Source organism: Cibotium barometz, chromosome 23 (assembly GCF_041138505.1).
Source record: "Cibotium barometz isolate CiBa-2024 chromosome 23, ASM4113850v1, whole genome shotgun sequence".
Classification (NCBI taxonomy): domain Eukaryota; kingdom Viridiplantae; phylum Streptophyta; class Polypodiopsida; order Cyatheales; family Cibotiaceae; genus Cibotium; species Cibotium barometz.
Window position 1 is genome coordinate 30,238,713 of NC_141068.1, and position 72,089 is coordinate 30,310,801.

Sequence of the window (72,089 nt, forward strand, 5' to 3'; positions counted from 1 at the left end):
TCAGAAACTGCCGCTGCCCTGCTACATCTGCATCACGATCTACTGAAAGAAGAGAAATTGTTGCCCACAATCTACCAATGCTCGTCATTTTCCTGCGCAACTCTGCATCTTGCTGACGGCCCCATCTCCTGCTGCTCCTATTCGTTTCAGTTCTGCGCACACCAGTTTCCATTCTGCTGCTCCAGCATCAGCTCCTCCTCACCATATCAATTTTCCTTGCTCCTGATATACCTGCGTGCACCCTGCAGCGTGGAGAAGCTCTTCAGCGCATACAACTGCTGCACATTATTCTACTTCAGATCTGTCTGCCATGGAGTCTTTGAGATCGAGTACCTTTATTGAGAAGTTCACTGGTAAGAACTTTCCGACATGGCAAACAAAGTTGCGTCTTATCCTTATGAAAGACGGGGTGTGGAATGTTGTTTGTGGCAAGGATAAAAAGCCACAATCGGATGAGAAGAAAATTCTACACTGGGAGAATTTAAACGACAAAGCCCTTTCTCTCATTGGTTTGGGTTTGGGTGATGAAGTTATTCATCATCTTGACTTTGATTCCACTGCTCAAGAATTATGGGAGAAGTTTGAAGGTCTCTTTGGCAATAAGGTAATCAATTCTAAGGTCTTCCTCCGTCAAGAATTCTTCAAACTCCAGATGAAGCATGAGGACTCTCTTCTCGCTCATCTGAATCATATGGAGTCTCTCATCACTCAACTTGCTGCGTTGAAGGCCCCAGTTGGGGATGAAGACCAAGTCGCGGTGCTCCTCACGAGCATTGAAGAAATTCCTAAGTATCGGGAGATTATACCAGCATTAAGAGTGGCAAGCATGAGCTACCATGACATGGTTGCTATGCTTCTTGATCATGAAAGAAGGCATATTGATACTCCTGACGCCAATGCACTATTTTCTAAAGGGAGGTTTCCTAAAGGGAAAGGTAACTTCAAACCTTTCAAGTGCACTTACTGTGGAAAGCTTGGTCACACCGAAGATCGTTGCTTCCAGAAGCTGGCCAAACAACAATCTAAAGACCATGCCAACTTGGTTGGGACTATATCCAACGAAGACGAAGACGATGCAGACACCTCTACTCCCATTCATGCTCTCACTGCTCACATCCAAGATCTCTCTCTTGATGAAGAGGTCTATGCACCGGATGATCTTGACTTTGTTTTTTGAGTGTGTCGAAGGTACTCTGCCTTGGGAGTCCCCCTAAAATGAATGCAAATAAATCATGTGTGTTGAGTCAATAAAGGTTCTCAGCCTTGGATAGTCCTCCTAAAATGATGTTATTCTCTTTTACTTTATTTGTGTGTGGCTTCCTACCACTTCATGTTATGAAGCCAGGGGGGATGTACTATGGGGGTCCTATTATTGGCATTGATGGATTTCGTTATCAGGCCTGGCCGAGTTCTAGGATGTTGGTGCACTCCCTAGACCGTTTTGTTGGGTCAGGTAGCCATGCTTCTCTTTTGAGCCTCTGAACTATTTGGGATGTACAGATTAGTAGATTCATCATGCCATGTCATGTTCTTGGCTCCATTCTAGTAATCTCTCACCTTGCCTTCATGGGGGGGTGTTGGAACATGAAGCCAAAGTGAGTGTTTCTAGTGTGTTTTATTGAGTTCTGGAGTAGTACTAGACTACTTTATATCCTAGTGTGCCACGTGTCACTATGGGACTTATCCCATATACATGTCACCTAGAGTGTGTGTGCCTACTCTATAAAGGCAATGTACTTTCTAGTCTTGGAACAATCAATCAACAATCAAGCTCTCTTGGCCTACATGTGAGTACTCTTGGTTATCATTGCTTTGCACTTGTATTGTCATTTCATTTCCATTTCATTCCGTTCCTGTGCCTTCACTTATAAGTGAGTACACATTGAGAAGGACTTATTTAATACACGTGGCGGCCAAAAGCTGGGCAGCACTGGAAATTATTTGAACCTCCTTCAAGTAGGCGCCCAATCTGGACCTAAAAAAGCACACGTGGGAGCTAAAATTGGCGGAGGAGCTCTAATCTGGAGTAAGACTCCAATTTTATGTTAGGCACTTTCTTTTCCTGGTGCATGGGAGCACACGTGGGAGCTAAAATTGGCGGAGGAGCTCTAATCTGGAGTAAGACTCCAGTTTTGTGTGAGGCGCCTGCTTTTCCTGGTGCATGGGAGCTGGTCGACTGCTTCTACAGGCTGTTTACAGCCTTCTACCACGACAAAAACCTAACAGGTGCATGGGAGGTGCTGGCCGACCCCTTCAGCATGTTCTCCACTGCTGGCCGACTGATTTACAGCTTGAACAGAGACTGGACAGATCATTAAAATAGGGAGGAAGAGTTGGTTGAGGGCGTCTGGACAGTTTTCCTTTGGCCCAGGGACTTGCAGGCGTGTGTACTGCTGCTGGTTGCATCTTTCTGTGGCTACTGAGGGGGGCTGATCGATTGCTGTAAACAACCTTTGAGGGCTGGTCGACTTGCTCTATGAGCCAGACAGGAAGAAGACGATGACGTTGAGTTGTCCCGGGCTGATGTGGGAGTGCTATGGGCTGTCCATAGTTGTCCTGCTGTGCTTGATGCTGGGAATGCTCACTTGTGCGGAGAATTGTCAGCAAATTCAGTTTATGTTATGTTTTCTTGTTTTCATATTGTATTGGAAGAAACAAGTATAGCTAGTGGTGAACCCTGGGTACCTGCAAAGTTGTATTGGAAGCAGACTCCTTTTTGGTAATCTAACCATAAAGGGGGGGGGGGGGGAGTCAGCCCATCTTTTGGCCCCTAGTGTGGTGTACTATGCAGATTTGTCATCTTGTTTTATCTCGCATGCTTATGTGTATTTTCAGATTTCATGATTGATAAGATTTTCCGTGTACAATTGCCCTTCTGTTTACACTGGGACGTACTACAGCACCATAGAGCAGCTCCGCCACAAGAGGCTGATGCTGATGCGACCTATTTGACTCTTGATGAGGATACCACATGATTGCTTGGTTTGATTCCATTGTACATGTAGGACTGACGTAGTATGTGGGCGTCTTAACTTTTGAAGAATCTGTGATCTCTCTCATAACACCACCAGTTGTGTGGGTGAATGATACATGTCACGTGCATCCTGGACTTGGATGCCAAGGGGATGCCAAGTGGACATGCTGTATAGACAAATGCAAGGACCCGAGGCTGGACATTGTGCATTCTGTGAGCCCTTGTCTAGAGACGAGTTGCCTGTGGACCACCAAAGTGTTGTGCAAGCCCCATACAGTCCCATCGCGCTAGTCTTGCACAGTTTATGTAACCTAGGGTGTCCGAGCGCTTATTAGACAATTGGTCAGGCACACAGTCGAGTCAGTCTAGCATTGTTCAGGTTGAGCTGGGTGTGAATGCCTCATGGGAGCGATCGACACTAGCAGAGGAGGTGTGGGAGCCAAGGGTGAGAGGGACAGGGCTGTGGGCAGCCAGCATGGATGCCTAGGCGTGCTTGGGCACTGGACAGCAGGCCCAAGGGTTAATAACCCCCTGACCCCCCAGTCGGCGGGCCGATACTAGCAGGTTGACTAGCCAACTATGCATGCAACCTTTGGGTGCACAAGGGGTCTTTGGCTCCTAGATCATCATCATTAGTGTGCTCAAGCACGGTGCAGGGGCACCAAATGCAAGCAGCCTAGAGTGAAACACAACAGTCTGGAGATGCGCCAATTCTGCAATAGTAGTCTCCTGGGCAGCAGAGCGAGTGTCGAGTCAGGCACTGTCATTAGGGAAAATGCCAGGCTCAGTCCAAGGCAGAAATCAGCCCATTATTGCATAGTCACAGGAAACGCCGTTCCTTGTGGTCTGGAACAACAGAACAGCATTTCCTTTTCATGTGGAACGCCGGAACGGCTGTGGCATGCATTTGGGAATGGTTTGTACTGTTTTGGGAACGGTGCTCCCGTTTCTGGAACGGCCGTTTCATGTGACAACTTTACATGCAACGGCCGTCATGCTGTGATTTAAGGTACCAAAGGTACCTGAGATACCTGCACACAAGCCTTCAAACTTCTTGTTAGTTTGCAGATAGAACACTTCTTACTTTTATGCAAGGAAAGAAGAGAGATAAATACTGCACAATGCACCAGAGTGGGTCCCAATAACCCACTGAACAGCCCGCACAACAGATGGTGTATTTACTTATATTCTTGCATACATGTTATTACAAATGAGTACAATAATGCATAGTCACAACGCAAAGGGAATGGGAATGGCCCGTGCCGTCCGGAATGGTAATGGCATATAGGGATTAGGGATTAGGGAACGGGAACAGGAACACCACGTCAACACACACTAAAGTTATTTATCTTTCATTTAAAACATGACAAACACGATACATCATGAGACTTGATGATTGAAGGAGAAGGAGGAGGAACACGCTCTTCTCACTGCTGTGTACAGCCTATGAGAAGGTATCAAGGACAGCCTGTGAACTTTGTCTCTGTCCAATCCCAGGGAGGGGCGGCCAGAGCACATAAAGTAGCAGCCCATTTTTTTTCATCAACGAGGCAAGTACCCGTTTGAAGTTACTTTAGTAACTTAGGTACGTAGCGTTGCTATAAAAGCTCTGTTCTTGTGAGCTGTGCAAAGAAGCACCGAAAGTTTTTTGTTTTTGGATGGTTTATTGAGCTCCAGGCAAAGACTAAGAGCTGCCCGCTATTATCATAGGGGATGGTTTACTTGCGTGTTGGATAACTCTTAGAGCCTCCCACTACGAGTTAGCAAGAGAGACTAGAGAGCACAAGGCACAAGAAGAACCATCTTCCTCTATGGAGACGTCTCCATCAATCCTGTTGCTAGGAAGTACATCCCAACAGCAAGCCCATTTGCAGGCAAAGATGCAACAACTTACCCAAGTTTCTATGTCTATGATACACCACTTAGAACAAGACTTCGGGATGGAGCTGTAACATCTTTTTGGCCGAAGTACGGTACCATGGCTATATTATGAGTTCGGAGGGTGTCCGCTTCGACCCATAAAGGTAACTTAATTGGGAGATCGTATCACCGCATATTCAGTCCTTTATGGGTATTTCTCAGGTGTGCTAGGCCCATGTTGACAAGCTCTCCGCACCTTGAGAAGTCCTTATTGATCTGTTGAAGGGTGTCAAGTAATACATCCTAGTGACCTCGGTTGGATTGCAAGTGTTTTGGAAACTCAAGCAAGATCTCATTGAGCCTCCGAATCTGAAACTTGCCTTGTGGCATGATCCATTCACTGTGATTATTAGATGCTAGTAGTTATGCTCTCGGTGCCGTATTACAGCAGGAGGGTCATCCATTCGCTTTTACGAGTCGCAAGGTGAACTATGTTGAGGAAATTACCGTCTATGATAAAGAACTCCTAGTGGTGATCTAGGCCCTCAAACCATAGTTGCAGGCAACAGAAAAGGATGATGTCGCTCTGCAACAGAAATGACCTGAAATAGGAAAGGAAACAACACGTCTTTAACATTATATAGTAGAGAAATGATAGAAGTTAATTGATTGATTGATAGAAATGATGTTTACTCACCAAGTACAATGCTTTTGTAGGCTTGCAACCTTATCTTTTGACCCATACAAATATCACACTTTAATAAGTGAATGCCACATGGCACACATTATATCTAAGAGTGTGCTCACACACTACCAGAACAATAATCCTTTTAGGGGATGTTGACACACACAAACACACATAAACACGGGTTAAGACACACAAGGGGACACACACACATGAGACTCCGAATCCCAACAAGACCACATGCAAGACCACTTTGCATTTAATTGTCCATTCAACAAGAAGCCTGCTGGTGGTGGTGGAGGTGGTGGAAAAGCAATGCAACCACTAGCACATGTTCACTTGGTGCAAATTGGTATTGTTCTAGGTAATCCACTTATGCATTCTGTTGATGTCTATTTTGTTTAAACACGGGGGTGTTTGGTCCACATGTATCTGGATGACGAACACTCATGACTTTATTGATGCTTCTCTTGTCAAGAAATTACGTATTTCAGTGGTGTCAAGTGCTATGTGGTCAACTTGGCTCAAGGTGTGTCCTAGTGTTGGCAAAGGAAGGTTCCTCCGGTTACATTGAAAATCCAAGATTATGAAGACAACCTTTCTTTCCTTGTTATGTGCCTTGACAGTGTTGATGTATTATTGGGCAAATTAGAGTGGTTTTTCTACAAAATTCTATTGATTATGTACATTATGTAATTACTTTTGAACATAATAAGAAGAAGTTTTCTTTGTTGGTATTTCTCAATTTCTTACTTTCTTCCACTTTATAAATCCTAATTTTATACTTTCAATCTTAATCGCATCTAATTTCACACCCAATTGTTGAAATTTTCTATGTTTTTTCCAAATTTTTACTCTTTCCCAATTTAATTTGCACTTTGAAATCTCTTTGTTTCATTCATAGAGATGAAAAGTTGAAATGACGAAACGAAATGAAACGTGTTGAAACAATGAAACAGACAAAATGTTTCTTACGACTGAAACGGATAGGGTGCGGCTAGTACTCACCACCCAACCATAGGTTCTAAATTGAGTACAATGGTAAGCCACCCACCAAGCTAGACACCGACATAACCCTAGTAAGCCTATGCCCACAAGGCATGCACGTCCCATACCATGCAGTCCTAGCCCTCACAGTTGTCTCACCGGTGTCAGGCGTTTTTTTGAGAGATATTTTGGGCTTGTGTACATACGAATGCGTGGCGTGTGGAGAGTTTTGCCCGAGAATGCCTTGGCAGATGTACAGGGTGGACGGTTTGGCTGTAGGCTTGTTACAGGCTAGTCCGGAGTAAGGTCAGCTTGCCGCAGGTGGTATCAGCCGTTCGATGGCTCTGAATGTGTACGCGTCCAAAATGAACGGGCACTGGAGGTTGTATTCGAAGGTGTGGAAGCATGGGAGCAGTTAATAGATTAAGAGGCCAATGTAGCTTTGAGCATTGGTGTGAAATGGAAGGCATTTGGGGTGGCCATCTCTTAGGTTTTTTAAATAAAAAATAATGATTAACGTGGCCACTAATGAGAATAACCACGTGGAGCTTAGCGCTGCTACCAGCAGGTTGCTCTGGAAAGTTGGCGAAGGGCGAGTCGGGTAGAAAGAGAGAGACGCCTGATGAAGGGTTTTGGCCGCCTTGCAGAGGCGTAGTGAGAGACTAGAGGGAGGCGGTTTGTGACGGCCTCAGGGCACGCAGGAAAGGCTGGTGCTGCAGAGTTGCTGGGGAGCCGCCTACGTGAAGCTGGTGCTGATAGCAAGGAGGGCCTCCTTGTTTTTTTTGGGGGCTCTCGGGCGTAGCCGTAGGCACACACAAAGGGGAGGTCGCCCTGGGGATTAGCAGCACAGCTGCTGCAGACGGATGCAGGGCCCTTGGTGAAGAGCTACGGTTGGCTATGCAAGCAGGCTTGGGCGCAGAAGTCAGGCGAAGACAGGTGGAAACGCGACGGGCTGTAAGGTGCTGGATACCAGAGTGCGGAGAGCAGCTGCTGGCGGCTCTCGAGGTGGTGGTCGTGTGGCTGACCAACGTGTGACAGAAGAAGAGCCACTTTGGGTGCAGTTGCAGAGGGTTGTGGACAAGCGAACAGAGGTGACAGGCTGGCAAAGCGTGGGCTGGTGTGGGCCGCGTAGGTGAAGCCGGAAGTGGAAGCACAGGTAGGTGCTGAAGACAGGGTGGCAAAGAGGGAGCAGTGAAGAGGGCACGTGTGGCCGTAAAAAGGATCGTGCAGAGGGCTGGTGGGGCTGATAGCACGTCAAAGAGAAGGGGTTCAAGGGGCAGGTGGTGCTTGGGTTTGTTGTGAGGCTGGCAGAGGATCAGCACTGAGAGAGAGATGTTTCGGTAGCTGCTGCTGCTGGCGACACACACAGAAGTGATGGGCATATGCAAAGGAGTTGAGGGTTAGCTGGTGGGGCGCCTTCTAAAGAGAGAGTGGCCGGGTTCTTTCTGGTGTGATTGGCATAGCACGCAGGCGAGAGGTTCGCGGTGATTGAGGATGTGGTGTATCCTCGGTCGTGTGACAGGTCAGAGTGTTGATGTGTTTGTGGTTGCAAAGGCTTGGTCGTCAGACGCAAGGTCGTAATTCCTGAGGTGGTGTGGCCGTGGTGGAATTTCCTTGGCAGTAAATCCAGGCCTGAGTGTTTGTTATGGTTGTGTGAGTAAGGCTTCTGTGTCGGAAGAAGCTTGTATGAAGTGTTGACTGGGAATATATTGCTGGGTATTTATCTTGGTCTATGGTGCCCTTATTTTGTGCTGTCTTTTTGGCATGGGTGGGTGGTGAACTGTGAGAAGTGTTCCAGCCGGTGGGGCTGGTGGTGCCCCCGTTCGTGTGTTTTATCCAAAGTTTGGGAGGTGAAGGGCTATAGAGGCATGGTCTTTTTTCTTTTTTTTTTCACCTCACACCGACATGGCTAATCGGTGGGCTAACCACTAGCTGGGACCCTTGGATGCCCAATTCCAAGGTGGAGCTCTCACACTGGAACTCGCTACAATCCCAACATTATAGCCTCAATGACCAGTTCACGCTGCTATAAGAACTGTATGGCTGGCCTCTACCACTAGCTACGTTATGTGCACACAACGCGGGACATAACATGTCCCACGTTGCTATAAGAACTGTATGGCTGGCCTCTACCACTAGCTACGTTATGTGCACACAACGGACATAACCTGTCCGTTGTCCCCTACATTGTTTGGGCTTTATATAGATGAGATCTCATCGTTTATTGACAAATTTGGGGGACAGGTTCACGTTTGGTTGAGACAATGGTGCCTGTTTTGCTATATGCAGATAACAATCCTCATCTTTGATTTTGCAGAGAAGTTACAAAGACGCTTTGATGCATTGCAGAGGTTTTGTGTGACGAGAGAGACCTCATGGTTAATCTCAGTGGAACCAAGATAATGATGTTCTTCAAGGGTGCAAGGTGGCCAAACTGCTTATATTGTGTATGTCAAAACGTCACAGTAAGTCCATTTTTGGAATCCTTGTCTTCTATAGATAGATTTTGACTATAAGACCATCCAAATCAGAGTTGTAGAGCCCGATTTATAGTTAAAACTAGTTGGGGGTTCTAGTTCTACGGACTCTCGGAAATAGCGTGCGCACTAGGCAATGTGGCGCATAGTGCAACACTAGAGTATTTTCAGAAACATGACTGGCTGTTTCTCCCTGATTGGGTGCCTATTTGCAAAACTAAGCATAGGGATATGTTTGCCTTTCATAGGTCTACTATCCCACCAAGTTTGAGCCCAAATGGATAAAGTTGGTTTTGAGCCTTCTCGGGCTAACCTTGCTTGCAAGTTGCGCAGAATCCGTCACTGCCTATTTTTCGCAATATTTTGCTGCTAACTTGGTTTGGAGTGATCCGGTGTGTTGTTTGCACTACAAATATATGCCTGATCTTTTCCATGAGAGTATCCACCCAGGCTCGCCTTGCGAGAGGATATGCAGCTCTAGCCCATTTAAAGAGACTGTTTCCAGGCACACTTCTAGGAGTCTTGCACCAAGTGTTGGCTCTTTGACACTCTGGTGCGCCTTACAGCCTTCTGGGACCAGATTTGGTTGAGGATAATTGGAGGGGAATTGAGAGATTGTAGGTGACAATGCTTTCCCGCATGATCCAAAGTAAACTATCGGTGCAGGATTAGATCATCTTGGCATAGTATGCAGCATTCCCCGTGGTCATTGCTGCACTCTTTCAGACTATCACATAAATACGCTGCCATGTGTATGCTGTGGATGTAGACTGCCTTCCACATCTGGCCCTTGAGCCTTCCATGCAGCTTACATGAGAGGGATAGAGCAGATCATGGTACTCACGGGTGGTCAACTGGTTTGACCAACACCGTCTTCAGATGGACTGCTCCCCCCAAAGCCCCCCCCCCCCCCCCCCCCCTTCAACACCGTCTTATCCTGGTACTCACGGGTGGTCAACTGGTTTGACCAACACCTTCCATGCAGCTTACATGAGAGGGATAGAGCAGATCATGGTACTCACGGGTGGTCAATTGGTTTGACCAACACCGTCTTCAGATGGACTGCTCCCCCCAAAGCCCCCCCCCCCCCCCCCCCCCCCCCCCCCCCCCCCCGCGTTGAGCATAGTCTCAAGTCTCCTTTTTTGGATCTCTCTAGGCAAGAGATCAACCGTCTTATCCTTCATGATATCACTGGGCTTAATATGCACTGCACATGGTTGTCCCGACTGTTGCTCCGTATGAAGCTCCAGCTCTACACACAGCACTTCCTGCGAGTTTTCGAGGATAGATTCATTGTGATTCCCAGGTACCTTGGTACCTTCAGAGGCACATGTGACACGCCATGCAGATTGCCATTGGCCAGTTGCAAGTATCGTCCCACCGTTGTGAGAGGTTTTTTGAGCCCTATGAAATCATGACATAGACAAGCTTAGGGGAGAAAAAAACAGGTTGTAGGAAAAATGTGATGTACATAAACCAATCTAGAATATAGTGTGCAGTCGACATAGTATAGAAACAGTGTAATAGAGTGGGATAAAAGCCATGCGCCTGCTAAACAGAATAGTTGTACGTGAAGGTACGCGAGGAGAGATTTAGATGATGAAAAAAGAAAGCCAATGACAGGTGGCGTTGTCATTTTATAAAGGAAAAAGAACGTCTTTTGTGGGTTGAATGAAAGGAATTTTTGGCTAAGGAGTGCACAGAATGCCACAAAGGAAGAGGAGAGAAGAGCAAGCAATTCACCCATTGAAGACGGTAAGTAGTGTGAGAAGGTGAGGGCTGGACCAGAGAAAAGAGAGTTTGTGAGAGTCAGAGGATCAGTTGAAGGTTGCAGAGGCAACCCTAGGATCTCTGGCTAGACCTCTGTTAAAACTTGGTGCTACCCAAGACTTTGCTCAACTACAAGTGGTGTTTAAAGAAGAAGAAGACATGTTTTGTGTTTGAAGGAGAAGATCTGCAGAGGTGGCTGCAGAGTCCATCAAGGTGCTTTGAAGCAATGGAGGATCCCTTAGTTTTTCTATGTTTTTTTTTTCTCTTGTCTGAGTCCAATGTCTCAGGGTTTTTGAGACTGTTTTTATTTTGCAAGTTTGAAGAAGATAGAGTGCTTAGGTCTAATCAATTGTGAGTGGATGTTTTTGTGTTATAGTGTTTTGGATGTGATGTTTTGATTGAGATTGTTGAGAGAAATCAATTCTGAGTGAAGATCTAAAGTCTATTGAGACAGGTCTAAGTCAGATAGCATCAGCTGAGAGTCAGCTGTGTCAGACTGGGTCAGCCGAGTGTCAGAATAGAATGAGCTAAAGGTGTAGAAGAGTAGAAATAATCATTTTGGAGTGAAAGGGAGCCAATCAGGATCAGATCCGACAGTCAGAGGTCTCTCAAAGTCAGTCAGGCAGTTCTGTGGGCTAAATGAAATCTAACAGAGTCAGTTGATGTTAGTTTTGTCAGAATGCGCAGCAGAAATGATGACCAAATCTGGGAATACAAGAGCAAATGCAATGCAGGAAAAAAACAGCGCAAGAGAGAGAGAGAGAGAGAGAGAGAGAGAGAGGTGTGTAACTCTGCTCTATATACACATAGAAGATCCAGAATATAATACACAAATGGCAAGGGGTTATGGGGCCATTTTATATGGCCCCAATGATGCAGTCGGCCTGTAGAAGGGCAGCCGACAGGCCCTGATCCTCCATGATCGGCCAAGATAGCCAATCGGCCAGCTGTCTCAATAGTACATGTGTGGGGTCATGGACCTGTACCATCAGTTGGCCAGCTCATGGGCCCTCCTGCCAACACTAGGCATCCACCCAAGCCAAGAAAAAATATGGGAAAAATACGGGGAGTGAGGAAAAATGAGAAAACACCTACAAGGGCGGGCACACCCACAACAAAGGGCCTGGTGTCAACATAAAGATAGGAGATGACTTCTAACACCCCTTCTCAACTCCTGGCTGTGAAACCAACCACAGGGAGCTGGGGTGCCGCCTGAGCAAATCCTGAGATAGCGACTTCGTGAAGAGGTCCACTGTACTGTCCTCCATCGAACAGAACTCTAGCAAGATGTCATCAGCAAAAACGATCTGTTCACGAACAAAGTGCCTCTCGATGACCGTGGGTTCCTTCAGTGGAAGCCCAATCCTGCCATGCAACCTCTGCAACCTGACCACCTCACAAGCAGCATCACAAGTAGCCCAGTACTCTGCCTCTGTCGACAACAAGGCAAAAGATGACTGCCTCTTACTGCTCCGTAAAACTGCTCCTGGGCATGAAGCATATCTCCTCTCCTCGTGTCCGGATCTCCTTCTCAAACTAAGTCACTCCAACCGTGGAGTCCGACTCCATCAATCAATCCCCCTCCTGTGTAAAAGAGTCCATGATCCTTCACATGCCGCAAAAACCACAAGATACGCAATCCTGCCTCCCAAAGAGTCATCTGCAACCATGAGCTCAACTGCCTCATCAAGAAGCTCCCGTCCAATCTGGTGTCCATCAACCAAATCAATCTGGTGTTCATCAACCAAATCAATGAACCATTCTGCTTCCGAGTCAAAGAGGCATCACATTGCTCACAAGGATCAACACCTGTTACGGTGCAAAGCCAAATCCTAGAAACCTGCTAAAGACCACGCAAGGCTTTCTGAAACCTGTCAACCACCCCCTCTGAATCCGGAACCACAAAGCCTGGAGAATCCACCTTCTTCTGCAAGTAATCAACTGCCACACCTGCCTGGCTTTTCGAGAGGTTCCCATGGAAAGAACATCCTCATCTATAGGAATTTCTTTGTCCCAAATACTACGAGACATCAGAGCATAAGTTACCTTTTCATTTTCCTCTAACTGACGAACACAAGAACCACCAACATCAGTACTAGAAAGTTCCTGCCAACTGCTGCCATCAATTGGCAAGCTATCCACCATCTGGTCTCGAAAAGCCCGCACCTGTAGCGTATCCACACTTAAGTGGCCATTACCACACTGCCACTCATCACAAACCTGAGGACCTGGGAGAGAGAGTGCTGAAAGCTTGTAAACTCCATTCTCCACTCCGCCTTCCCAAACCACCTGGCCTGTTGCTTTGTCTTGGAGAGCAACAAAATGCTCATCAAACTCCACCCGTACGCCAGTCTTGCAAACTTGATGCACTGATAAAATAGATGAAAACCAAGTGATGGAACATACAACACCTGGGAGGAATGCTTCCCCCCTTTGCCAATCGGGAACTATCTCCAACCTGCCCTCACTGTGTGAACTGGGATAGTGGACGTATCTCCAACCTGCCCTCACTGTGTGTAGAGCCCAATGTACCAAAAGTTGAGTTGATGGAGATGCTTGCTAGTAACCTGACTAGTGAGGAAAGAGAGTAGTATGAAGCTTTGTTTGATAGGTATTCAAAGTTATTTGCAAAAGATTACAATCAAATGAGGGGAACTTCAAGTGTGGTTCATGAGATAAAGGTGAAAGAAGGTGCAAAACTAGTGGCTCAGAAGCTAAGGAGGCTAGGTGTTATTCAGAGACACGTTTTGGAGATGGAAGTCACCAAATTGTTATACCCAGTTGATGATGCAGAGTGGGTTTCCCTATAGTCATTGTACCTAAGAAGGGTAATAAGTGGAGGGTTTGTGTGGATTATAAACCTCTTAATGCAACTACAAAGAGCATAGTAACTGGAAACGACCATTTTCTAGCCTGAAAACGCGAAAACGTTGTTTTTTGAGAGTCGCTGTTTTCGTTTCCGTTTCTCCGTTTTCGTTTCTCCAATAAAAAATCACCCATTGATTTGTCTCATCTAGTGCTTGCTTAGTAATTTTCTACAAATATTTATTTCAAATTATAATGGTTTACTCCTCAAACTTTTATTAATTTTCTCATTATTCTCATTATTTTTATATTATGTATCATACATCAACCGTTTCCTAGCCGTTTCCGTTTCCTAGTTTTGAGCCGTTGCCGTTTTGTAGAGGCCATCCGTTGCCATTGCCATTTCATGCAACTATGACAAAGAAGCATAATTATCCTCTCCCATTCGAGGATGATATTCTAGACCAAGTTGTAGGTCATGAGAGATATTCAGTTTATGATGGATTTAGTGGCTATTTTCATATTAGAATCGTCCTAAAAGACTAGAAGAAAACTAATTTGTGATGGATTTAGTGGCTACTTTCATATTAGAATAGCCCCAAAAGACCAGAAGAATACCAGTTTTATCACTCCTTGGGGGGTGTTTTGTTACAGGGTTATGCCCTTTGGGTTTCTTAATGCATATGCCAATTTTCAAAGCTGGATGGATAGGATTCTTGGCCTATGTGTTGGATACTTTGTTAGAGTTTTTATGGATGATTTTTGTGTTTATAGAGATAGATTGATACTTGCAGAGAGGCTGGACATGGTGTTTAGAAGGCTTGATGAAGATGGAGCCCAACTCAATCCGGCTAAGTGCAAATTAGCAAGGGCCAGGGCAGTACTCTTGGGTCATGAAGTGAGTGAAAATGGCATAGCCCCAGATCTTGCAAAAGTGGGAAGTTTGTTACAGATGGATAGCCCAAAGTCAACCAAGGAGCTTATAAGTTTTGTCCAAAAGCTCAGACATTTGTCCAGGTCTTTTTGTATGCTTGCAAAGCATGTACCCTTTATAGAAAGCTAGTCAACATGACCCTTCTATGTGGAGTCAAGTAGAAGAGGATACCTTTGAGAACATTAAGGAAATGCTTTCTACTCTTTATATCACAATGTCCCTAGATTGGAGTCGGATATTCTATTGGAGCCTCAGTGTTGGAATGCATGCAGCAAGGACAATGCTTATGCAAAAAGGCACAAAGCAGTCATAAATGAGGCATGTCTACTACATTAGCAGGATAATGGGTGAGATAGAGAGGACATGGCATGAGGTTGAATTGCTGATTTGGACTCTTTTTTATGCTACTAAAAGATTGGAGTCTTATTGGATTTAGAGATCTTTTGTGGTACCTAGGTGATAACCCTAGGGTGTAGAAGTGGATTATGGCTCTTCAAGAGTTTGACATGAGTTTCATCAAAGAGGATAGTGTGAGAGCCCACATGGCTGATATGCTCACCTACAGTGAAATTCAAGAAAAGCCCAAGTCTATCAAGGATGTTGAGAAGCAAATTGTACCTAGTCCTAACCTGCATGAGGAGTTGTAGGATATTGATGGCATATTGTCTTTTGATGGAACTTTTAAGAGAAGTGCCGGAGAGGAGTAGCAGGATTTGTTTTTGTTGATGACCAAGGGAAAGAGTTATGGTATGGACATTGAGAGATAGAGGTACATAGTAACAATGAGTCTGAATACTTCAGCCTATGTTTGGGACTTGAAGAATGCAGAAGAAGAGAAGTAAAAAGGCTGATCATCAAAGGTGATGCCATGCTCATCATAAGGCAAGTACAGGGCACTTGGAAGGTTAACAAAGATGAGATGAAAGACTGGTTATTAAAGGTAAGAAGACTTCTTAAGAGTTTTCAAGCATTCAAAATATGGCATGTGTCTAGGGATGACAACAAGAGCGCCCATGAATTGGTAGAGCAAGTCTTTATCAAAGATATGCATGCTATAAAGGTCTAGGGGTGTTTCTATCAAGGTAGAGAGTCACTTCATGAGGAAGAGTATGTTCTTCTTATAGGTTTTGCAAGAAGGAACTTTGCATTTGGTGTTTCAAAGAGGAAATCAATTATCAGAAGAGCCATGAGGTATATTATAATTGGTGATTGCCTTTATCACAAAGGGGTTGATGGTGTTATGAGAAGAGTTTTATGTCATGATGAGATTTGGGATTGCTTAAAGGCTTGTCATGAGGAGGGATGTGGAGGCCATTATGGAGTTGACATCACAAAGAGAAAGATCTTGATAGCCAAGCATAAACCGGGATGTTATTAATGGTGCAGAAGTTGTCATGAGTTTTGGCATTCCAAAAAAGGATGCTGATTCCAGAGCCTATGCATCATATCATGAGTTATGGAGCTTTTGAAAAATGGGGTATAGATGTTATAGGACCTCTTCCAGGGACCAGAAACGAGAAACACTGTATTAGCACTGCATTGGATTATCTGACTAGGTGGCCAGAAGCCAAGGCAACAACAGTGCTACAACAAAATAGGTATGTAAGTTCCTTTATGAGATGATTTGTTGTCGTTTTGGACTCACTCTAGAGCTGGTTACTGATCAAGGAAGAGAGTTTAGGGTTGATGTGATGTAAGATCTTGCCAAGATGCTAAACATAAAGCACAAGTTTACTACTCCTTATCATCCCCATTGCAATAGGATTGTGGAGAGCCTTAATGGTGTCTTGTAGAAGTTGTTGTTCAAGCTTGTGGAAGAACATCCAACGGATTGGGATATGTATTTGGACAGGGCTTTGTGGGCATACGAGCTGTCAGAAAAGGATGCCACAGGGTTCATTGCCTATCATCTAGTTTATAGTGACGAGTGTGTGTTGCCTATTAATATCATCCATGATCCTCCCATCACTTGATTTTATCTTATAGCATGATTTAGCATAGGAGGAACATGAAAAGCAAAGATGGACCAACCTGCATTCTCGTTTTTGGGATAGAGATGAAGCCATCAAGTGATATGAGAAGACTAGTCAGAAGAGAATTGAAGCATTCAAGGAGAAGCTGCACAGCAAGGATTTAGAGAAAGATATACTGGTGTTGAGGTATAACAATGCTCTTGATACCACTTTCCAAACCAAATTTAGAGTAAAGTGAAAAAGTCCTTATGTTGTGCATGAAATATTTTCTAATGGAAGCTACGAGTTGAAGGATCTTAATGGCAGGATGCATTCAATCAGGGTCAATGGACTTAGATTGAGACCATACTACATTAGAGTCATGTAGAGCAATGGAGACAGGGCAAAACACTTGAAAGTGTTTCACAATGGGGTTGGGGAAAATATGTGAGAGGTTTTCTGGGCCCTTTGAAGTCATGACATAAACAAGCTTAGGGGAGAAAAAAAACAGGTCGTAGGAAAAATGTGATGTACATAAACCAATCTAGAATGTACTGTGTAGTTGACATAGTATAGAAACAGTATAAGAGATTGGGATAAAAGCCATGCGCATGCTAAACAGAGTAGCAGTATGTGAAGGTATGCGAGGAGAGATCTAGATGATGAAAAAAGAAAACGAGTGAGACGGGTGGCATTGTCATTTTAGAAAGGAAGAACGACGCCTTTTTGTGGGATGCATGAAAGGGTTTTTTGGCTAAGGAGCACACAGAATGCCAGAGGGGAAGAGGAGAGAAGAGCAAGCATTCACCCATTGAAGAGGGTAAATAGTATGAGAAAGCTGGACCAAAGCAGAGAGAGTTTGTGTGAGTTAGAGGATCAGTTGGAGGTTGCAGAGGTAACCCTAGGATCTGTGTCTAGACCTCTGTTGGAACTTGGTGCTACCCAAGACTTTGCTCAACTACAAGTGGTCTAGACAGAGATCCTAGGGTTACCTCTGCAAGCTCCAACTGGGGGAGAATCTAGGAGTCCAGAGGACAAGAAGTTGCTTGAAAATCTGATAAAGTCACCCGTAATCAGTCAGGGGTCAACAGAAGTCAGTTGGGGTCAATTTAGGTTAGAAGATGGTCAGAGGAGGTCAGCTGAGGTGCTAGGATTGAAGATCAAGGTGGTTGAGAGTCAAATATGACCTAGGAGGTCGTCTTGGTGGGTCAGTTGATTCAGGCTGAGGAGGGTTAGGTGTCTGATTGTATTAGCAGAGGTTCAGAGGACAGCTGCTGCTACAGGGCTGTTGTGTGTTCTGAGTTGGTGTTTTGAGTGTCTAGACCGAGCCTCCCAATACTATCTAGCCATTAAGATTGCCATCGTTAAGGTCACTGTGTCATGTCTAAACTAGGCACATTGTGTCATATCTAAACTAGGCACATTGTGTCGAGTTTCTCAACCATGGCTTCTCCTCAGATTGGGAGCCTTGCAAAACATGAGCTAGCTAAACCCATCATAAAATAGAGTGAGGGTAAACATTGACATCTAACATGGTAGTGGACAACAAGGTGGTGATAAGGCAAAATTTATTCACATGTCTAAATTTATGAGGATTTTCATCTTCATAACGCCCATACCAAACTTAGTTAAGAGTCTGTATCCCAATGACATTTTTGACGTAATTAGCTTAGCCACCTCATGAACAACCCTAAAACGCATTGAAAGGTGGACCCAACATGATTTGAATCTTGATAGAAATTTATTTTTACCCCATAACATCCCTTAACAAAAGTTGACAATGTTGCATGAACCATTTTTAGGTCTAAAGTGCATGTTGTGTAAGGATTCTATCTTCCCATTTGTTAGCGGTTTAACACCTCGTGCCTTATTATTACATTTATATGGTGCTTAGACCTTAGGGGATGCACCCATTCATACCTTTTGATATCCCTACCAACTAATGTCTGGAGTGTCCAGTGCGATGATGAAGTGTCGACATCTCAATTGGTGGATCCTTATGCTATGGGAGCCATCCGATGTGAGGCTTGGTGGCTCTATCCTCCACGAGTGGCCACACATGGGTGTAGTGCATAGGTGGATGCTTGAAGTGCTTGGCACACGTAGGGTGGCTCCATTCGCTACACTGCGGATTCGAGAGAAATGAAGCCGTTGCTATCTAGCAGAAGTCATCCGCAAAGTGGGTGTAGACGGTGGGGAAACAGTTGGTAGGAGTGGCTTGTCGGCAATGTCTTCTAAGGTCCAAATTAATCATTTTCTTCTCATGGTTAATAACACCTAAGGGATTGTTTCCATGCTTCATGCACATCTATTTTCCCAATTGTTTTAACTCATGGATTTGTTGCTAAGTCATTTAGGCAATGGAGTTTTGTCCATGGCTTGGATCTTGGTGTAGCACCAAACTCTCCTTGCTGTGAACATTCTTGGTTTTGTGTCGATGTGGTGTGTTGATTGCAAGGGCCTATGCATCTTAGTTTCAATTCATGATGGGTGCTTCCAGAAAGACGAAGTGGTGTCAGCTCTATCTTAAGAAGGATCATCGCACTAAGGAATGTCCTTACTTGTGCCATCCTTGTCTCGTAAGGGGGATAGATGCAAATATTATTGCATGGTTGATCTTGTTGAGGAATTTTATGGAATCATTAAAGCATTAAAGAAAGAAAAATCATGGAGCAAGCCAAAGAGTAGCTGGAGGATTTTTCAGATACTCTAGAGGATGCATATGATTATCATAAAAGGGGTAAATACAAATCATGTTCTAGCTACAAGAGGATAGCTATATTGCAGTAAGCCATAGAGGAGCTAGAGGAGACCTATGATAGTAATCATGAGAGTGAAATTGATATCCATGATGATGGGATGGATATGATGGGTGTTGAGAGTGCATGGGAGAACAAGGAAGGCCGGAAGAGCCAGGAAGAGTTCTCGGATGTCCCTAGATGGATCCCAGGACTGACGGTCAGGATCATTATAATTCACTAGAGTACACATTCTCTGTTAGTGATGGTCGACTACACAAAGCTCTCGAGATGGAAGAGAAATCCATGGCAGAGGAGGCTTTGGTGTTTGATAGTGATTATGATATCTGTATATCACCTCATAGTATGGAGGTGTGGTTTTCCATGGTACCTGAGGTGGCTATGTTGGCGATGTTAGCTTTCCATACTCATTATCCGACAGCTTCTTGTGTTCCTGTGCATTAATGAAATCCTTATGATTGAAGTGACCTTGGTTTTTCCAAGGAGTATGACTTGCTTATATTTTCTACTCCAGTTTACAAAACTATCCATGGAATCCCATCATGGAATACCAAGAAACATGGAACATGAGAGGAGAAAGGGATACCAAGAAACATGGAATATGAGAGGAGTGGGGTGAGAGAGAGAGAGAGAGAGAGAGAGGAGACCAATCACATTGATGGGGGCCATGTATAAGATATTTGCAAAGGTCTTGGCAAACAGGTTGTAGCGATTTCTTTCTACTTTGTTTCATCCAAGGCAATATGGATTTATTAAAGATTGGAATATTTTGCATAATATACTGAATGTACAAATTAGAATTGATTATGCAAGGGCTTCGAGGCAAGAGGTGGTTATGATTCAATTGGATATTGAAAAGGCTTATGATCATGTTAGTTGGTCTTTTCTTTCATAGTTTATGTAGGCTATAGGATTTGGCCCTCGCATGTCTTCTTTGATTTATACTATTACTCAACATGCAGTGGCTAGGCTTATGATTAATGGTGGGGTGATTGAGCCCATTCATTCAACGATGATCGGTCAGGCAGGGATACAACGATGATCGGTCAGGCAGGGATACCCACTTATGATTAATGGTGGGGTGATTGAGCCCATTCATTTAACGAGATCGATCAAGCAAGGATGTCCACTTAGCCCTCTCTTGTTTTCAATTGCTACACATCCAATCTTATCTTGACTGGATAAGCTAGTGGAGGATGGTGAAGTTGTAGGGCTTACTCTTCCAAGCGGAGAGAAGATGGTCAGCAGGCATTGGCAGATGATTCTTTCATGTTCCTTAAGGCTCAAAGAGATAATGTTCAGAAGGCTATGGCTGTTTGGGATACTTTTGGTCTTGCTTCAGGGTTATACATTAATATGCAAAAATCTACTCTGATAAGCTATACCGAGAGAGCAATTTGCTTGGTTTGAGATGGAATGGGTAGATCATACAAAGGGAATGCATCTTGCGCCACGGGTTATCTGATTGGAGTTGATGTTGATTCATAGGCTTTGTTGGCATGGATTTCTTCAAGGATAAATGATAAGTTTGTGTATTGGAAATCTCAGGATTGGCCTATGCATGTTCAGCTCATAGTGGCACAATCCATTATGATTAGCATGATATCTTTTTTCTTGCCTTTATTGACATGGATGGGAAAAGCTTTGCATCAGATACAATATCCAATCAGATTTATGCTATGGAAAAGAGCAGGAAATAAGCTAGGGTAGACGTGGATTTCTTGGGAACATGTTACTACTCTAAAGAGGAGTGGAGGGGCAGCCCTATTAGATGATGTCAGATTACATATGGTCTCTAGGAGATGGGCTTTATTGCAAGATATGTGTGTATCTCAAAAGCCATGGGTGTTAATGGCTAAGGGCCTCATAGAGGAGGTCGCACTTGTGCATGGTAATACCAGGATTGATGGTACATGGCGGGATGTAGGGAATGGTTTCCAACAGGCTTGAGTGGTGGCTTCACCTCTCCTTCCTTATTTGATGATCTCATGGAAGGAGGTGTTGGCACACACTAAATGGAAGCCTTCAGATTCTATGGCAGGTGAGGTGTTGGCTACTTCACGACTTCTAGAGTGGCCCAACAAACTTGTTGAGCAGTCAAAATTCAATAGAATGGCTCGATTAATACTAGTGAGAATTATGTATGCTTTGTTGCCACGCAGAGGCCGCTTATTATCTTTTCAGAAAATCCATCAATATTTTGGGTTCCACATCAATATGTATAGTTATGGGAGAAGGTGAGGACATGACTTACACCGTTTGGTGATATTCCTCAATTGGAGGATCAAAAACCTTGGTTAGATTGGGCATTCAAGAAGTCTCAAAACATTGTCAAGCGTACAACAAATCAAGTGTACCATATAATGGTGGAAGATAAGCGCTAGATCAAGTGTACCATATGATGGTGGAAGATAAGTGTTGGTACACAGAGAAGGCTAATAGGGTATGGAACATCAGGAAAAGTACGGCCTGGTGGAAGGAACTAATCTTACAAGGCTGCTGGTCTAAGATTCCATATCAAGGGAAAGTGTTCCTATGGTGCATATTAGTTGAAGGCCTACCATTGGGGGACTAGTTGTTGTGAAAGCAGCGGATTGCTTCTGGTAATTGTGTGTTTTGTACTACATGCTTAGAAACATAACCGCATCTTTTCATTTCATGTCCAATGGCAAAGAAGGTGTGGGATTTTCTTTCTCGCATATGGATTCCTTTCTCTCATGTCCAGTGGAAAAGAAGGTGTGGGATTTCCCTTGACAAATAGGCCCTTAAAGGTTAAAGACTTGATTTTTGGCAAGATTTTGAATGGGCCAGATAACCTAGAACATTCAGTTTTCTTTTATTTTTTTAGGTGGACAGGTTTGTGGCATTTGGGTTAACTAGGAATACCTTTATATTTGATGCAAAATTTGGCATTACACCTCACATAGGTTGTATAAAAAGGGCTACTATTGTGGCAAGTCCCTTCCTTGCGGTCAACTCGTTTGGTGGAGAATGACACGGCCATATATTGGATGAGGGTACTCCGAGCTACACATGTGGTTCGGAGTAATTAGTGAGAGAAAGCTAGTACATCACATGGCGGCCATGTGGCCATTTGTAAAGTAATTTTTGATAATATATTGTCTATTACAAAAAAAAGAGAGAATATTAAGCATGTAACAAAGACCTAATGGACATATCTTAGCGAGATACGGAAAATAAAATAGAAACAAAAAAAAGTCATCTCGCTTGGGTGGTATAAAACTATCCATGGAATCCCATCATGGAATACCAAGAAACATGGAACATGAGAGGAGCGAGGGGTGAGAGATACAGAGAGAGAGAGGTTTTAGAGAGAGACAGAGAGAGAGAGGGAGAGAGAGAGAGAGAGAGAGAGGGAGGGAGGGAGGGAAGAAGGGAGAGGGAGAGAATATTAAGCATGTACCAAAGACCCAATGGGCTGGCATATCTCATCATTAAACACAAAATAAAATAGAAACAAAAACAAATTCGTCTCACTTGGGTGATACAAAACTATCGATAATGAGAGAGAGAGAGAGAGAGAGAGAGAGAGAGAGAGAGAGAGAGATGACCTTTCAGTTACGTGGAACCCCTCATGGCATGTGAGGCACGTCCATAGACCATCCCCGAGATGGTCGCACTCTTAAAGGCTTCATGTAGTCAGCTCTGTGGACAGAGAGATTCCCATCCCTCCACCATGTATCTTGTTGCATTGTTGGAGAGCATATTGGAAACTCTACGTTCCCTCGACAATGTAGAGTCTTTGACAGCATGGCTAGAGACATAGCAGGGTGGACAGGTACATCGCGACTTGTCTCATCGAGAGGTGAATCCCAACTATTCTCTATCAGAGAGAGGATATTACAGTTGTTCTCGTTTGTGAGGATGGGTGAGTCAACGCAAGGCCACTTAAGGCAGCTTGGTGCACCCATGCAGCTATGGTGGCAACCCATATTTTACCATGATATGTGGCATATTATGGTGGTCTGTCCCATCATCCTGAGATTTCGATCTACTTTTCCCAACAGTTATATGCCAAGTTCATGTTGGGGTTGCGGTCGATTACCATGATTATCGACCTTGTGCTGGCCATGGTGTAGGCTTCAGAACTAGGAAAGGAGGCCTAGGGAGCATGCTAGACATCTCCCCTTGCACTTTGCACACCACGTGGATTGGAAATGCTCCTATTTGCCATAGTGCATAAGCTAGGTGTACAAATCAGTCACCAATTCCATCATGCTACACAGAGTCTATTTGACACGTGGTGGCTCTCTTCTCGGAGCTAACCACTAGCATGGTATTCTCCCAAACCCTTCTATCAATTATGATGTGTAGTTCTATGTTGGGGATATTTCTACCAATATTTATCTTGTTTGTGCAGGGCCCCACACTGTTTCACACCCAGGCTTCTACTTCAAACCAAGTTGAGGAGAGACTTGAGGTAGCATGACCTTTACTAGCACCCCCTAGCCATGTGAGTTCATTGTTTAAATTAATTTCCCATTGCTCAAGTATGCTTTCTTGTATTTGTCTTAATATTCATCACTTTCTCTTATCAGGATGCTAAGCTAGATGAGTTGCATCGGGATAGGTGTCACAGCTCACTCTGGAGTTATAGGAGTGAGACCAGGGGCTTGAGCACCATAGACAATTGGTCCGTGAGGTGGATCTGGAGAGACGGACCGCACACTATTGTGCAGGAGCACTATATGAGGGAGTGGGGCATACTTGGTAGAGATGCAGCCCGCCATCGTGTGATGTCAAGAATTGTAATCTATCGCCTTCCACCAAACTCTTTGGTTGCAAGACAACGTGTGGACACTAATACCATAGTTTATGGAGTTTGCCTCGGTGAGTTTGACACTTGAGGGGTGGTACACATTAGGGTGCCACCACCAGTTTCATCTTTAGTGCCTTGTTCGCTCATTGGTGATGATTACTAGGTGTCCAACCTATAACATTGCAGTGTAGAGGTTGGCCTATATCACCTTTGGGGGATAGACGACTCGTACCCAACCAGGGTCAACACGATGACTGTGGATCTTATCACATGGATGCCCATTGGTAGAACCGATCATCGAGACACAGGCTATCCTAGATATCATGGCTGATGATAGATATGTTGGAGAGGATCTTATCACACGGATGCCCATTGGTAGAACCGATCATCGACAGGCTATCCTAGATATCATGGTTGATGATAGATATGTTGGAGAGGATTTGCTAAAGGATTTTAAGATTCCCATACGGATGGATTTATCACCTAAGGAGGAGGAGGCACAAAGAGTACGATGGGCTTGCATCGATAGTTTATTTTGTAGGCTAGACATGTTTTAGCAAGGAGTTTGGTGGACTGAGGGCTTGAGACACATCTAAGATCAGTGGAGTAGTCTACACTTGACTGTTTTGCTGCTCGGGTGTATGCTGACCTCCGCTTATGGGAGATGAGCTGGCATGAGCATACAGGCGAAATAATTGACCAAGAGCTTAGTGATGCAACTGCTACTACACATGGTGAGTTCTCAACCATGGCAGAGGAGCATCTCATGTAGAGGACCATTACTTATAGAGCACGTTATACAAGAGCTGAGGAGGAGGCAGTGGGCACGTCATCCTAGAGCTTACCAAGTCCTCTCAGATAAAGATTAGCCATCATGTAGATGTATAACCCATCATGTTTTTGTATCCACTAGTTTTACATGGCATTTGTATATGTGATCTCATGTTTCTATACATGACATCTACTAGTTGTATCACATTTTGTTTTATATATTGGGCTATGTCATTTTACCATTTGGTATTTTTAAAAAGTTTGTACATGTAAGGTGCCATGCTCTTTTTTGCATAAGGGACCCCTTGGACACTATGCAAAAAAGAGTTGGTGACAACACACCATCATGCCCGATGGGGCTGGAACTTTGTGAGTGAAGAGGTAGTAGCCCCATTGACTCACTTGCAAAGTATTGCCCCTATCAGACGTCGGACGGGCGTGATGTTCCACCCAAACCCACTCTTTTTTGCATAGGGGATCCCTTGGACACCATGCAAAAAAGAGCAGGTGGCAACACATTGTCACGCCCATTTGGTATCGATGGAGGTAAAACTTTGCGAGTAGAGAGGTAGTAGCCCCATGGACCCACTCGCAAAGTTTCACCCCCCATCGAACGCTGGACAGGCATGATGTCCTGCCCAAACTCGCTCTTTTTTGCATAGGGGACCCCTTGGACACTATGTAAAAAGAGTGGATAGCAACAAACCATCACACATCTGGTGTCCTGATGGGGGGTGAAACTTTGTGAGTGGGGGGATAGTAGTCCTATGGAACCACTCGCGAAGTTTCACCCCCATCAGATTTCGGACAAGCATGATGTCCCACCCCAACCCGCTCTTTTTTGCATAGGGGACCCCTTAGGCACTATGCAAAAAGAGTTGGTGTCTAATGGGGGGGTGAAACTTTGCATGTGGGGGATTAGTAGCCTTATGGACCCACGTGTAAAGTTTGACTCCCATCGGGTGGGCATGATGTCCCACCCATACCCTCTCTTTTCTGGAAAAAGACTGGGTGGCAACACACCGTTATGCCCATTTGGTATGTTTGATGGGGGGTGAAACTTTGTGAATGGGGAAGTAGAAACCCCATGGATCCACTCACAAAATTTCACCCCATCAAATGCCGATCGGGCATGATGTCCCACCCAAACCCACTCTTTTTACATAGGGGACCACCCCTTGGATGCTATGCAAAAAAGAGCGGGTGGCAACACACTGTCACGTCCATCCGAAGTTCGATGGAGGATGAAACTTTGCCTGAGGGGCGGTAGCAATCCCATGAACCAACTCACAAAGTTTTACCCCCATCGAACGCCGAACGTGCGTGATGTCCTAACCAAATATGCTCTTTTTTGCATAGGGGACCCCCCTTGGACACTATGCAAAAAAGAGCTCGGGTGACAACACACTCTTACGCCTATCTGGCATTCGATAGGGTGAAAACTTTGCAAGTGGGGGGGTAGCAATTCCATGGACTCACTTGCAAAGTTTCATCATATAAAGACGGGTGTGATGTCCTACTCAAACATGCTCTTTTTTGAATTGGGGACTCCTTGGGCACTATGCAAAAAAGAGTGGGTGGCAACACACCATCATGCCCATCTAGCATCTAGTGGGGGTGAAACTTTGCGAGTGGGGGGGTAGCAATTCCATGGACTCACTTGCAAAGTTTCATCATATACAGACGGGTGTGATGTCCTACTCAAACATGCTCTTTTTTGAATTGGGGACTCCTTGGGCACTATGCAAAAAAGAGTGGGTGGCAACACACCATCATGCCCATCTAGCATCTAGTGGGGGTGAAACTTTGCGAGTGGGGGGGTAGCAATTCCATGGACTCACTTGCAAAGTTTCATCATATACAGACGGGTGTGATGTCCTACTCAAACATGCTCTTTTTTGCATTGGGGACTCCTTGGGCAGCACTATGCAAAAAAGAGTGGGTGGCAACACACCATCACGCCCACCCCAGTGGGGGTGAAACTTTGCGACTAGGGGGATAGCAGTCCCATGGACCTATTCACAAAGTTTCACCCCGCATTGGACACTATGGACGGGCATGATGTCCCATCCAAACTCGCTCTTATTTGCATAAGGGATCCCTTGGGCACTACGCAAAAAAGAGCGGGTGGTAACACACCTTCACGCCCATCCGGCATATTTGATGGGGGTGAAACTTTGCAAGTGGAGGGGTAGCATCCCCATGGACCCATTACAAAGTTTCACTCCCATTGCACAGTGGATGGGTGTGAAAATAGAGTATTAATGATTTCTAGAGTATTAACACATATTACATTGCGTTTATTTTATCATGCATTAGTTAAGTTATAAGAACATTTATAAAAATGTAAGATATCACTGTAAGAGAACAACGGGCTATTAGCAAAATCTAGCAATAAAATTGCAATGAATCTAGAAAAAGCTTATTTGTGTTATTGTTTTGTTCTGCAAAGTAACGCTCATAGTAGTTTTGTTGCTATTTTGCTATATAAGTAGCACTCATAGAGCAGTGCATATAGCAACACTAGGGGGGGAATTTGAGACCATTGTGCTAAATTTTAAAGTATTTTTAAAAACTCTTTCATTTGAATGTTGCCACATTTTGAACATGTTCTTCACATCTCTTTCAAAAAGCAAAGGCTAGTACTCTTTGCTTCTTTCTCCTTTGACTCAAGAAAAGGTGCATAATCTCTCCTCCTTTCTTCTTTGTCTCAAGAAAAGGTACTCGCTCTTTCCTCCTCTACCTCAAGAAAAGGTGCATACTCTTTCCTCCTTCCTCCTCTATCTCAAGAAAAGGTACAGACTCTTTCCTCCTCTCTCAAGAATTAAAGGTGCATACTCTTTCCTCCTCTCTCTTAAGCAAAGGTAAGTTTTTTCCATTTCTCCTCTCTTTGTATGAAATGCACTTTTAATATTATTCTCTACACATTTTTGAAAACCAGAGGTCTCTATCTATTTTCAATCCTTTTTTTCTTCGGTTTAATGTTTAACCTTATAGAGCCTTATGAGCCTTTTTGTTGCCTTGAAGCTTAGGGAAATTAGAAGTTGGGATAGCCATCTCTTAAACCTAGGAGTATTTATCCTTTAATTAAATTATAGAAAAAGCCTTAGGATTTTAGAGGGAAAAATCTAGCTTAGATTAAGCAAAGGTAAGTTTTTTCCATTTCTCCTCTGTTTATATATCAAATGCACTTTTAATATTATTCTTTGCACATTTTTCAAAACGAGAGACCTCTAAGCTCTATTTTTTAATCCTTTTTTCCTTTAGTTTAATGTCTAACCTTTGTAGAAGCTTATGAACCTTTTTTTTCCTTGAAGCTTAGGAAAATTGGAAGTTGGGATAGCCTTCTCTTAAACCTAGGAGAATTTATCCTTTAATTAAATTATAAGAAAAGCCTTAGGATTTTAGAGAGAGAAATATAGTTTACATGCTCTAAATTTAGGTGAATCTAAGTCTAGACTTGGATCTAGTTGCCTTCTCTAAAGCGTTTTACATATGTAATCTATTTAGTACGAAGAAATTAAGCAAGAAAGTATTTTGAGAGTCACTTTATTGTGTCAATTGTTTTAATGGCTTCTAATATGATTATTGAATATCTCTCACACCTCCATGCACCATGAAATTTATCATGCATGGTATCAAAGCTTAGGTTAGTGCTTAAGGTTTAGGAAAATCCATTTCTCTTATTTTCTCTCCCACTTAAACATCTAGTATGAAAATTTTGATTTCTCTCAAACTAGAATAGATTTTTCAAAGATGTTATAGATGTAGGTATTATTCATGCTATTTTGCTAAGCTTCTCACAAAGATCTAGCCCAGAATTATTTATGGTTAGGGAGAATCAAGATTAATAGTGGTTGTTGCAATTTTAGAGTAGCAAAAAACATGCAAGCATGGAAGGTGCAGTTCCACAAAAAAAATAGCTTACATAAAAGAAACCGATGAGAAATAAATTAAGCATTACTACAAATTGATTATGTTTAATTATTACTAGAGCATTAACACATATTATCTTGCATTTATTTTATCATGGATTGGTTAATTCTTGCTTTTATAAGAACATTTACAAAAATGCAAGATATCACTATAAGAGGTTAGTAGCAAAATCTAGTAACAAAATTACAATGAATCTAGAAAAAGCTTATTTTTTTATCGTTTTGTTGCAAAGTTTACTCTAGAGTAACACTCATAGTAGTGCAAATAGCAACACTCTATGGGGGGAAATTTTGAGACCATCGCACTAAATTTTAAAGGATTAAAAAAAAACTCTTTCTTTCAATGAATGTTGTCCCCTTTTGAACATGTTCTTCTCATCTCTTTCAAGCAAAGGTGAGTACTCTTTCCTCCTCTCTCTTAAGAAAAGGTGCATATTCTTTCCTCCTTTGTCTCAAGAAAAGGTGCATACTCTTTCCTCCTCTCTTAAGCAAAGGTGAGTTTTTTATTAATCTTTGGCTTGAACAAACGGTCGATTTTCTTTACCTTTCAATGTGTGAGACCCTTGAACACATTTACATCAATAGGGAGTTGTTTACAACACCATTTTACAATTTACACGGTTTAACTTATTTAATTAAAGCCTTAGGCCTGGAAAATACAATTGTAGCCCTGACACTACAATTGGTAGTGCTAATGAGATTATTTTATGCTCTCATGCTAATGTGTTCACTTTAGAGGTGAAGTGGCTTTGAACAAGTTTATGGAGTAAACTTAAGTTTGTAGAGGTGCTTCAAAAAAGAGTTTGTCTCCTCTTGAGGAAGGGTTTTGGGAGCTCATGGTTGTCGTTTAGGTGGCTTTTTGGGAAGAAAAAGATAAAAGTCTAACCTTATATATTATAGTGCAGCTATAATGGCTATATTTAGGAATATTACATGCACAAGCCGCTCACTAAATAAACTATACAAGAAAGAGGCCTCTCAAGGAATAGATATATTTGAAATGTTAGGGTGTTTCACCCTAAGGGCCGGTGTTTATACTCAGTTATAATTGGAGTCAACTTTGATTAAAGTTTAATTAAAGTATTAAAGTAGTACAATTATTAAAGTTATACAACTCTTGGGCCATTGCCTCTAATTGCCGTCCTTGTTGTGGTTGTGCTAGCTTTGCAAAACCATGCCGCTCATGAGCTTCTACTAGTCTGTGTGATCCAATATGGGACTCATGGATGATAGTAGAGCAACTAGAAGGCAATTAATTGTGATAATACCTCTCATTAGCATGTATATATTAAGCTCATTTGCAACCATTGCACCAGCAATATCTGGTAGTGTCTTGGCAGACAGAATTCAGAATGATCAACCTAATGCAAAGAGTAAAGATGAGTCGCCATGGAAGCTGCTGGTGAGGTCTGCACACGGGCTAAGAAGGAAGCTTGTATTGGAGCCTATTTCAAAATTATATGATGAGATGGATGATAGTAATCGTTATATCTTTGCAGTGGAGATCAGCAGGTTGGAGGAGGGGGCTGGGCAGCTGCAAGCAGAAGAGAGTGCTGGATCGGATCAGCAAGGAGCATCAATGTCTGGCCGTTTCTTGGCTACTGTTATTGGAGGGGCCTTGGGGGGGGTGGCGCTGCTCTCAGCTTTCATGGTGGGGATGATGATGTGCATGTGCAGATCCAACTATGTGAAGAAAACCATGGCCCAGCTCTCCATCAACCGTGCATTGGTAGACTTCAGCAGCTCGGCTCAGCTTGACCACCATGACCCGGATGCAACCTTCTCTCTCTCCGAGCTCACCATCGCCACCAACGGCATGCATGACTCTAATATTTTGGGCACAGGGCCTTCTTCTGTTGTTTACAGTGGCGTTTTTGCAGACGGAAGAAGAGTCGCAGTGAAGAAATACATCCACAGTACTCACCATAGCTCCATCAATGCAAGCAGAGAGCATCAAATTCTGCCTTCTCTTTTCCACGTCCATATCATTACACTCAGTGGATTCACCCCGCATGACCCATCCATGGGAAGATTATTGGTTTTTGAGCTTATGGTTAATGGATCTCTTAGCTACCAGCTCCATGATGGTGCTACTTGCAATGGTGCGATCCTTGGATGGGAGCAAAGGCTCGCCATAGCCTTGCAGGTTTCCAAAGCCATATGCTTTCTGCATGTCTATGCAGAGCCTTGTAACATCATACATGGTAACATAAGCTCTGACAACATACTGCTAGACGCGTCTTGGAATGCAAAGCTTGGTGGGTTCGGGTCTGCCGTGCATTCAATTAGTAATGCTGATTTGTTATATCAAGCGTCTCTTAACAATATTGATTATCCAAGGCGGGAGGATTTAGCTCTTAATTGCGGTGATTATGGTCTTAATTCTGGTGGAGTTGATGGAGGTTCGTTTCCGTCAAAGGCCGGGGATGTGCTAGGGTTTGGGTTGGTGATGCTCGAGCTGCTGACAGGGAGGAAGCCGTGTGAGACAAGGGAGTGGGCGACGTTGATTAGTCGCAAGTATGGTGTTGATGATGATGGGATTATCGTTAATGCAGGCGCGGGCGGTGATGCAGCAGCGTTGGAGGAAGTGTTGGATGCGCGGCTGCTGCTGCCGAGGGCGGCAGAGGATGCGTTGAGGGCGGCAGTGGAGGTAGCCTTGTGGTGTGTGAATCCAAAAGAAGGGAAGAGGCCGACGATGGTGGACGTGGTGGCGGGCCTGGAGCAAGTCCTGCAAATGTTCAAGCAGGCCGAAGGGACGAAGCACGCCATGGCGCCATTAGCATGGGAGGAATTGGATTAATTATTGTTCTTGTATTAATTGGGCCCTCATAATTATTGTAATGTTTTGATTAATCACGGTTTTGTTATATAATGGGGCGATTTGGAGGTGGTCGGCAAAGCGCTGGCTTTTGCATGGAGGCGACGTGCATGGTTTTGGCCTTTTATCCATGCAACGAAGATTCTCTCCCACAGCTTCTCCTTTGCCTCCACATGGCGGCCTCTTCTCATTGCCCTAGATACCCACTTGATTATGCATGCTAATCATGCACCCATCTCACCCTTCCCAAACCTTACATCTACTCATTTCTTATACACCTACAATGCACACATCTCACCCTACCCAAACCTTACATCCTTCTCCTTTCTTGTACACCCATAATGGCTTCCTCATTCCTCATTTCCCCCTCTCCACTACTTTGTAAAACTCGAAAGACTCATCCTTCCCCTCATTTCTTATACACCTACACTCGCTTCCTCAATCCTCATCGGACATTCTGTATACACCTTAAATAATTCCCTCCTCCCCTTTCCCCCCTCTAGTCCGTATTGTCTACTTTTTTGTAAAGCTTGTAAAGCTTCAAAGAATAATCATTCCCTTCAGAGCTGAGCATTTTCACTCTTGAGAATCCACACTTGAGCAGAAATCCCTTCCAAAATCACCACAACAAGTATTTCAACTGCATTGATACACTAAAAGAAAAAATTGCTAGACTCTAAATGCTTTTTGCAGTACCCTAAACACTAAATTACTTTAAGAAGAGACAGTTGCTATGTTTTGTGCCCACATGGATTCCATGATTGATAGATCTAGAGTGAAAGCATGCACTTTGTACTAATAAAATCAATTGTTTGCATATAGAATAAGCATGATAAAACCCCACATCACATTCTTTATACCTCATTGCTCATTTGACTATAACGGTTTAGTCCCTTTCACAATATTGCTATTTTTTAATGGCATGACATGTTCATTTAAGTCTTCTCTCATGCATCCATCTACAACTAATAAATATATTCTCTGTAAGGTGCGAGTTCAAACATTTTATGCTTTCAAAAAAATAAAAGTTTATAATTTCTAATGGTTTAGGTTTGACTTTGTCGTTATATGGAGCTCATTATGTGCAAAAATATGTGGTTCTTTATCCTTTCATAAATAGAAATTATCAAAAAGCTATGCTTCAATAAATGGTTACAAATGAAGTGATTCCTTAGAATAAAGGTTATAGTTTTACACACCACAAGATAGCGCACACACAAAGCCTTTAATTTTTGTATGTTGAGAATTCTAATTGCTCCATCTATTACTTTGAGCATAAGGAGGTTGCAAGTCATTAACATTTGATATTAAGGATCCTCTGCTTGAAGAAATCATAGAGAGCCTTTAAAATAAAATGCTACTGGTAGATACTCTAATTGTAAGCTAACCGACAATAGTGGTGTGAGAGTGGTGTAAACCTTGAACACTCACAAGACGGAGGATATTTAAAAATCACACACACTACAAGGGATTGGGCTCATACCCGCGCTCCTAGCCGCTAAAAATGACTTGTGAAAAAAAGTAGTGGGCCCGTGTATCAGCGCGTGTATCATCGCGGCCAGAGACATGCGTGTAAAAGCGCGTGTATAGCACCTCTCAGACGCGCATATACACGGGTGTATAGCCGCGTTTTTTTTACAGACGCGTTGATACATGCGACTATACACGCGTAATCACCAGTTTTAACGCATTAATATACGCTTATTTTCCAGGGTATCCGCGTAGATACACGCGTATTTTCCAGGGTATCCGCGTAGATACACACAAGTTTTAGCAGTTCTGACGCGTTTATACACGCGAACAGAGAGCAAAAAAAAAATCCAGAGAGTGCTATTTGGTGCCTGAATACTGTTCCAGCATTCTAGCACCCAATAGCACTCTCTGGTTTTTTTTTTTGTGCATTAGACCATCCCATTAGACCATCCACGAAGAACATATGCACGAGGGAGATTAAGACAAGAACGACATGAATGCATACATTGTCAATACACGATTCAAGACAGACATGAATGTAATACTATCGATCAATCAATTCAATATTACTATCAAAATTTCATACATGATACATGTATACAAGGGAGTCCATATCTCGAAGTAGCCCATGGCTTGAGTTTACAAAAAAATATATACAATCACATCCTCAATATGGAATGTGATACTATAAGTCTGAGTACTACTCAGACCCAGATGATGACTCGGTGCTCCCTCCATGCTCAGATGAGCTCACATCGGTCGGAATGTCCGAGGAGTAGTGCTCACGTCCACCCTCTGCAGCGGCGGCCGGTGGATCATCAGCAGCTTGTGCCTGTTCAAGTAATATATAGTATATAAGTATATATATATGCAATTCAATAAACCAAAACCATTCGTTTAGAATTTTCAAGTACCTGTCGACCGTATGGTCTCATGGCCATCTCAAACTGCGCGTCCATAATACGTCCCTCGGCTCTGAAGATGGCCCACGTGTCACGTCTGCTATGCCGGCGAGCATACGCAGTATCGTGGGTTGTGGGCTTCCTCCCCGTAACCCGTCGCTGTATCATAATCAACACAATTTGTAAGATTAAAACAATCATAGAATCAATGAATTAAGTAAACAATCAAATAAAGTGGCAAGATACTTACGAACTCTGCCTCCCATGACTCGACGCCGCCAGATCCGAAATGCGAAGATCCAATGGTCTCCATCTAGATCCGTCGTGCCTCCACATGCTGCCTGCTCTTCACGCCACCCTCTGCTCGTTTCTTTGCCTCCTTCCACTCGCGTTTGTGCGCAGTGGTGGGTGGCAGGTTTCTCGGCAGGATAGCCACCCGCAGCTACATTTAGCCGGTCATCGTACGCGAGTTTTTTAAGGTGAGATCTTTTATTACTTAAGATCTCCCTTATTCGCGTCCTTCCCCATACATCTGAGAATGTAGCATGTGGGGGATTGGGGTACCGACTATGTACAGCCTCTATCACCTCCCCAACTAATCGGCTATTTTGATCTTTAAATTTAATAAAATAATTTCTATATGAGTTTGATACTACCCCACGCATGTACTCCATTACCTCCCTCCCCCTCGCATCCATCACTATCCCGCCCCTATCCGTCACATCATAGCAGACCACTCTCTCTATCTCTCTCATCTCCTCCTCTTCCGAACTGTCTCCTCTAACTCTTCTCTCTCTATCTCCTCTCTCACCGCGTGCCCTACTACCTCCCCCACCTCCCCCACCTCCCCCACCAAAGCACCCGCCGCATCCTCCACTCCCACTCTTCCTACTGCTGCGGGTGGAGTCACGACTGGGGGATTGTCTACGTGACGGTGGCTGTGAGCCCTGACGTGACGGTGGCTCTGAGGGAGCACGTGATGGTGGCTGTGAGGGTGTACGTGAGTGTGTCTGGGACGAGGTATGTCTCCTCGGTGGACGTGAAAGAGGAGAAGCTGCATGCCGTCTCGTCGGACTCGGAGGAATAGACGGCACTGGAGTGCCCTGGATACTCGCGGTCTCCTCGCGGTAGGGGTATAGACACCAGGCAGGGAAGGAGGGGGATGGGCATACATATACTCTGTAAGCTCAACCGGACCAGGATGGCGCCCAAAATGATTCAGCATCTCCATCAGCCAATTGCTGTACGCAAATGGATCGGATGAAGAACCTGGAATATCCATAAAGAACCTGCAACAAACATTTGCATGTACATCATGGGCTGTCTCTTGACTCACACAAATATCATCATTCAAGTCAGTTGTGTTGCCTGCAAATCATGAAATCTGAAACGCCGCAGTCTCGTGCAGAAACGCGTGTATAGACCCGTCAAAAAACGCGTGTATACACCCGTCAAAAACGCGTGTATACACCCGTCCAGAAACGCGTGTATATTCGCGTGAACAGACTCTGCAGACAGGTTACACGCGCTTTTACATGCGTTTCTACACGCGACCTGCGAAATTTTTTTTTTGAAAAGACCGACCCCCGACAAAGACAGACAAAATGTCCTTATAAAAGGAGCCCCTGTCAGGATGCAGTAACCCAATCGTGTGCACAGAAGCAAAAGGACAAACCCAAAGAGCAAAGAGCAAATAGCATAAAGAAATCTGACGAAAGAGACAAGGCACAGGACAAAGTGACTCACCTCTGAAAAAGTGAGTCCTCTCTGCTCCTTCTCTGCTCCCTCCTTCTCCCGTGTGTGTGCTCCTTTCTCTGCTCCCTCCTTGCTGTTGGAAGAGGCGAAAACAGGCAAAAACGCAAGCAAAGTCGATTTCTTAGTTCAAAATCTATATTTGGGGAAGGCGGGCTGTTTTTAGTTTAAACATACTGTCGCGTTTATATTCGCGTTTATAAAGGCGTGTATATTTGCGTGTATGATATTTTAGCTACGTTTATACACGCGTTTAGCAGGCGTTACCCGCGTGAATACACGCGATTTTTAGGAAGTAGCCGCGTTAATACACGCAATTTTCGGGAAATAGACGCGTGAATACACACGATTTTTGTGCTTTCATTAAAAACATATAATGATTTTGTGTTTTCTGATTTGTACACAGGATGTCATCAACCTCTTCAAGCAGTTCTGGGGAAGATGAGACAATGCGTCATCGTAATCGCGATGTGTGGTTGGGACAACGGATCAAATGTATGTGTAGTCGATGTCAAGGATGCATTGTACGAGCACGTCGAATTACCTTGAATCACATCTCCATGTATGGAGAATGGAATCAAACAAGTTTAGAGGTGAGTAGATGTAAATTGATGATGGTATTCAAATGACTCATGGTATCCAAATTAAATTAATAGAGTTGTAACATATAATTTGATAAATTGAAGCAGGATGCAGTACCACACCCTAACATGGTACCCTACGCGCGACGAGAGCACGTAAAGCGTCGACGAGATGATGCTGGAGCTTCGGGATCTATTGTCAGAGATGAGTGGGAAAGGGATGACAATAGCCCTGCACCCCACGAAGTTGTGGAAGAGGAGGTGCTTGATGATATGGTGCGGAATCTTTTTAAGGATGATCCCAAAGGTATGGACGACGATGATATGGAACAAGAGCATCTTTATAAGGCTGCATCGACACCGGTGTTTGAAGGGTGCACATTCTCTGTTTTACGTGCTTCACTTGAACTACTTAATATACAAACAGTTTATGGATGGAGAAATGCAAGTCTTGACGCATTGTTGAAGTAAGCATTCTAACTTACAAATTTGAATTAGTGGTTTAAGGTTTAGGATTTAAGACTAATTATAATTGATGATATTGGATGCAGGCTATTATCAAACATGCTTCCAAAGGAAAATAGACTACCCACCTCAAGAGACATAGCGAGGCGCTATGTGACATCTCTTGGAGGACTGGATTATGATAAAATACATGCATGCATCAATGATTGCATTCTCTTTCGTGGGACGCATAAGGAGGCTCTACATTGTCCCACTTGTGGTGAAGCAAGGTACAGAACAGATATGAAGAGTTTTGATGTACCTCGTAAAGTCTTGCGACACTTTCCTATAATTCCTTGCATCAAACACATGTTCAAGTGCAAATCCATAGCAGAGCTCATGTCATGGCATTCCTCACATCGATCGGATGATGGCATGTGGAGAATTCCCGCAGACACTCCTGCTTGGAAGCATATTGAAGATGAGTGGCCCAGCTTTAAAACAGAGCCCAGAAACTTGAGACTTGGCCTGGGTATGGATGGAGTGAATCCATTTGGTTTCAAAAGCACCGCATACAGCGTGTGGCCAGTTGTGTTGGTGAATTACAACCTTCCACCATCAATGGCGATCAAGAAGGGACATCTTATGTTATCCCTTCTAATTCCAGGGAAACATAAAGTCAAGCATATGGATGTTTATCTTGAACCACTGATTGATGAGTTGGAGGAACTATGGAGAGGTGTTGCGGTGGTGGACATTAGTAGGCCTCCCTCCTCTCGACACTTCGACTTAAAAGCAGTGTTGATGTGGACAATGCATGACTTTCCAGGATACAGCGATTGTTCTGGTAAGAATTCTAATTACCTCCCTACTCTATTACTATTGGCTATATATATTAATTAGACGGTTTGACTTTATTATTCTAACTTTTATTTATATTTTAACAGGTTTGAAAACATCGGGTGAACATGCATGTCCTGTTTGTGGCCCTTCGTTAGTACATGTGGCTCTCTTTCGGAGGCAACATGGCTCTCGGAAGGCGTACCCTAAGCATCTAGCAACACTTCCGAATGATATCCATGTTGATTGGTTGCATGAGGAAATGGAGAGAGCAGAGAGCGACAAGGGGCTGCATATCACGGCGGAAGAATGGGAGTATGCACGAGGATGCATGTCAAAGATACATAGAACTAATGTTTTGCATTAGTTGTAAGTGATTTTCTTTTAATATTTATTCACATTGCTTACACAAATATTGCTTCTATTTTGGTCCAGTGCACTATGTTCAATGCTATATGGTGTGAAGGCAAGCATTTTCGAACACAAAGAATTGATGAAAAGAGAAATACACAAGATTGCGGTGTCATTAGTAGCTTTGAGGGAGCTAATGGAAAAATGGATGATTATTGTGGCATAATCCAAGACATATTTAGGCTTGACTTTCGTCGCTTCTTTGTGTATGTTTTGGATGTCAAATGGCAAATGAACGTGGTGGAAAAAGGGCCTGATGCAACGATAAAACGCCATGCAAGTGGATATGTAACTATTGACTCTACAAAGTTCTGGCAAACAAAGAAAGATAGGCTCGTATTGCCACAACAATGTGAGCAGGTATGCATTTTTTTACTAATGTGTTTCATGTACATATATATCTAAGCTCGCGTACCCCTTGACTTTTGATATGCTAATTAATTACTGTACTGTGTGTATTTGAGTAGGTTATCTATCTACCAATGGTGCATGACATCAAATGGTGGTACGTCATCCCTATTGCACCACGTTCCAAAGTGATGTATAATACATTCACTGATATGGGGCATATGGAGGATGTAACAAGCCGCAATGAAGATGATGTCGAACATGCCATTGAAGATGTTGTGATCGATGATCAAGAAATAAGAGATGATCATGATAATGAGGATGAGCATGCCATTTCTCATGATCATGAGAATGACCCTACCATTGAGGATGATGGTGATGTTGATGAGGATGATCAGGACATCGATACCATTATCAATGGAGTACAGAATATCGATAGTGGAATAAATTTAATCGTAGCATTACCAATTGATCAAATGGATATTGATGTTGATCGTTTGGCAAGGATGGATCTTATTGAAGATGAGATCGAATCCTAACCAATAACATTTCTATCATCTCATATGCATGATTTATTTTTGAATATATTTCATTGTTGTAAATGCATGTAGTGGGATTGTGTAATGATGTATACTGTAATGTACTATGAGATGGTTTAAGGAAAATAGTTTTTAATTTTGTAAAGGAATTCAGTTTTTCTTCAGTTTTTCTCTGCCATGCGTGTATTAATCCGTGTATAGTAGCGTGTATTCATCCGTGTATAATAGCGAGTATTACCCCGTAAATATTATCGTGTATAGGTGCGTGTATTACTGCGTGTATATAGACGCGTTTATACACGCGTTGATTAATGCAAACATACACGCGAAATTAAATGCAAAAATACACGCGCCCGATTCTATTCAAATACAAGCGCGACCATACACGCGTTTGTAATTTATCGTGTGTATAAAACGCGTGTATGGCAGCATTGTCTTGTAGTGACACATACACAACTTAAGCACAATAGAAGATAATGATAGAAAGAAGAAGAGATTCAAAGATGGTTGCATTCAACACATATGCACTCCCCACCACGAATGGAGCTTAGATGGTTGTTAGAATTACTAAGAGCATGGTTCTAATGTAAGGAGTTAGATACACAGTAATGATCAATGTCCTATGTAGAGATGCACCTCATAGTGCATCTATATAAGCCTATGTAGAGACACACCTCATAGTGATGATCAATGCCCTATGTAGAGATGCACCTCATAGTGTATCTATATAAGCCTAGAGACATAGGGAATCCATGACATGACTGCAATGTCAATCTATAATTATAGATAATGCTACCATCCACCATGTAGACTTGGCTCCTAAAGAACAATAACCAATTTCTTTATGGTTGTCCCACTGGATTCAGAAAGTATACACTAAACCAGAGTCCTTGAGGAACCACTAGCATTATTAGAACTTTGAAAGGATTATTTTCTATCCACCAAAGGTATTTGATATGTAGATATGTACAGGATGTTATAGATGCGAATGGGAAGGTTCTCAGCTTTCCTCAAGAAAATCATCAATATGATTTGGGCATGCATCACAAAATAATATGTCAAGAGATTATGCAAATAATGCAGTCTATACAACATGTTCCGCTGCGCTTAATGCACAAAACAAGCTGATGGATTAAAAATTAGATAGGCATATTCATGGTTATAACCCTATTTCATTTGATTAGTTGACTAGAGACAGAGCATGTAAGCTGATTATTCCTCACCTTCCACATTTATTCGAGCTCACATCTTGTGCCCAGTTTGGGCTACACAATATCATGACATGGCATTTAAGAGTATTTAAGTCTATCTACCCTAGTGTGCCCCATTTTTCACTAACGGTCCACATGTACCTGAATCCTATTTGGTAGTATGCAAGACTTACTAATGCCATCTAGCCACCACTAAGGCCATTCTCTAGTGTCTATGTGTCAACCTTGGCTTCTCCTCTCATGATGGGGACCTTACAAAACTTGAGATTACTAAACCTATTACAAAAAATATTGAGGGTGGATGTTGATATCAAATACTAATAATACTCAAAATGGAGGTATACCATTACAATGTAACCCCACTTAATGTGGAGACTTTACATGTGCTAACATCTTACTTGAAAAAACATGTGAGATTAATTAATGTAAGGAACTTCTTTGCCATAATTATTGGAATTGTGACAGTTTGATAAGAATTGTTCAACCTCTTGAAAAATAACAAGGAACTATAAGGCGTGCTCTCTCTCAGTCTCCTTTATCTTAGCAATTCCAGATCAATCACATAGCTCTCTTCACAAGAACACATAGGTGTAGGGCTTTGCCATTTATTGTATCAATATAGTACAATTCTCTATCTCTGTTATAATTGTGCAATTTTATTTTTAAAGTTTAGTGCTATGAGAGTTTCTACTTCTTGTAATTGTTCTCTTATATACAATGCACATTAATGTGTCCTCTTACATGGTATTAAAGAGCTCCATCCATATACAAATCTTATTTGCTAATTGTTGTGTAACTATCCATTAGGAGAAATGGCATCTTCCACAAGGCCACCACTACTCGATGATGATGGAAAGATTGATGGCACCAATTATCTTCTCTGGAAGTCTAAAAGCCTATCCTATCTTGCTATGAGCTTTGGGACATCTTATTTTGTTTCAAAATCTTAAAATTCAACTTTAATAAGAGAATTTTAATCAAAGTGAAGCGATGGAGGTGTTTCTTGCCATAATCAAAGATGTTCGTAACCAAATGGCTGCATTCGACATGAGTGTAATGTCCTCAAATCTTGTTCATCATTGTGTAAGGGTATTTCCATCTAAATATGATAGTTTTGTTACATCTTTGAATGTTAGTGTCATGCCTACTCCTCTCACATATGAGGAGTTCAACTCAAGCAGTGAGGAGATGTGAATAGCAGAGTTGGAATGGTGGTGAAGATTTCTCTACTAACACAAAGAAGAAGGGTAAGGATTGTAACTCGTTAAATAATACTAGAATAAGGTTAAATTCTTTTATTGTAACAAGAAAGGGCACATAGAAAAAGAATGTAGAAAAATGTAGGAAAAAACAGGCATATGCTAAAAATGATACTAACAATGGCACTCTCAAAAGAAGAATCCAATTATGCTAGCTATAGAAATGTAGCTATTTCTTAAGAAGTGTGTAATGAGACAACTAATCCTATAGCACATGATGAATCTTAGATCATTGACAGTGGGGTTTCTTGGCAGATGACCTGTCCCAATCTGGTTCCAAAGCATGCTCAATATGAAAACAATGAGGTTAGTGTGAATTTCAAGGTAGTTTTTAATCAATTATTTATAGGATATGGGAAAAGAAATTTTCCATCAATGTCTCAAATTTATGAAAAAATTTGGCATATTTGGTGATCCTTGGCATTGGATGCAATTAAAAGAGTAGCATCAAAAGAGTATGGAAGGAAGGCATTCATACATCATGAGTCCTATCTATAGTTGGTAGCCTCCTTGGAAAATTATGAAAGAAATCGTATATACATTTGATTTCATTCATAGAAGTCGATGTAACATATTAAAAGCCTTGCATGAACTACAAAATTGGTCTATGTTTTTTAAAATATGAGATACATGCCTCATATAATCATGTCTCAAGCTACCACCATAAAGTTGCCTCCTAGATTGATACACAATGTAGTAGCAGAAGAGAGAGGCATTGAAGATGAGGATGAGTAGGAAGTAACATCAAATACATGGAAGAAGTTGATGACTTGGTGCCAATACTAATGTTTGTAAAAGAATGAAGTTCATTGAAACTTTTTAAATTGTAATTTAGAACATAAAAGTGTCTTTTATATTAATATTTTTTGTTTATAGATAAGAGATAATAAAAATAAATGATACCTGACTTGTTAACATGTGGGATTGAATATGAGCACACATTTGCAGTAGTGGATTTTGGAAAGCATCCAAACTATGAAGTGATATTGGGTAGACCATTCATGCGACAATTTCAAATGATTCAAGATTGGGGATACAATTATTTGTACCTCCGACATGATTCTGTCATCACAAGGGTCAACCTAAAGAATCACTCATATCGTGATGTAATGCAGTCTCCAATAGATGAGTTTGATTCTGCTTCATCTGAGGGCTCAAGAGTTACATTGTCAGATGGGCGAGAAGATCTGTGGATGTGTGGAGCCTCATGTAAGGATTTCAACACTGAGAGACTTAAGGGTAATCGAAGTGTATCAGATGAGGCATACATTCCACAACCCTTCCCTGAGCACTTAATTGATCCCCTAGAATGGAGTCATGTCCTCGCAACATTATCGACATGCGCTTTACCTAAGCCAATTCAATTTTGTGACTCAGATGGATATGACATTATTCCTATACGAATGGTACAACCACGTGACCTTCTAGATGATTTGTACTATGGGGATGCATCCACAGCGCTGCATGTAGAGGAAGTCTCAGTGGAGGATTTAACACTCGAATCTGCTAATGATGCTGATAAGGAAGATGGATGGGACTCTGATTTTGATGATGATGTGATAATCCCCGAGGAAGAGTTAGGAAAGGCACGCCTACTCTTGAGAGGAAGGGAGGTTCAAGTAGAGATCCCTCGAAGCCAACCTAGACGTAAATGTTGTAAGAGCCATAAGAGAATCCGTAAACAAGATGAGAGGGAACGATGTGAGAGAATACAAAAAGAAGAAGAGGAGTTTAAGAATGAACACTCTCGACCACCACCTCACTTCTCAAGAAAGAATGGATATCTATACTATGTCCAAGCACAAGATAGTATCAAAGACCAAGTAAAACGATCGGATGGATTCCAACCAGGAGAAAAGCTAAAAATTGTTAGCAAAAATTGTAAAAAAACAAAGAAACCAAAATAAAAACTCAAGTCTCAAACAGATTCAAAAGAGAGTGTCGAAAGTGCAAAGATAAAGGTTGAACGAAAAACTCTGATGCAAGATTACAAAAGAGAGCTCAAAACCGCATGGTCTTCAATTAGTGATAACTCAAGTGGACAAGAACAAGGTCTCAATGTTCCCCCCAACTTCACACAATACACTCTTCAATAGCCCATGCGACAAAAGCCAAGCATGCCAGGGGTTTCATATGATGGTCCAGAAGATGCAAAAAAAATTAATATCGCTAAGCCAAGAAAAGAGCCTCGCTATGTGTGGATTGCCACAGACTTGTCCTTAGATGAGGAGAAGTTATTAATTCAAACAATAAAGGAGTATCGCGATGTTTTTGCTTGGAGTTATAAAGATCTCAAAGGAGTTGATCCAAGCATATGTCAGCATACATACAATTCCATTGCGAGAGGATGCAAAGCCTTCCAAGCAACGTCCTTATACTTACAATGAGAATTTTGCACGAAAGATAAAAGAAGAAATAGACAAGCTCTTAGAAGCAAAATTTATCTATGAGATTGAACACACTGAATGGGTCTCCCCTATTGTAGTGGTGCCCAAGAAAAATGGAAAACTTCGAGTATGTGTAAACCTCAAGAAGGTAAATGCAGCTACAATACGTGATCATTACCCACTTTCAATCACGGATCATGTTTTGGAACGAGTTGCAGGAAAAAAGACATATAGTTTCTTGGATGGATTCTCCGGTTACAATCAAGTGTCAATTGATCCGAAGGATCAACACAAGACAGCCTTTGCTACTGAAGATGGCATCTTTGCTTATCGTGTTATGCCATTTGGTCTAACAAATGCACTTGCAACCTTTCAGCAGTTAATGAGTCATGTATTCAAGGAGTACCTTAGGCTATTTCTTGAGATCTTCATGGATGATTTATGTGTTCACTCACAAGAGCGTGATGATCATATAGAACACCTCAGACTTGTGTTTCAAAAGTGTCAAGTTTATTGTATATGCTTGAATCTGACAAGTGCAAATTCATGGTAAGACAAGGAAAATTTTTGGGCCATATTGTTTCTCGCAATGGGATTTCAACAGATATGGATAAAATTGATGTCATTGTCTCATTACCTCGGCCTATCAACCTTAAAGGGGTACAAATATTCATGGGACATTGTGGCTATTATCGTCGATTCATCTACATGTACGTTGTCCTAGCCAGACCATTATATGCTCTTCTTGTAAAGTTTAATTGGACTGACGAGTGTGAGGAATCCTTTGAAAAGTTGAAGCAAGCATTAGTGTCTGCACCCATCTTCTTACGGGCACCAGATTGGAACCAAATCTTTCATGTCCATATTGATGCTTCAAACTTTGCAATTGGATGTATTTTGGCTCAATCGGGAGAACATAATAAGGATTTCCCAATCTCATATGCTAGTCGACAGTTGAACAATGCTGAGAAGAATTATACCACAACAGAAAGAGAAGGTTTGTCCATGATATATGCAGTGAAAAAGTTTTGCCATTACCTTTTGGCAAACAAATTTATATTTTTTGTGGACCATCAAGCACTGCTATATTTGGTGAATAAGCCTTGTGCAACTAGAAGGATTGTGAGGTGGTTTGTCATCCTTCTTGAGTTTGATTTTGAAGTGGCAGTCCGAAAAGGAACAACTCATCTTAGGGCAGATCATTTGTCTCGAATCACCTCTGGAGAAGCTCCTGTGTTAGATTCAACACTTTTCCTTGTAGAGACAGCTCCTAAATGGTCTGAACCCATCTTAGAAATTTTGACAAGTGGGCAGATACAACTAGCGGGTCCTAATGTGGACCTATGGCGACCATTCAAGTTAATCTCAGGGAGATTATATCATCGGGGTAATGATGGAGTGTTGCGGCTTATACCTAACCCTGACCAATATGAGGAGATCTTGGCATGGACACATGAGGGTATTGGTGGAATCCATGCATCAGCTACTACTTGTGTGCGACATATAACTCAGGATGGGCAATGGTGGCCTACCATGCATGCAGATGTTGAAAAATTTGTTCGTAACTGTGCTTCATGTCATATTCAACAACCAATTCATAATGTCACATTATTCTAAATTTCAACTACACTAAGTTGGAGTAAGTATATTGTGGACTATCTTGAGCATGGTCATACTCATTAAACAATTCCTAAATATCCGAAAGCGTGCTATTGAAGTTGAAGCGGCCAAATATATGCGGATAGAGGGCCAACTCTACAAGAGGGGCAAGGATGGCAACTTGCACATGTGTGTATGTGAAGCTGACTACTTGAAAATCTTGACTCATGCACATGCAGGTGTTGGGGGTGGACACTTTTCGGGCAATACCATAACTAAGTTGATTAGATGGTCTGGGCTTTGGTGGCCAACCTTACAAATGGATGCCGAAGAATATACGTTGTGACGATCGTCAAAGGACCAAACCTCCCATCACAAAGGACAATATGCCATTGCGGCCTATGTTAAGCACACGTGCTTTTGCCAAATGGGGTATTGATTTTGTCGGTCCCATCAAAACTCCAGCTCGTCACACGCATGCCGAATATATTATAGTCGCAACTGACTATTTGACCAAATGGGTAGAGGAAAAGGCTACATTCAAAAATGATGCCAGAACCACAGCCAAGTTCTTGTATGAGTACGTGTTTACACGCTATGGCTTACCTATTGAAATCGTTAGTGATCAAGGTGTGCACTTTGTGAATGAGTTCATACAGTTTTTACTTCAAGAATTTATGGTAATTCACAAGCGTTCTGCACCCTATCATCCCCAAACCAATGGTCAAGCTGAGAGTACTAACAAGATTCTCTGTACAGCACTCACAAAGATTGTTGAGGGACATAGGACTGATTGGGAGCAAAAGTTGCACTCAGTTCTTTGGGCATATAGAACAGCCTATAAAACATCTGTGGGCACAACCCCATTTGAGCTTGCTTTTGGGCTAGATGCAATTCTTCCCATTGAATTTCTTGTACCTACTCTACGAGTTGCTAAACAATTGGACTCGACTGGTCATGAGCTTTCTCAATGCATTGATGAATTGGAAAAGCTTGATGAGACCCGCTTATTGGCGGTAATGGAGATGTATGCCGAGAAGAGGAGACAAAAGCAATGGTATGATCGAAATGTAACAACTGGCCGATTCAAAAAAGGGGACCTTGTGCTCTTGTACACACTAAAGAAGAATAAGTGAAAGTTCAAGAACAATGGCCTAGGACCGTTTGTGATTAATGAGCTTACTCCTAGTGGTGCAGTGCGTTTAGAGACACTAGAAGGTGAGCAAATGCCTAACTTCATTAATAGAAGTCGTCTTAAGAAATACAATGTACCATTAACTGAAGCCATGCTTCAACAAATGCATGCTGAAGCACATGACCTACTTAAACGTCAGGCTCAAGAAGAAGCTAAAGCTAGAGTTGCAAAAGCCAAGGAGCGTCGCAAGGCTTCTGTGTTGACCTTACAGTTGGCTACTGATGAACAATATGTCGATCCTTTCAATATTCACGTGTGTCTTCATCTTCATGAGACTACCTACTTTGTCTCTGCCTTAATTGACTCTAGTGCAGATTATAATGTTCTCTCATTTGACACATGGGTAGCCTTGGGACAACCAACACTTGTGCACATTCCTATTGACTTACGAAGCTTCTCAGGTGAAGATAACCCTATGGAGGAAAAATGTGTCATTATGATGTCCATTCAGGGTCACCAGATGTCAGTTCCCTTTTTTGAGGCTAGTAAGTCCAAGGCAGTGGTAGAGGTTGTTCTTGGTCGATCATGGTTAAGTGCTACCAATTGTTCATTAGATTGGAAGGATAGACAATACAAATTGCAAATTGATTCTGATTGCATCTTGGGATCTGCTGCTCCACGAGTTTTATCATGTCAAAAGGGTGGTAGTTCTACCTTACACAACCCACTTTCAACATCTGCTCTTCAAGCTCCAAGACAAATGATGTGGAAAATTGATGAGTCCTCAAATGAGGGCCATGGTGGCTGGCATGTTCCAACTACTCTAGTCACTGCTCAAAGAAGGCCAGGCAAGAAGGAATTGTCAATTTGGCTACCCAAAGATGCGTACAAACTTGTACCATCTAGCCTAGTTGCTAAACCTCCTAAAAAGCATATCTTTTCCAAGCCTAAACCTCAGATTGTTACTCATTGGGTCCCAAAGCATGTTCTTAAAGCACAAGGCTATTATGAGGATGCAATAGCACTTTGGCTTCCCAAATACCATGGTTTGCTAGAGCCAGAAGAGTGTATCAATAAGATTCCAAAAGCCACTCTTAGTTGTTCATATCAGTGGGTGCAAAGGAAATCAACACAACCTCTTCAAGATGGGATAGGTGGTTGTAATAGCACCTACAAATCTACTTGTGTTGACCTTCCCCAAACATGTATTGAATCACCAGTTGTCCCAACTTCTTCTTGTTACACACTTCCACCATCAACTTGTGTACCTAAGACAAATCCAACTTTACATGAGTCTCCTTTGAGCATAGATTCTAGCACTTCACTGCCTAAATCCTCTTATCTTGCTCAAATTCCTCGACAATTGCTACCCTTCCCACCTCTTAAGAAGAACATACCCAAAACCAAAGGTAAGGCATTAACACTACAATTGAAGCTCTTTGGTAGATCAGTGTTTGAATAGCCTCACTTTTACTAATGTGGTTCCTTATGCCTTTACAGGATTGTGTTCTTTTTGAGATGATCTTATCTGCATTGTTTTTTATAAAGATTGTAATGATAGATATGAGTGTATAAAGTTTGAAGTTTCTAAATTTCATTGTTCTATGCCCAGATATCTCCTGATGGATACTTGGCGAGATACATGTCCGCCATGCATTGACCCTGATAGTACTCAATCTGAACATTGCGTGGGTTATAGTGCTCCTCCTTTTCAAACTCATTCTAGGTACTTTTATACTCCCTTAGGTGAAATTTGTTGTGGGCATCACTTTGTCACTTTATTCTATCAACAGCATCATCCATTTCCACATTGTCAAGAGTGTGCACGACTCGTATTAGGGGAAGCTTCACTTGTTGGCTATACCGCTCTTACTTTCGACGATATGGCACGGGCTTAATGAAACAAATTGTGGGAGTTACACCCCAACACCATAACCTTTTTGATGTGAGAGTACCAGATCGAGGACCAAATCAACGTAGATTACCTGAGGAGGTTCAAGCACAACAATGGAGGGATACATGCATAAATGACTTGCAACCACCTATCTTGCAAGCCCTTCTTCCCCCAGCCTCAACATGTCAATTTTGGATAACTATGAGCACCTATATTGAGCAATTCCAAAATCAAAATTGTCTGCTTAACCTTCCCATAGAACCAATGCCATATTTTAGCGAGGAAGCAATCCTTCCTCTACCACCTTCTCCAAAGGCCGGATTTTGTACAGGGTTGTCCTTGCATCCTGAAGTGATTGATACCATCTTTCCAGTAGAAGTGGACACGGATCCACCACCAGTGCAAGGGTAAGCTCATCAACTCCACAATAAGATCAACAAGCCAGGGCACTTTTCTTCCATTGGGTTTTTCCCCTCGGCTATATTCGGTGATTGGCACCAATAACAAATTTTATTCTTTTCTTTTCTTTTCTTGTTTGTTAATAAGACATTTTGCAAAGATCTCAGCTAAATAAGAGCATACAAATACGCCCCAATAGTCCACCTACCGTGCACACAAATTAGGAAGGGGAGAAACATGCAATGCCTACAAAGAGCAAAGACAAGCAATCTGCACATCAGCAATGCATCAATGCAAACGCACAACATCAACGAGCACTACAACAGGTGTATTCAAATCATAATCTTTTGTTCTTTATGTGCTTTTCACTTTTGTATATATTGTTTGCATGTTCACACACAGTTGGCTGGTTTAAGTTTTAAATTAGTTGTTACTATGTGGTGAGTGATTTCTAGATTCTTAGAGGACTTAGTAGGAGGTATTTCTATTTGAATACGGTGTAAGATATATGCCAATGGAGTATGCCAAGTTCTTATGCTCTAAAAGTATATTAGTTATCCCTAGTGGTAGCTACCTCTTAGGTATGGGCTAGGTGCTACGATTAATAAAAAATTTACGAAACTCATGCCCTAAAAAATATATACAAGTGAATCGAGACATGACGTGTCTACAGCCATGTGGAATGCTTGGTAGAACCTTGGGTTGTCTTAGCACCTTGGGGCCGATGCCTTGGTTTCCATGGGGTGAGCACTGACGTCTAAAAGATTAAGAAGAAGACCTTCAAGGACTCTATCGCCTTGATAGATGCTGGTAGGACTCTGGGGTACATTATGGGCCCTCAAGACCGATGCCCTCATCTTCATGGGGTACTCCTTATGTCAAAAAGAAAGAAAAAGGTCGGTCACCCCTTGAGATACTTAGCGGCCTTTAGATTCTCTTGGCGGAGGTCTCTTGGCCATTGCTTGGGTCTCATTGGGATGGAACCTTCCTCTTTATCAAGCTAAAAATAATAATTCTCTTTAATCTTCTGCTCTTTACACACACACATACACACACACACACACACAAAAAAGAAGAAGAAGAAGAAGAAGAAGAAAGAAAGAAAGAAAGAAAGGTCCAATCACCATTGCTTATATTTAGGAGTAGGGTGGCCACTTAGGAATAACTTAAACACTTGTAGGACATTGAGACTGCAGTCATACCCTGCGGTGTACAAGCACACTTGCCTTTGCATAGCACTATCTACCACTTAGTCTCACTTTGACTAGTCTTTACTCACTTCTTTTAGCACTCTTTAAAACTCTAATCGGCCTTTCACTTGCATGCTCACGTGTGAGATTGTCATTGCTGGTTTTTTTTCAATAAAAGGTTTTACTTGTGTTCCATTGTTTTTTGCAGCTTTTGTTTCTACTGTGCCCGAGGACATGCGCGATTTAGGAAGGGAGGAATGTTCCACGGGAACACTAATTACGGAAGGAGGCCGAAAGCAATTAATGCGAGAGAGCGGGATTGTAGCCATGGGAACATAAAGACGCACATAATTTTTCCATATTTTTGTGCCGAAGTGCAATGTAAATCGTTTTAGGCCAATGTGGATTCTAAATGAGAGTTCTAAGTGTATTAAGCAAGGCTCACTTATGGGGTTGTCCGCCCATGTGTGAAAGAGGCCTAGGGTTAGGGTTAGTGGCATCTCTATAAAAGAGATGTTGGCTAAAGAAAGAGGACGTTTTTGGCCATTTTCATAAGCTATTGAGTGAAGCTCTTAAGCTATCAAGCTATGGCAACTCTCTAACTCTCTCTATTGTACTCTAATGAGCATCAAGCTCCAATGAGTATAGCTCCACTTCATCCTCATCTGAGAGGATGACCTGGTAAGCTCTAGGATGATGTGCCCGCTGGCTGCAACCTCCTCGGCTCCTACACAACCCGCTCTACGATGGTCCTCTGAGTGAGATGCTCCTCTACCATGGCTGAGGACTCACCACGTGTAGCACCACCTGCATCACTAAGCTCCTGGTCAATCACATCACCTCTATGTTCATGCCTCATCTCCCATAAGCGGAGGTCAGCGTCCGAGCAACAAAATGGCCACGTGTAGAAGACTGCTCCACCGACCTCATACGTGCCTTAAGAACTTGGCCCACCAAACTCCTTGCTCCAACTGGGGTGCATAAAGCAATTTGTCAGGCCTGTAAAGTAAACTCATTGATGCGGGCCCATTGTCCTCTTTGTGCCTCCTCCTCCTCAGGTGATAAATCCATCTCTACAGGAATCTCAAAATCCTATGTCAAATCCTCTATAACATATCCATCGTCAGCCATGATATCTAGGATAGCATGTTGATGATCATTGCTACCTATGGGCCTTTGTGAGACAAGATCCACAATCACTGCATGTTGCTTATATCCCCCAAAGGCGATATAGGCCAAACTCTACACTGCATCGACAAGTCAGACATCGATAGCAATCATCGCCAATGAGCAAACAAGGCAGTAAAGATGAAAGTGGTGGTGGCACCCTAATGTGTACCACTCCCAAGTATCAAACTCGGTGAGGCAAACTCTACAAACTGTGGTACCAGCATCCACATGTGGTCTCACAACCAAAGAGTCTGGCAGAAGGGGATAGATCACAATGCTCGGCATCACACGATGGTGAGCTACATCTCTGCCAAGTCTGGCCCACTCCTTCATATAGTGTCCGAGTGGTAGTATGCTATCTGTCACTCCACGTCCACCTCACGGACTCACATATCTAGGGGGTGCTGGTAAAGGTGATGCTGCCCCCTAGCTCTCTCCTCGGCTTGGCCTGAAGTAAAGTCTGGGTGTGAAACTATGTGGAGCCCTGCACAAACAAGATAAAATATAGGTGGATAACTCCCCAAAATAGCCCCCTCTAGGTAGTCTAGCCATCATGGGACAAAGTATCCATGTGTCCTTGCCCCGAAGCTCATCGATCCACTCTTCAGGGTACAATTTCTCCTCCACCTCAGATAGCACCCATGCATCTGAAGGGTGCTCGAGAATGTAGACCCGATCACGTACACTACTTCTCCACCACCTAATACACAGTAATTAGAAAGCTCTAAGAAACCAATACACCTCTACAATTTCTCCTCCACCTCAGATAGCACCCATGCATCTGAAGGGTGCTCGAGAATGTAGACCCGATCACGTACACTACTTCTCCACCACCTAATACACAGTAATTAGAAAGCTCTAAGAAACCAATACAAGACATAGGAGAGCTTCTCCACCATGCAAGGCAAAAAAAAAAAAAAGAGTTAAGGTACTTTATACCTATACAAGAGGTGTCGTGATGTGCATGGTAGGTGTGGTTGTTGGTCAGGATCCAAGGTAGCATGCATTTGTCCTTTCCACCTAACAAATGCCTTCTCAAAATGAGACTTCCTGTAAGATTTCAGGGCATCTGTGATACCTACTCCAGAGTCTTTTGTGGCCCTTTAATGCATGCCAGCTATTGCAGGTGAGCCCGGCTTCGCGTACAATTTGAGCATGTACTCGGTCAATTGGAACTAGTACACATGACGATGGATCCATATGAAAAAGGCTCTATCGGATGGTGGAATCTACGCATCCCTCATAGCAAACTCGCCACCAAATCAATATGTCAAGCAACCTACATTTCTTGTATTATTGTAAACAAGCATTAGGTTTCTAATAACTTTTTTTTTAAATGTAATGCATCAAGAGAGTTGAAGATCTTACTCTTCATTTGAAATATGTGCTCGAGCAATCTCGGTTACCTTCGGTGTAGTGAATTTACTAGTCTTTTCACCACCCCACTCTTAGTACGAGCACTTTTTTAAAGAACTCTTTCCCACAGTCGGGGTTGGCAATTTGTGCCAGCTCATGTCCCCTTTTAGTGAAGAGTTCCTCCGTCTCCTTTAGGGCATCCCTATAGTTCTTGTCGAACAATTTTGCATCCATCATGTATTCTCTACTCCCTCGCTTAGGCAAGCCACTGATCTTGGCTTAGAACGTGGCATCGAATTTCGACTGCAATGCGTTTATATTTATTTAAGAAACATACTTTGAATTGAAAACATTAAGAAATATATTTTGAAATCAAAACATACTACAATACGCACACACCTTGGAAACTAATTGTGACAAGAGTGCCATGGGAAGCTTCAACCACTTAGATCTGTTGGGTCCCCGATGAGTAAGCGCTTTCTGGGCCCATGCATGATCACAATGATTGTGGATTGGCAAGATCCACATGCTGCATCATGAATATGTCATGTGCCATTGTGTTCGGCACATGAATGGTGGTCTTTGAAAAATTTGCATCCTTTATAAACAAGGCAAAAGATGACATACAAAATGTTTCTTCATTTCATATACACATTGTATAAAATGCACTTGCTTTGTTGATCATTCACAGCACCAATAAGAATCCACCTCCTCTTCCTCAAGGAACCGGACCACTCTGCAATTCACCTTGGGAATCCTCTCTTTTTCGACTCGATTGGTATTCACCCATTCTTGCCAAGCTTTGAGTCGATGGTTGCCATCCCAAACAACGAACATCTTGCCAACCATGTGTTTCCATCCTTCGGTCTCCTCCAATATCGTGTCAAATTCACCTAACAATGATAGATCGTGGCCGGCTACACTTTGACAATCGAATGGAATGGGGGCTTTGCACCTGGGAATCCCTTTGAGACAATGAATGCTGCCATTGTTGATTGGTACTTACTCTCCTCGATGCTTCTGGTCAGCCCTTTGACAGAATCCTCATTCATGCGAATTTCTAGGTTTGCAAAAAGGAGGCGACAAAGTGGCACTCTAGGAAGGCGGTTTTGGTTGTCAACCAAGTGGTCCTCCACCCAATTTGTCGAGATGTGTCGATCAACCACTTGGCCGAAACTCTCTTTCACAGACTCCTCTTTTTTTGTAATTGTGGCACTACTGGTAGCCACACGATTGTTTGCGGTTGTTGAAGAACTAACTTCCATAGTCAACTGCGATTGTGACATATTTGTCACCTTGCTTGATGTGGCCACTTGTGATATGCCCACATCTTGCAAGAGAATGATCTCATCTTGCGATCCGGTGAACCCTATCGATTGCAAACGACTTCGTGGAGGCATTTTATCTTGAATACGCATCCATATTACCATCAATGCGTATTAAATTAGTCTTTTGTCATTCAACATGTGATGCAATTATCTTAAATTAGTATTTAAATTATATTACTTTTTTTATTCCAATAACATATGATACTATTGGAATTGTTATGCTATCCATATGAAGTCTACTTGTAGAACTTTGATGATTGAGAACTCTTCCTTCGACGTTGAGGATAAGTGAGGACTGTTATTGCTTGAGGGCATTCCAACCGTTGAGATCGCTTCCAACCATTGTGGCGCACTTTTTGAGACCGCTTCCAGTAGTTGAGATCTCCACTTTGTGGGGGAGGAGTTGAGAAAGAGAGAGACGGTGGCTGTTGAGGGGTTAGAGAGAGAGAGAGAGAGAGAGAGAGAGAGAGAGAGAGTGAGAGAGAGAGTGAGTGAGGGGGGGCAAGGAGGGGGACAAGAGAGGGAGTGAGGGAGAGAGGGAGGGCGAGTGAGGGGGAAAAGAGGGGGAGAGAGAGGGTGAGTAAGAGATGCGAGAGGGGGGGAGTGAGAGAGAGGCAAGAGGGGGGGAGCGAGAGGCTGTTGAGGGCTTTTGTGACCCCTCAACAATCGCTATGCAACGGCTTAATAGCCATTGCACAACCGCCCATGTGGCCATGCGATTGGCCTACATGGCCAGTCGTGTGGCCACGTGGCCATCGTCGCGTGCAACGCATGCTGCAAAGGCCACATGCCTCGTGGCCTTTGCCATGCGGGTGGCAAAGGCCACAAGGCCGCCACGTGTAATGCCAACATGCGAGCATTACGCATGGCATCGCCACATGTAATGCCCGAACGTGGGCATTACACGTGGCCATGTGGCAATGCCACATGGACAAAACAACCCACGTGGTCTATTTTGTCCACATGGCACTGCCACGTGTAATGCCCGCACTCCGGCATTACACGTGGTTACGCCATGTGTACTAAACAGTCCACGTGGCTTTGCCACGTGTAATGCTCGAGTGCAGGCATTATACATGGTAGTGCCATGTGTAATGCCCACGCTAGGGCATTACACGTGGCACTGCCACATGTAACCATGTGGCACCATCTAATTGGCACCATGTGTGCCTAGCATGACGCCCACATGGACTGGGCCACCACGCAGTCCACGTGGATGCCACATGTAGTGTGTCGTGCACGTGGCGCCATGTGCATGGCACACTACATGTGGCTGCCATGTGTAATGCCCGCACTCGGGCATTACACGTGGTAGCCACGTGTTAGGCCCACAATCATGGGCCTCACACGTGGTTGGAACGTGTGAGGCCCATGATCGTGCACCTCACACGTGGCAGCCAAGTGTTAGGCCCATGATCGTGGGCCCAACATGTGGTAGCCATGCGTGGGCATGTACATAGCCATGCATGGCTATTTCAGCCCTCTTGAGCCCTCTCGGCCCTCCTCGAGTCACGCTCTCTCGGCCCTCCTCTCATGCCCTCTCGGCCCTCCTCTCGCGTCCTCCTCTCAGTCTTCCTCTCGCGCCCTCCACTCCACCTCCTCTTGTGCCCTCCTTAAGCGTCCCCTCCACCTTGAACCTCTATCAATTGCTCCCTCTTCGAGCGCCCCTTCCTCAAGCGCCTCTTTAGCTCCTCCCAAGCGCCCACTTCTGTGTTTATTTACGCGTCATGACCATGCCATCATTAGAGAAGCTTACCATGGAGTGTATCATCTTGCAAGGATACATGGCACTTGATGAGATGTACAAGAATAACCCAATCAATCCTGACTTGTACCGAGCTAGAGAGATTTCGGAGAGTTTATTATTGGAATTGAAGCAAATAATCCAAGGAAAGGAGAACGACTTGGCAACAATAGATATGTTTGAGCTAAAAATATTAAGTGCATTTACTTATTGGAGGACATACAGAGTCATTAACGATGAGAACTAGTAATTAATTAGGAATACGGCCCAATCAATGGTTGCCCATCGCGTAGAAAATTATGATTGTCTTTCCTACTAACTTTTGAGGTTTGTAATAATGTTGGGATTACGTCATAATGCAACTTCTTTGATGTAGAAACTTCATAATGCAACTTCATAGTGCCAGCTTCTTTAATGTATTTGTCGTGTTTTTTAGATGGTTATGTTTTTTGATATTCATCTTGTAAACCATGATGAAGGAGAGTACGGAGAGAAATAGGAGAGAGATGATTGAATGCTAATTTTAGAAAAAATTAAAAAATATTTATTTTTTAGATTTTAAAAAAATATTTTTTAAAATAATAAGAAATAGAATTAAATTATAACGATCTGATTAAAAACGATCAACTTTCTTAAGGGTCTTAATCACCATTCAGTACTTGTGTACTCCTACCTATTGTACCATTCTTTTTTGTTCTTGTGTAATTCATTTTTTCTTCTCTTTACAATGAGTTGCACAATCACATTCCCGTCTTCTAAGAAAGAACTGAGTTTCATCAATGGACGGGTTGTGGTGAGTGCAAAGTTTTTACATAAGCAAGTAGCTCCCTGCTCATTTTGTGGATTGCAAGCCTTAGTAAGTATTGGGACCCAAGAGTTGCACATCCCTCTCGAGGAAACCTCTAATCGTAGGGAGAGGAGTTCTACATACTTGAGGACTCTCTATCAGCCAACTACTTGGCAATAGTTGATTCTTCATTGAAGTCAAACCCAGAACCCAAACCCAGAACCAATAGCCATCTTAGACACCTCGCCCAAAGGTTTTCCAACTCTGAAGAATGTGATAGATTTATGCAGTCCCTTTCAAGATGACAAGGATACCGAGGCATCAAGCTCATCCGGTGTTGCAAGAGGACAAGGTAAGAGCATTTAAGAATACCTTTTCAACATGAAGAAGGGAAATACATTAACAAAGATTTTGCTAAATGTCAAAGACGTTATCAAGGCTGTGGAGATTCCTAGACAATACAATGCTGATAATGCATTTGAGTTCCCATCGACCATGGGAACATGCCCAGGAATGGACTCCATGGAGCATAATTATGATCCCCATTGGTGGTCAAAGCTACAAACCTCTAACATTGCCTTCCCTGGAGTATGTCGATGAAGCCATTGTCTAGGTAGTTTGAAGTGTGTTATAATAAACTTTGCCCACTTTTAAAGAACCACAGGGTGTCAAATACATCACATTTTATTGGAAGCATGCTAAAGGCACCAACAATTTGAGAGGAGTGCAGCAATGCTTTTGGGAAGCTCCTATGCCATTACTTCTCAGTTCCAGCGGTGTGCATTGCTACATGCAATTGCTACATCTATTATGTGATGCCCTTCGACGAGACGATGAGCAGATTAATGATACACATCGACACCCATCAACATAATGTATGTGCAGGCACATCAAAGGCACTAACTGATAGGACCAGGCAAATGGTTTCCAGGGTGCAAGGGTTGGATCACAATGCTAGGACAAGGAAGGTTCAAATGTGTGTGGCAAAAGAAATCATCATGGAAGCACTAGTGTACGAAGGTGGTTCCTCTCATTTCATTGGGGAACAAGATCTCATCAACATTGCAGAGAGGAGATGGGACCATTAGTGGAAGACAACTAGTAGGCTAATCTGGTTGGTAAATTTGGTAGTAGGTGTTAAATAGTTATTAAAATCTTGATAAGATGCATTGTAATATTTGAACAATTTATTTTTTAGGTTTCAGAGGTCAGCCCACTGCTATAGCCCAACAAGGCCCTTCAAAGGAGAGTTTTGGCTTAGAGTGCACTTTTGAAGTTGAAGCGAAAGTGCACTTAACAACTTCTTCCATGGAACTAGGTTCCCAGGTCAAGGGTCCTCAGGAGAGAAGTGCTGTGTTTTCAAGATGTCACCACTGGACTTGCTTCAGGGTTGGATTTAGTGAATAGAATGCGATAGACCGACTCTGGCGACCTGCGATATGCGTGGATATAGTTTGACCACACGCGACAAACATCAGATTGGGTGACCATGGCTTGTCATGTATATGATCCAAGGTAAAAAATTACCAATGTAGAGTATTTAGGTGGTTGGAGCAAGGAAATTGTACAACCTTTTAAATGACTCGTTTTCACGCAGCATGTAGGATCTTCTCACCATTGCGACATGTGAAATGAAAGAGGAGGATATGGATCCCCAATGTCTGTTCTGGGAATGCATTAATAAAGTGATGGACAACCATGGTTGTGAGAGGGAAGATTTCTATGGTTTCATGGTAGACGAGGCTCAGGCAAACTAGAATGCAGTTCAACATGTGGTGGAAAAAACAACGTCTTGACAGATAGGGAGAGGTCTTGCCTATTTCATTGTATGGCCAGTTGCTATAGGAACGAACCTCACAAACGAGGAGGTATATTCATTGTGGGAAGGTGGATACCAAGTGGAGTGCAAGAATGAAAAAGGTGTTGTGCCCACCCCATCGCGTAGCAATGGGGCTTCAAGGTTCTTTACAACTGCTGCAACTTCAAAAGATCCACCATATGGGTCCACTACTAACACAGAGGCTGGTGGGTCAAGCATGTAAAATGGCATAAGAGTCAAGTACTACACACATCAATATCAGAGGAAGCAGCCAAGAAAATAAAGGTTGCTTTGAAAATGAAAGCTATGGTGGTAGAAGAAATGCATAGAGTGGAGCACAAGTATAAAGTTTTCAAGATTGAATCGCACCGGGATGATGCACACGTGGGAAAATATGATGTGCATGTGAAAGACGAACTGTCTTGTACATGTCTAGATTTTGCAAATAGAGACGCCAAGAAGAATCTGTACCTTACATGCAAGCACTTGTACTTCATTTATTTACATGTGCTAGGCTTAAGCCAGAGCAAGAATACGTTTATCCACCAATGTATCTTATCTGACCTTGATCTTTACAATGCCTTATCTCTTAGGAAAACATACCCTAATTTAGAAATTTGAATGCAAGGATAATCAGCTGAGCTTAACCTTTATGGATGTCACCGCATTATAGAGGGTTCTATTGTGCAACGTCTATCTCCTTCAAATACATGCTTGCTTTTTTCCAAACAAGTTTAAAATATGCATTTTTTATTGTGGTGCCAAAATTAGAGGAAATAAACCTTTATAAATAACATTAAGAAAAACAAATATAGTTTTGTATTTTGAGTGTTGAACCTCTCCCACTACTAAGCTCCAAAGCAATTTGTTATATAGCATTGCCACCAAGCCTTGTTAGAAGAGTAAAATAACCCAAACCCTCCTTCTTTTTGTTTGTGATGGCCTCATCAAATGTTAGCATTGAAGTTGTTGCTTCGCATATCGAGAGGGAGGCCACCGATGTGGAGATTAAGCACAAGACCATAGATGGTGCACAAGCATAGAAAGGTCTCACATCCTTTCCACTTCCTGAAAATGATGAAAAAAATTCTCAAGCTAAGGACAAAGTGGTGGGCTTAATTGCAATTTGGCGAGTCCATTGTTTTATTGATGAATCGTCTGAGCATGTCTTGCTAGAGGAAGTATGGAAGGGTACGAACACCGTTTGCTTACTTTGTGCCTACACCCCAGAGAACAAGTGAGGCCCATAGTAGTAAAGATGTTGGTTTTTGCATTTTTGTATTTGGAAGGTGTACATGAATGAACTTGGTTTTATTTTCAATTTAAACCAATAATCCCAATGTAAAGGATGTGATTATGGTTTTCGCATATCTGTATTTGGAAGGTGTACATGAATGAACTTGGTTTTATTTTTAGTTTGAACCAATACCCCAATGTAGAGGATGTGATGTTAACATGTGTTTATGTGTTTACTCCCACCGAAGTAATTATGTCATGTTACTCTCTCTAACTTGCTTCGCCCCTCTCTCTTCATGGAGGGGGGCTTGGAATTTCTGTAATTGGAAGACATACATTAAAAAACTAGGTTTTATTCTTAGTTCAAAACAATAACCTCAATTGTAGGCCCTCTCTGTCTTGGGGGAGGGGGAAATCTTTTTGGAATCCGCTCGCCCGATTCCCAAAGCGCTCGAAAATGCTTGCCAAAAAAAATATCCCTCAATGCCATAAGTTAGACAAAAGGGAGTGTATCCCGTCGCTACCTTATACGACGTAAGATAGGCCCATAGTGTTGCAGTCAGCTTGTGTTCCCAATCCCTACGACTTACTTCTAAAAGCTTAGTCAGCACATACAATCTTGTTTGTGCTCTCTGCTTGGCCATTTGTCTATGGGTGTACATGAATGAACTTGGTTTTATTTTTAGTTTGAACCAATAACCCCAATGTAGAGGATGTGATGTTGACATGTGTTTATGTGTTTACTCCCACCGAAGTAATTATGTCATCATTAGGAACTCAATGGAGTCTTCTTGGGCCCTTTAATTTGGACGTTTAGTGAAATGCTTAAAATGTTAATCCATCTTTGACCAAGCCTAGAGGCCTAGTCCTAAAAGCATATATTTGATTTTTCACAAAAATAAAAAAAATAAAAAAAAGGAGATATTCTTAGATCTGGCCACCTAGGTGACTTTAAAGCTTTGTAATGGGCTGTCAGTCAGTTATCATAGCCTTCTCTACCTTTTCGAACTCCAAACATTCCAAAAATTCGTCACTTTCTTTTCCCCTTTTTTGTGTGTGCACCAGATCTCTTTCTCTCTCTAAATCCTCTCTCTAAAATGCCCTGCACTCCTTCTCCATGGAAAAAAGCGTCTTTCTCTACTCCAAAAGCCATAGCTAGCAGATCTGTACTCCTAAATGAGCCTTCTCTCTCCAAACCCACAGTAGTAGCCATGGCTTGCAAGGAAGAAGCTTACCATGAGCATTCTCTCTACAATACTTGGTCCTCTCTCCATAGCTAGCAGGTCTGTACTCCTAAATGAGCCTTCTCTCTCCAAACCCACAGTAGTAGCCATGGCTTGCAAGGAAGAAGCTTACCATGAGCATTCTCTCTACAATACTTGGTTCTCTCTCCAAACCCACAGTAGTAGCCACCATGACTTGCACAGAAGAACCTTTTCATGATGTATTCTCTCTCTATATTGCTTAGCAGCCATAGCTTGCACTAAAGAAGCTTCCCATGATGCATTGTCTCCTTTGCATTTTCATCTCACCATTGCCAACCCTCTCTATGTTTCTTTGGCTCCCTTTCTGGCTTCTTTCTCTATCCATAATGCAGCTCTAGAGAAGCAACCCTCATCTCCATTCTTCCCATTATTTTTTGATACCATATCCTGCTCCTTCCACTCCTATTCAACCCAAGCTTACAAGCCTACTTTCTTGTAGATGGCACTACAAGACATCACCAATAAGCCTTCTAAGATCCGCCTTCAGGTTGATTTGGAGACAGAATACGCAACCCTACGCAGTAGGCATGTTGCACCCAATATTTCATACGATCAGCTTCGAATGCAAGGAGCAAAGGCCATTGATCTTTGGATTGATGGAAATCTTTATCCACCAGATCCAATATCTGGTGCCCCTCCACCATTCAAAAGCATTACAAGTTTTCTTAAGTTTGTTGGTGATGGTTTCAATGGACTTCTTGGCTATTGTAGGAGATTACACATGTTGTGGCTAGATGAGGCAGCTGAAAAGAGGCAAACACAATTTGCCTTCGACCAGCTTCAAGCGGCATCGACTAAGCAAATCAATAGTTTGATGCAGAGGATTAAAGAGCTCTCAGAGGAGCTTGAGGTGCAGAAGAATAATCTAGCGGATCGTGTGTGCACAATAAATCAATTTACCGATAATTATGTTCGTCTTCAACACTCCACTCGTAATCTTCGGCGTCGTGTTCACCATTTCACTCATCTTCCCATTGGATATCACGCAAGGCAAAGAAAACGTAAAGCTGTTGGGTTACTTTCTAAGACAGCAGGCGCATGCAAGAGGCGTAAACAAACAACCAGGTAAAATTTTTTGTAGGAATTATAGCAACTTTGAGAAGCAATTAATGAATAAAGCATCTCTCATGGGTGACTCTTGCGATTGTAGGGCATGTGCAACAGCTATACTAGGATGTAACAACGCTGAGGACAATGTTAATGTCTCCCTTCTTCAGCATGTCCTTCAGGAGAAGGATATCATGGAAATGATAACAGGTTCTGGTAATGATAAGCTGCGGGAGACCCTTTGTCAACATTTCTTGAAGGAAATCAAAGAAATTGTCACACCCAAAGAGATGCTTGATATATGTGACTCAGCAGGTATTAGCCAGAAAGGTTACAGAGCAATGTACAGGTCAATCACTTTAGGTTTACGAGCAAAGGGAGTTACGCAATCCTTGCTTCCAACACTTTATAGCTAGCAGATGGCAAAGAAGTGTGCTAATGGTGATATTGCATCCATGTTTAATGGTGGGTACAAGTGGGTTGAGGATATTATGCCAATGCCAACAATCAAACCCTTTGAATACAATGCATATAACAATGTCTACATTGACATGGAAGTGCTACAAAAAGCAATGATTCAGTACTATGGCCTCACACTTGAAGAGACAGGTGGAAATGCCGTGTTTGTCTTGAAGCTGGATGAATGTCAAGTGGTTAAAGGTCAAAGACTGGAGCGTGTTAGTTTAACCTTGATGAGCTGAGCACTTAGAGGAAAGCCTTTAGAGACCCAAGAGTTGGATGCAACTGAAGACAGCAACAATAGGGGTCAAGGGCATAAGCAAGACTACTACGGCATTCAATCAGAGAAGAACATCTGGTGGCAAGCAGCATGGGTCCTCCCAAAAGAGAACCATGATACCTTGAGGTGGTATTTTGAACGGTCTGGCATTCAACATGTCGTCTCTTGTCAGGTCAATGGTCAAAAGCTTGATGTTCCCGGAATAGGCTGCTTTAACATTGAATGGTGGCGATCTAAAAACCTTAAAGTGTATGTTGGGTTGTAAAACAGGTGCGAATACTATATTCTCATGTGTTTACTGTTGTCATTCCAAGACAGCAGTAGACTCAAGAGTAACAGGGAAACAACCTAGCAAAGGCAAAAGTCAAAAACAGGTGGGTGCAAAAAAAGCAATCGTTTTTGGTGCTGAACAGAGGAAAGGATCAAAGGTATGGCATAATGGCATATTAAGTTGTGACCAGAGCAAGCCACCTAGTCGTGACCAGGAGGACAATGCTTGGAACCCAATCTTGGACATTCCACTATGCCAAGTGCATGTGTGCACATTACATGCAAGACTCAGGATTTTGGATAAGCTATTGATGCTCCACATAAACTATGTCTGGAACATGGAGCCCGAAGATCGATGAGAAGAGTCAATACGTGCACTAGAGGGTGTACTTTCCTCTATGGGATTACATGCTGGAGCAGTGGTCTTGACAAAGGACAGAAAATCAAACCCTACACAAGACAACCCTAATAAAATTTGCATGGGTGGATCAAAGGCAAGACACTTGCTATCAAACCACTTAGGTTCTCATAGCCACACTGACTTTGAAATTTGAAAGAAGATATGTGATGTTACAACATATCGAGGAAATGATGCCAGGCTTGGCCTAAAACGTGCACATGTATGGGAGGTGTGTAATAAAATGGTCGATCTTCTAGAGCGACCTCACCTGGATGACCATGGTATTGAGGCACTTAAACAAGCCACTTGTAGATTTACAGAAGAAATGGTCGAGGCATGGGGAGAAACACACATTACTCACTACATGGTAATGTTATATTTCTTGTGTCCTTGTAGTATGTTCTTCATACTGTTTGTTGACTTTTTGTAATTTTTTATGCAGCATATATTGTATGCACATGGGCCATACTTTCTCGATAGATATGGCTCTTTAGCACTTTGGAGAAATCAAGGCATGGAGAAATCACATTACCAAGCAAAGGCCGTGTATTTTAAGGGCACTCGCCATGGTGGTGGCAAAGTCAAGAGTAATGCGCTCCATGAAATGTTCAACTGGTTCTATCGCGTTCTGGTTGGCAAAAAAAGGCAGAAAAGTTGCGGTAATTTGTCTCTTAGGCATCAAATAATGAAAACTGTTAATGCAAGAAGAACTGAAGGATACAATAGATCAAATGCTAGGGAGAGACTACGGCAGTGGGTAGCAAGTAAGCGTCGGTGTGGTTCCTCATGGGCTTAAACTCTCTGATTATAATCTTTTTGTGTTTTTAAATTTTCTAAAAGTTTTAAAAAATTATATTTATAGACATATTTAAGTCATTTTTCATTTATAGCCCCCACCACATTTCAATTTCTTCTTTGTGCTCTACTCTCTCTTATCCTCCCACTATCTCTTGCACTCGTACATACCTAGGCCATGCCAGAAGAACAGGAGCAAGACTTGCGGTTTTTCGATCAACTCGGCCCACTACCTGCTATACAGCAAAAAGGACAAATCTACCTATAGTAACAGAGCAAGAGGCAAAGGAGATGAGAGAAGAAGAGCGCACAAAGGAGGCCGAAGAAGCGCAACGCAGGAAGGAAACTGAAGAAGCCGAGCCTAGTAGAGAAGCAGAAGAAGAGCAGCGTCGAAAAGAAGCCGAGGAAGGTCAAGGGCAACCACCGGAGATTGTTATTGAGGCCGACACCCTAGAACAGCTAGACGTTATCTTACAAAACAAGGAGGTCGAGCTCTTGTCCTATGGCATCACAAAAGATACCATTGACAAAGAGTTTGCTCTTGTGAGGGCGGCTTGGGAGACAGAAATGCAAGAGACAGCAGCCCAAAGAGGACGCAAGGAGGGCAAGCCAAGCACAGCCACAAGCAGCCACAACATCCAGACGTCCAGTCAAGAAGTGTGGCAAAAGAATGGAGGGCAAGTTTCGAGACCAGCAAGAAGAGGAAGAGCATGCACAAAAGAAAAAGAAGTTCAGGTCTGAACGACCACCGTGGGAGAATCAAAGACCACCACCGCCTCCACCAGTTTCAAAGAAGAAGAGAAAATGGCGGCCAGGGACAGTCGCGCTACGAGAGATTAGGAAATATCAGAAAAGCACAGATCTTCTCATCCCCAAGGCACCATTCTCTCGACTGGTGAGAGAAACAATGGAAAAATTTACTGATAGGGTTGATCGCATACAGAGTACAGCTCTTGAAGCTCTTCAAGAAGCAGCTGAAGATATTGTAGTTTCTATTTTTGAAGACTCAGTGCTGGCTATGGTACATGCTAAGAGAGTTACTTTGAAGCCTGTAGATATGTCCCTAGCCCTACGTCTACGTTTAGAGCGTAGCCTTCTACCTCAATAGGCTAACCCACTTTGTAATTCTCCCTACAAAATTTTGTAATGTTTCCAAATTCCTTTGTAGCATTTTCACACATTAATGAAAGCTTTTTGAGTTGTGTTACATTCTTTGTTGAGTCCAATTTTTTTTGTATGCTCAATGCCAATGAACATTTCATTAAAAAAATATAAAAGCACTATACACACAGGAAAAAACAAACACAAACACACACACACACACACATATATACACACACACATACATATATACACACATATATATATACATATACAAATATATATACATATACATATATATATATATATGTACACACACACACACACATATATATTTATATTTATATTTATATATACAAAAAAGGTAGAGCCTATAAAGTCACCTAGAGACCCTTATAGAGGGCCTTATGAGCCTCAAGACCAAAAAAATCAAAAAAAAAATAAAAAAAATGCCATGTGCGCTACGGCGTGTTAATCGCTAGTTTGACCAGGTCAAACTGTCGATTTCCGCGCCGTAGTGCACATGGCATTTTTTTTATTTTTTTTTGATATTTTTTTGTCTGGTGAGGCTCATAAGGCCCTTTAGGTGCCCTAACAACCCCAAAATCTTATATATTTATATAAGATATTATATATATTTATATATATCTTATAATAGCCCCAAAATCTTATAATATCTTATGTCTTATATATATATATATATATCCTATATATCTTATATATATATATATATATATATTTTATATATATATATCTTTCAATAGCCCCAGAATCTTATATATATATATAGGTACACACACACACACACATATATATATGTATATATATACATATATGTACATATATATACATATATGTGAGTGTGTATACATCTATAAATACAACATTTTTTCGTACCGCTCTAACCCAATCTCGATTACTTTTTTAATCATAATCACATTTAAAATGAATCCTAAACAATATTTTCTATGAACACATGAACAAAATCTTAAAATTGCGAGGCTTGAAATGGTATATCACAAGTACGCCAGGAAAAATCACAACTTACAATGCACAACAAAAAAAATTTATTAAACTTGGAAGAAAAGTTTGCATTACATCTTTTTAATAAGCTCTTGGAAGAGCTCAGGAGAGAGAGTTCTAGAGGCTGGTTTCTGGCCTAAGCTTTGGAATATATCACTCGGCTCATTGATTCCTTGAGCCTGAGAAAGGGCACAATGGCCTAAAAAACTGAGCCGGGATGCTTGCCCGTAAAGCAATACAAGGCAGCTTCCCTAGCTACCAAAATACATTTATTTATGTTCGAGGCTAAGGGGTTCTCCGACAAGACTGCACTAAGTGCTTTACATTTTAGGAACTCGGCATAGGCGATCTCTGAATAGTCTACATGAAAAACTCGCACTATGTCGGCTCTGAGGGCAGGTATGTAGTGCCAAAGAGATGCATCTCGACCCTCCGACTTTGGTCGCGTTCCTCCTACGCGCATAGCAAACCTGTCCACTTCAAAAGCAGTCTGTCAATATAGAAGTTAGGAAGCGTGAAATGATACAACTAAAAATAATTTGCTTTACAACTAAGAAGTTAGGACATACCTCAGTTGCATCGTCACTTGCAACTAGTTGCTCATTTGTCAAGTTTATGCTTCCTTGGTCTTGAGCATCGCCAGCAACCAAGGGCATGTGTGGTTCAAAGGTAGCTACGCTCTCATATAATTGCACATCTTGCTTTATTTCAACGAGCGCTTTGGCCACTACATCTTCCAAGGAACTGCTACCAATATCGTATGCAAGCGCTTTTGTGAGGTTGTCATCTTCAAAAGAGATTTTCACTTTTCCTTTGTCTTGACCCCCAGCATTCACGGCAATAATAGATAGTGCCTCATCCTCGCGAAACCCGAGTGTCTTGGCAATATCATCCAAAAATAAAAATTCTTTCCCATCAATAATGATTGGATGCAAAGCCATGATAACAAGGTCTGGGACCTCCTCAAGTACTTCATCCCCCTCTAGAACTAGGTCCGGAACCTCCTCGAGGACATTCTCTTGTAGAGCCACCAATGCCATTGAGGCCTCCCATTGTTATGTAACATTCTCTTCCTCAGCATGGGCCTCTTGGACCTGCTCCATTAGCTTTACTTTGCCCTTTTCTTTTTCCTTGCCACTTTCTTTCGCCACACCCTCTTGTAACAGAAGGACCAAAACCATGTCCCAGCTCAGGAAAGAAGTGCCGATGTTGCCCATTTGTAGATCCAAGAGTAAGTCTTCCTCCTCATTCCTGTAGTCCTTTTCTGTGAGGGATTTTAAAAACCTTGTCAGGCGAAATCTAAAATTCTTGTCTTCCCTGAATATGTACTTGATGAGGTCAACTGGAACCCATAGGCCCTCATCACCCTCAAACATGATGGAGTACGTGCTGATGTGTTCATCCATATACTGAATGACATCTGTAAAAGCATCCGCGTGTAGATGCATTGTTGCATGCACATTAATTGTTCCCTCAAACATAGGGACGATCTCATCAACCCTATGAAGTAACTCAAGCTTTCCTAGCTGTGCAATTAGTGCGTCAAGTAGAGGTGCCATGACTATGAGTGATTGCAAGAAATAGAGAGTGTGTGATACACAAAGGTGTGCGAAATTGAGAGCAAGTGTTAGGAGAGAACGATAATTGTCAATTGATGAAAATGAGTAAAGTATCGTTTATAAATGGGCGACCTTGTTATAAAAATTTTAAAAAATTTTAAAATTTTTAAGTACCAAAAAATTTTAAAAAAATGGTATACGAAAGCAAGAACGTATCCTTCCATCGCAAGGTCATTTCTAATCTACTAGTGGCTCAAGCCACAAATGCTTGTGTGACCAACCTTCCACTATCACAAAAAAAATAAAACTTGCACAAGACAATTGAAAAACCTTAATAAGACAGTGAGGCAAAAAAATTGAAATTGTATTTACTTCAATTCAAGATTACATATCCAGTGGTTATTTGATAGCTACACAGCCAGGGAAAGTAATTTCTCTACAAAGAAAAGATCGTTCCTGCCTTTTGCGCACTACTCTACCATTGATTATAAAAGCAAAATCACCACTCAGTGAGAATCGAAGAACTAAGTAGTCGCGTAAGTTGGCAAGGGACCAGTCATCATTCACAGCAACATCTTCTACATCCCCACCTTGCATGGATATATGTAGCACACCCTGTTCTGTAGAGGTTGTGTCGGAGTCTAACGCCTCCCATTCTCCATTTGTAAGCTTCCATCGCCTGTAAGGAAACGCAATGGACAACTGTTGCTTGGCAATATGGTAGCGCATCACAACCTTCTCAACTATTACTCCGCATCTGATGGTGTCTCCATTGTGTTGAACAACTTTTTTATCCCATGCAGGTGATAAGAAACAAGTCAGAGCTCTCTCCCCCTTTGCAATCCATAAAGTTGGGATACGATGTGTGTCACTTGTACGGAACAGGTACACAAAGAGGTGTAGAGGTATGAAGCAGGAAATGGTTGCTTTGTGAGATCCATATGTGCACTTCATAGCATTTTGCACCTTGCTTTCGATCTGCAAACAAGCCATGGCCACTGAAGCATTGTCTGGAATTGGCCATTCAATAGATGTGAGAGTTGGCGTAGGTTTTGGAACTAATTTTCCAGTACCATTTGCTATCGTGGGAACCACATATGTATCCTCATAGAAGAAGATGTTTCGTGCAAGAAGTTGTGCAGCTGGACACCCTCCGAAGATTAAACTACCAAGCTCCACATGGTATGCTTCAAAGGTTCCTGAAATTGCCTCCATAGGCTCCCACTCTAGGCTCCCACTCAGAGGGAAAAATATCTACGCAGAGGAACCCAAGAACAATCAAAGCAGTGCTCAGTACCCCATTATTAGCACACAATTGATTTAAAAACAAGAATATAAAGTGGTGAAATAACTTACAATTTGCAGGAAATCGTTGACGTTGGTCATGGTCTGCTAGTTTCAGCTCTGTTGCCTTGTAAACATGTTGGACCTTGGCTAGCTTTTTTCCATCACGATCTTGTTTGAGCTCCAATATCCGCCCTTTCCAATGGTGACTTTGTATATCAACGTATCGCTTTGACACCTTGTGGGTTCCTCTTGTACTAGGCTGCATCGTAATCCAATTCCACTTCTCGTACTGTTTGATGTTCCAGTGTCCATCCTCATCTTGACCACTGCTACAAGAGAGAGATTGAATACTGATCGGAGGCCTTCGAGCTCTAGAAGAAGACATCAGATGTATATATTAGGGAGATTATAAACCTTGATGGCAAAGGAAAATTGAATGGTGAGAAAAAAACTTAGACTAGGGAGATGTACAAAAGAGAAGGAGTTGTAGAGCAAGTTCCAAGGGCTTGGCTGTGCTATTACTGCACTTTGAAAGAGGATATTAGAGGAGGTGAGAGGAGACAATGAGTAAGATTATGAGAGCCAAAGCATTTGCAACTCAAGCTTCCATAGCTTGGCTCCACTGTTACACTCTGTAAAAGGAGGTTGGACAAGGTAGAAGGATGAAGTAAGGAAATGTAAGTGAGGATCAAACTTCCATAGCTTCTGAGAGGAGGTTGCAGATCAAGCTTCCATAGCTAAGCTCTGCTGTTACACTCTATAAGAGGAGGTTGGACAAGGAAGAAGGATGAAGTAAGGAAATGTAAGTGAGGATCAAACTTCCATAGCTTCTGAGAGGAGGTTGCAGATCAAGCTTCCATAGCTAAGCTCTGCTGTTACACTCTGTAAAAGGAGGTTGGACAAGGAAGAAGGATGAAGGAAGGAAATGTAAGTGAGGATCAAACTTCCATAGCTTCTGAGAGGAGGTTGCAGATCAAGCTTCCATAGTTATAAATCTAGGTTTCTGAGTGAAGAGAGAGGTAGATCAAGAGGTAGATAGCTAAAAGAAGTAGTCTAGAGAGTGAAAAACGCCCTGCTATGAGAAAGGGGGAAGAGAGAGCGTTTTGGAGGGAACGTGGGAGAGAGGGATAGTGGAAAGTGAAGGGGAATGTGCATTAAATGCATGGGAACTCGTTTTTGGGCCTCTATCACTTTAGAGACCTTACTTAATGATGGTTGCAGGCTGCAGTTATCCTTTTCTATAAAAAATAGGGGAAAAATTCATATACGTATAAAATTTTTTAGTTTTAGTTGATTTTAAAAATTAAAAAAGAGCCTATTTAGCCTATTATTCTAAGTTTGACCACTACCTTCTAGGCTCTTACAAACCATTGGTTTCATCAGTCCACATGTAATCTCCCTATTTGTCTATTTCTTAATCACCTCCATTAGGCAATGGCAAATTAAAGGGCCCAAAAAGACTCCATTGAGTTCCTAATGGTTACTCTCTCTAACTTGCTTCGCCCCTCTCTCTTCATGGAGAGGGGCTTGAAATTTCTGTAATTGGAAGACATACATTAAAAAACTAGGTTTTATTCTTAGTTCAAAACAATAACCTCAATTGTAGGCCCTCTCTGTCTTGGGGGAGGGGGAATCTTTTTGGAATCCGCTCGCCCGATTCCCAAAGCGCTCGAAAATGCTTGCCAAAAAAAATGTCCCTCAATGCCATAAGTTAGACAAAAGGGAGTGTATCCCGTCGCTACCTTATACGATGTAAGATAGGCCCATAGTGTTGCAGTCAGCTTGTGTTCCCAATCCCTACGACTTACTTCTAAAGGCTTAGTCAGCACATACAATCTTGTTTGTGCTCTCTGCTTGGCCATTTGTCTATGGGTGTACATGAATGAACTTGGTTTTATTTTTAGTTTGAACCAATAACCCCAATGTAGAGGATGTGATGTTGACATGTGTTTATGTGTTTACTCCCACCGAAGTAATTATGTCATGTTACTCTCTCTAACTTGCTTCGCCCCTCTCTCTTCATGGAGAGGGGCTTGGAATTTCTGTAATTAGAAGACATACATTAAAAAACTAGGTTTTATTCTTAGTTCAAAACAATAACCTCAATTGTAGGCCCTCTCTGTCTTGGGGGAGGGGGGAATCTTTTTGGAATCCGCTCGCTCGATTCCCAAAGCGCTCGAAAATGCTTGCCAAAAAAAATGTCCCTCAATGCCATAAGTTAGACAAAAGGGAGTGTATCCCGTCGCTACCTTATACGATGTAAGATAGGCCCATAGTGTTGCAGTCAGCTTGTGTTCCCAATCCCTACGACTTACTTCTAAAGGCTTTGTCAGTACATACAATCTTGTTTGTGCTCTCTGCTTGGCCATTTGTCTATGGGTGATAAGGTGATGATTTTTTATGGACTACAAGGAATCATGTGAGCAATTGTTGAATCACCTCATTGATGAAATGTGAATCCCGGTCTTGACTAATTCCAGTGGGCAGCCAAATCTAGAAATGATTTGTTCATATAAGGACTTGGCTGTAGTTTAAGCATCATCTCTTTTAGAGGCCCTCGCCTTCACCCACTTAGTGAAATAATCCGTGGCCACCACAATCACATAATAGTCTTGTGGACGGATGCTCTACTGGACTAATAGGTCCAACAAAATCAATACCCCATTTCTCAAAGGGTTGTCTCATAATTACAAGGTTAAGTGACATCCTTTCCTTCTATTGTGAAATAGCAAACCGTTGACATTCCTCATATCTTTTCACAAATTCTATGGCATCTCCGAATAACGTAGGCCACCATAGTCCTGCTTGAAGTACTTTACATGTTGTAACTTCCCCAGTAAAATGTTTTCTGGCTATTCCCGAATGTGCTTCTTTTAAAATTCTAACAAAATCTCACACACATTTCCTGAGAATATCGTCTTTGCCTAGCTTATATATTCTCCCGCAATCAATTGATATGGTGCAGCCAGCTTAATAAGACAACGCATCTTATCTTTGTTCAAAGGTCAATCTTATGGTAAACCATGACCTAGGTATTCAGATATTTCCTCACTCCACTCAGGCACCATATCAATTTTGAAAAGACATGCATCTAGGAGGTCATCATCAATGCCAGCTGGTGCAGGCTCTCTGTTTGTAATTCTAAATATATGGTCCACCAAAACATGTTGTGTTCTTTTTCTCACCGTGACTGTAAAGTCAAATTCCAAGAGTAAAAGTAACCAACGTTTGATTCTCTCCATGGTGCAAGGCTTATTCACTAGATATAATAAGGCTTGGTAACAAACAATAC

General features: G+C 42.4%; 1 protein-coding gene across 1 annotated transcript; it reads left to right on the top strand.

The window, feature by feature from the left end:
* Positions 1-38,225: 38,225 nt before the first annotated feature.
* Positions 38,226-40,736, top strand: LOC147625840 (uncharacterized). The gene is made up of 3 exons (XM_086817730.1): positions 38,226-38,270; positions 38,378-38,680; positions 40,677-40,736. The coding sequence occupies exons 2-3, from the start codon at positions 38,393-38,395 to the stop codon at positions 40,734-40,736; spliced, it is 348 nt and encodes a 115-aa protein (XP_086673856.1). The 5' UTR covers positions 38,226-38,270; positions 38,378-38,392.
* Positions 40,737-72,089: the final 31,353 nt, after the last annotated feature.

What these genes read in the sequence shown, in the direction of transcription:
- LOC147625840 (XM_086817730.1), top strand. Translation starts at nt 38,393, where the DNA reads ATGGTGCATGACATCAAATGGTGGTACGTCATCCCTATTGCACCACGT. An exon ending in TCGATACCATTATCAATGGA is followed by an intron (nt 38,681 to 40,676) that starts GTACAGAATATC and finishes TTATTTTTAAAG; the next exon opens with TTTAGTGCTATGAGAGTTTC.